This window comes from Mercenaria mercenaria, chromosome 18 (genome assembly GCF_021730395.1).
Source record: "Mercenaria mercenaria strain notata chromosome 18, MADL_Memer_1, whole genome shotgun sequence".
Classification (NCBI taxonomy): Eukaryota; Metazoa; Mollusca; class Bivalvia; order Venerida; family Veneridae; genus Mercenaria; species Mercenaria mercenaria.
The window spans coordinates 55,173,642-55,245,730 of record NC_069378.1 but is presented as its reverse complement, the minus strand read 5'-3'; the positions used below and the strand labels follow the sequence as shown (position 1 = coordinate 55,245,730).

Here is a 72,089-nt window from a genome sequence, read left to right as displayed (position 1 = left end):
TACCCCTAACTAGAAAATTGACTTGATACTAATGCAGATGTAACCTGTGACCATTCGTCATCTTCAGACATCACCTGACCTCAGTTTGACCTTGACCTTGACCTCGTTTTGAACTTGGGATGCTTTGTATGGGCCTTTTCTTGGTTAACCAAATGGGACCGTTTCGTCCAGCATCAATACCCCTTACTAGAATGACTTGATACTAATGCAGACGTAACCTGTGACCATTGACCTTATCTTCAAACATCACCTGACCTCAGTTTGACCTTGACCTTGACCTCGTTTTGGACTTAGGTTGCTTTGTATGGGCCATCTCTTGGTTAACCAGATGGGACCATTTCCTCTAGCATCAATACCCCTTACTAGAATGACTTGATACTAATGCAGATGTAACCTGTGACCATTCCTCATCTTCAAACATCACCTGACCTCAGTTTGACCTCGATTCGTTTTGGACTTAGGTTGCTTTGTATCGACAAGGATGGCACTGGGGGCATCAAGCATTTATTGAACGCATCTTCTTGTTTACTTAGAATTTCAGATTAATTTTGATGCACTGTCATTATATCATTGTAATACTAAACAAATTTAATTCAAACTTAATTTAGTTGTTCCATGTCATCATCATCAATCATCATCATCATCATATGACAAAAGGTCCATAACTCAAGTTCAAGTATTTCGTGAATTATGTACCCTTTTCCCTTAGAATTTCAGTTTAGTTTTGATGTTTTTTTCTTCACCATATCTTTGTTGTTATTACATGCATTTAATTCAAATTTAAGATGGTTATTTCACATCACCACCCACATCATGTGACATAAGGTCCATAACTCTTGCAGCAATATTTTATGAGTAAAGCAATCTCTTTACTTGGAATTTCAGGTTAGCGTTTGTCTCAACTAATACTAGATAAATTTGATTAAAACTTATAACAGTTGTTCTCCACATTATTAGCCACGTGATACGACATATGGTGCATTATTCTTACAGAAAGTTCCCCTGAATAATAGCCCCTTTGTACTGAGTTAATGTTTTGATAAACTTATTTCTATCTCTGTTTTTACTAAATACATTGGAAGCTATACAATATCTCCATCCACACTGGTGTCATTAAACTTTCTTATGTCAGCCCCAGCTTCCTCAGATGTGCCCAATTTCACTATCCAGTATTGAAATAGTCGAGCGAGCTGTTTCCTGTGACAGCTCTTGTTGGGTGATATTCTTTTAAAGCTGATACACATGTACCAAGTAAGAAACATGCCTACTGTGTAATTTAAAAACCATAATGACCTTGATATTTAATCAGAAAATGAAAAACTATGTATCTTTTCAGAAAGGACACCCTCTATATAAAAAATCGTCTGGGTCATTTTTGGAAGAATATTTTCTGATTGAATACTAAGTAAGTTGATAAGACAGGATATTTTGACCCAACTACATGAATTATGTGTCAATAAAAAAAGGAATAATTTTTATTTTTCGTACTTCATTCAACCTGTTTTGAATTCTTTTCTTCAAGGTTTGAAAGACTGCCAAAAATGTGTGAAGAAGAGGTCTCAGATGTGTAAGTAGAGTTCATATTGTGAAATTCTTAAAATTAAATGTTAAAGGCAAAGAAAACATTAATTCCATCAGTTTTGTAAAGCAGGTGACCCATTTTTTTTGTCAGATGCTAAATGACAAATAGCTCATGCAAAATGCTATTTGCCAAATGCTCAAATATTGACTGCCAAATTGTACTTGTCAAACGATAATTGCTACCTGGTAATTGATAATTGAGAAATGCGGAACAGTATTGCCAAATGCTTATTGCTATGTGTTTATATATTTAAAAAGAGCTGAATATATCGGTGTAGGAATGAATCATTTGAATTTTTGCTTTTTAGGCGTAAAAAAAAATTGTTTGTTTCCGGTATCCCGACCTACCCTAAATTTTTGGCCCAACCTTAAAAGTTTTTATGGTCTTGGAGAGTATTTTTTTCAACTTTTTAACATAAAGTTGCAAAACTTCACTTTTTATGCTTTAAACATCCTTGGTCCGTTGTCCTTCCGTCCATTAACAATTTCTCGTTATCGCATCTCCTCAGAAACTACTGGGGGGATTTTGACCAAACTTTGTCAGAATGATGTATTGGTACCCTAGTTGTGTCTGCCTGAAAATCAGACTGGTTCAACATTTTTTGAGTGAGTTATGGCCCTTTGTTTATTTTTATAATTTACATGGATTTATATACGGAAAAACTTTGAAAATCTTCTTGTCCAAAACCTCAGAGCCTAGGGCTTTGATATTTGGTATGTAGCATCATGTAGTGGTCCTCTACCAAGATGATTCAAATTATTTCCCTGTGGTCAAATATGGATCCGCCCTGGGGGTCACATGGTTTTTATACACTTATATAGGGAAAAACTTTGAAAAACCTCTTGTCTAAATTCACAGGGCCTAGGGCTTTGATATTTTGTATGTGACATCATCTAGTGGTCTTATTCTAAGATGCTCAAATTATTACACCTAGGGTCAAATATGCCCCACCCTGGGGGTCACATGGTTTACATATAGACTTATATAGGGAAAAACTTTGAAAATCTTCTTGTCCAAACCACAAAGCCTAGAGCTTTGATATTTGTAATGTAGCATCATTTAGTGGTTCTCTACCAAGTTTGTTCAAATTATCCCCCTAGGGTCAAATATGGCCCCGTCCCAGGGGTCACATGGTTCATATAGACTTATATAGGGAAAAGCTTTTAAAATCTTCTGGTCAGTATAAACCTACAACATTCAAATTTGGACCACATGTGTAGTTTTGAGTGGCAAGATGAACCTTGACATGAGTTGACCTTGATTTTGACCTAGTGACCTACTTTCACATTTCTGTAGCTACAGCCTTCAAATTTGGACCACATGCTTAGTTTTGTGCACCGAAAAACTTTTTGACCTTGACATTGACCTAGTGACCTACTTTCACAATTTTGAAGGTACAGGCTTCAAATTTGGACCACATGCATAGTTTTATGTTTAGAAATGAAATTTGACCTTGATTTTGACCTAGTGACCTACTTGTGTTTAGAAATGAAATTTGACCTTGATTTTGACCTAGTGACCTACTTTCACATTTATCAAGCTACAGCCTTCAAATTTGGACCACATGCATATTTTTGTGTTCTGAATTGAATTTGACATTGATTTTTACCTAGTACCTACTTTCACATTGCTCAAGCTACAGCCTCCAAATTTGAAGCACATGCATAGTTTTTTTTATATCGAAATGAACTTTGACCTTGAAATTGATCTAGTGACCTACTTTCACATTTCTCAAGCTACAGCTTTCAAATTTGGACCTCTTGCATGTACCACATGCACAGTGTTGTGTACAGAAATGAAATTTGACCTTGATTTTGACCTTGAGCTAGTCTTGAAATTTGAAACATTAAAAAATGGCTCAATGGTGGGCGCCAAGATCACTCTGTGATCTCTTGTTTGACATAAAAGTAATTTCCGAAAAGTCTCACTTAATAAAAAAAAATCCAACCTACCTACCCTAATTTTTTTGAGCATGTTACCGGAAACAGAGAATTTTTTTTTAGGCCTTAGCTCACCTGAGCAATGCTCAGGGTGAGCTATTGTGATCACGCTGTGTTCGTTGTGCATCCGTCCATCGCCAACAATTGTGTTTAAAAGACGTCTCCTCCATAACCACTGAAAGGATTAAGATGAAACTCAGCGTGGATGCTCCTTGGATGGTCCTCTTTTAAAGTTGTTCAAACAGTTCTACTTGCTTTGCACATAGGGACCGCAAGAGCTAAAAATAGAAAAATCTTCAAACAAAATCTCCTCCTAAGCCAATGGTCCGATTTTGAAATAATTTCACACAAATAATCCTTATGTCACCCTCTACCAAGATTGTTCAAATTATTTTGATTCGTCAAAAAACATAGCCACCAGGGGGGCGTGGTCACTTTTCTGTATATGTATATAGTGGAAATTAAAAAAAAAACTTCTTGTTTGAAACTACTGGGCAGATTTCAAAATAATTTTACACAAATGGTCCTTGTATGACCCTCTACCAAGATTGTTCAAATTATTTTGATTCGTCAAAAAACTTGGCCACCAGAGGGCGTGGTCATTTTCCCTATATGTATGTAGTGGAAACTTTAAAAGTCTTCTTTTGTGAAACTGCTAGCCAAATTTGAAAATAATTTTACACAAATGGTTCTTATGTGACCTTCCACAAATATAGTTCAAAATTTTCTGATTCGTCAAAAAACATGGCCGCAAGGGGGCGTCATCACTTTTCCCTATATGTATATAGTGGAAATTAAAAAAAAATCTTCTTGTGTGAAACTGCTTGCTTGGTTTAAAAATAATTTTACACAAACAGTCCTTGTGTGACCCTCTACCAAGATTGTTCAAATTATCTTGAATTGTAGTTCAAAATTTTCTGATTCGTCAAAAAAGATTCGTCAAAAAACATGGCCGCCAGAGGGCGTGGTCACTTTTCCCTATATGTATATAGTGGAAACTTTAAACATCTTCTTGTGTGAAACTGCTGGCTGGATTTTAAAATAGTTTGATCTTCTACAAATATTGTTCAAAATTTTCTGATTCATCAAAAAACATGGCCGTCAGAGGGCGTGGTCACTTTTCATCACTCGGTGAAATTTCACTGCGATTTTGGTGACATTTTCACTGGAACAGAGTTAAAGGGCCAAAATTTGCTATTTTGGCTTGTGAACATGATAGAGACCACATTTTGCAACCAGTTTTATTCAGACTTGTGCACAACTTGTATTGGTATAATATCAGGCCAGATCCCCCATGGGTTCCAGAGTTATGGCCCCTTAAAGGGCCAAAATTGGCTATTTTGGCTTGTGAACATGATAGAGACCACCTTTTGCAATCAACTTTAATCAACTTGCATACATCTTGTATTGGTATAATATCTCGGTTCCTTTCGAAAACTGGCCAGATCCCATCATGGGTTCCAGAGTTATGATCGCTTAAAGAACCAAAATTTGCAATTTTGGCTTTTGCAGCCATATAGAGACTTCATTTATGGTTTGATTTGATAAAAACTTGCAAAATATCTTCAACAACAATAAATCTTGGATTCCATGATGAATCTGTCAGATCCAATCATAGGTTCCGGAGTTACGTCCCCTGATTGACCTTTGAAAGAGCCAAAATTTGTTACTCTTTACCTTGTGAACACGATAGAAGTGACATTTTATATTTGATTTTAACCACACTTACACACAACTTAATACGATCTCAGTTCCTATCGAAAACCGGCTAGATTCTATCATGGGTTCTAGAGTTACTGTCCCTGAAAAGGGCAAAATTTTCAATTTGGGCCCTTTCAGCCATATAGAGGTTTCATTTATACTGTGATTTGATAAAAACTTGCACAGAATGATTATCATGATGATATCTAGGCCTGGATCGAAAGTGGATAATGTCGAGTCAAAAACTAGTTCATTAGGTCAAATCAAAGGAAAAGCTTGTTTACAACCTAGAGGCCACATTTATGACCTTATCTTCATGAAACTTGGTCAGAATTTTTATCTTGATGATTTCTAGGCCAGATTCGAAATTGGGTCATATGGGGTTGAAACTAGGTCACCAGGTCAGATCAAAGAATAAGCTTGTTTACACCCTAGGGGGCACATTTTTGATTCTATCTTCATAAAACTCGGTCAGATTGTTTATCATGAAGTCTTGGATGATTTGAAATCTGGGTTACATAGGGTCAAAAACTAGGTCACTAGGTCAGATCAAAGGAAAAGCTTGTATACACTCTAGAGGCCACTTTTTTGCCCCAATCTTCCCGCAACTTTATCAGAATATTTTTTTTCATGAAGTTTTTGACAAGTTTGAATCTGGGTCATGTGGGGTAAAAAACTAGGTCACTAGGTCAAATCAAAGAAAATGCTTATTTACACTCAAGAGGCCATTTTTTTGTCCAATCCTAATGAAAATTGGTCAGAATATTTGTCTCCATTAAATTAATATTAAAACATGTTTACACTGATATGATGTGTTACTCAGATGCGCGACATAGGGCCATCTTGGCCCTCTTGTTTCATATAACTTTGTCCAAGCAGAAACAACTGATGTAAATTCAAACGAAGCTGAAACTTTCTTCTATCTGTTTTAAAAGTAACCTGCCCGCTTAGCTCAGTAGGTAAGAGCGTTGGTCTACAGATCGCGGGGTCGTTAGTTCGATGCTCAGGCGGAGCATATGCTCTTCGTGACTCTTTGGTAAACGACATTGTGTCTGAAATCATTAGTCCTCCACCTCTGATTAAAGACGTTAAACCCGAACACGAACACACACACCACACACTCATGTGGGGAAGTTGGCTGTTATTTGCGGAGAACAGGTTTGTACTGGCACGGAATCCAGGAACACTGTTTAGGTTAACTGCCCGCCGTTACATGACTGAAATACTGTTGAAAAACGGCGTTAAACCCAAAACAAACAAACAAACAATTTAGGTTCAATATTAATGTTCTTATGGCCGGTAGAACATGTTACTGTTTCTTGTCAGATTGGTAGAATATCATATATCTTAAAATGATTAAAGTTACCTTTATAAGGTTAAGAGATAGAAATCATAAATCCATAAGTTTAAAGAAGTTGACAACTAGTATTTATCATTAAATGGCATTTAGCATTAAGTATATGGCATAAATCATTTAGTATATAGCATTTAGCATGAGATAATTGGCATTTAGCATGAAATAATTGGCATATAGCATTAAATAATCGCCATTTAGCATTAAATATTTGTCATAAATTTTACAATTAGCATTGCACGCAGGCCTTCCATAATCAATAAACAGGAAACTGTTTCTGATTGGTCCATTTGTGGTACTGGCAGTTGAGGGCTATTGGGGAACACATAGTAATTCAATTTTTAGCTCGACTATTCGAAGAATAAGTAGAGCTATCCTACTCACCACGGCATCAGCGTCACACCTTGGGTTAAGTTTTTTGTACCAGTCCACATTTTGACAAAGTCTTTTGAGATAAAGCTTTGAAACTTTCAACACTTGTTTACCATCATCATGGCCAGTTTTAGGCAAGAGCACATAACTCCATCAAGGATTTTGGCTGAATTATGGCCCCTTTTGACTTAGAAATCATGGTTAAGTTTTTCGTACCAGTTCATATTTTGACAAAGTCTTTTGAGATAAAGCTTTAAAACTTTCAACACTTGTTTACCATCACCATGTCCAGTTATAGGCAAGAGCATTATAACTCCATCAAGGATTTTGGCTGAATTATGGCCCTTTTTGACTTAGAAATCTGGGTTAATATTTCATACCAGGTCATATTTTGACAAAGTCTTTTGAGATAAAGCTTTGAAACTTTCAACACCTGTTTACCATCACCATGTCCAGTTATAGGCAAGAGTACATAACTCCATCAAGGATTTTGGCTGAATTATGACCCCTTTTGATTTAGAAATCTTGGTTAAGTTTTTCGTACCAGTTCTTATTTTTTGTAAAGTGTTTGACATATGGCTTTGAAACTTTTATCACTTGTTTAGTATAATAGTCTCTATCTATAGGAAAGAGAACATAACTCTGTCATCTATTTTGGCTGAATTATGGCCCTTTTTGGACTTTGGAATTGGTTCTGTTTTCATACAAGTCCATGTTTTGTCAAAACTATTTGACATATGGCTTTTAAACTTTGAACACTTGTTTATCATTATGATTTCCATCTGTAGGCAAGAGTACATAACTATTTTGACTGAATTATGGCCCTTTTTAGCTCATCTGATTTTTTGAAAAAAAATGATGAGTTATTGTCATCACTTGAGCGGTTGTCGGCGTCGGCGTCGGCGTCGGCCTCGGCGTCGGTGTCGGCGTCGGCGTCGGCGTCTGCGTCGGCGTTGCTTGGTTAAGTTTTATGTTTAGGTCAGCTTTTCTCCTAAACTATCAAAGCTATTGCTTTGAAACTTGGAATACTTGTTCACCATCATAAGCTGACCCTGTATAGCAAGAAACATAACTCCATCTTGCATTTTGCAAGATTTATGGCCCCTTTTGTACTTAGAAAATATCAGATTTCTTGGTTAAGTTTTATGTTTAGGTCAACTTTTCTCCTAAACTATCAAAGCTATTGCTTTGAAACTTGGAATACTTGTTCACCATCATAAGCAGACCCTGTACATCAAGAAACATAACTCCATCTTGCTTTTTGCAAGAATTATTGCCCCTTTTGGACTTAGAAAATCAGTTTTCTTGGTTAAATTTTATGTTTAGGTCAACTTTTATCCTAAACTATCAAAGCTATTGGTTTAAAACTTGCAACAGTTTTTCACCATCATAAGTGGACCCTGTACAGCAAGAAACATAACTCCATCCTGCTTTTTGCAAGAATGATGGCCCCTTTTGGACTTAGAAAATATCAGATTTCTTGGTTAAGTTTTATGTTTAGGTCAACTTTTTCTCTTAAACCATCAAAACTATTGCTTTAAAACTTGCAACTGTTGTTCACCATCATAAGCTGACCCTGTAAAGCAAGCAACATAACTCCATCCTGCTTTTTGCAATAATTATTGCCCCTTTTGGACTTAGAAAAATCATTTTCTTGGTTGAATATTATGTTTAAGTCAACTTTTCTCATAAACTATCAAAGCTATTGCTTTAAAACTTGCAACAGTTTTTCACCATCATAAGTGGACACTGTACATCAAGAAACATAACTCTATCCTGCTTTTTTGCAAGAATGATGGCCCTTTTTAGACTTAGAAAATCACGAGTAGGACAATATTTCTATTATAAAAAAAAAATCAGATGAGCGTCAGCACCCGCAAGGCGGTGCTCTTGTTGGACTTTGAAATTGGCTCATATATTGCCATTTAGTGCAAGACTTATTGAAATCAAAGTAATACAGGAACATTGTTTGTCTAATCTATTTATTTCTTTTGTCTGAATATCCGTGGAAATATTTTGACCCCATTCTTCAATCAATTCTTCGAATAGTCAGGCGTGCTGTCATCAGACAGCTCTTGTTTAAGAAAAATGGTAAATGTTTTAATACAAATTAATACAGTCAATTAAAAAGATGCTTGAAATTTCAAAAGTGAAATTTTGCAGGGACATTGAGAAGATGAGCACCACCACCCAAGGCCTGGATCAGTTCAGTAGCTGTGTACCAGTTTCTCAGGTAAATATATTTTGTATTTTTTTTTGTAAAGGATGTTGAACGCAGATTACATCTTGATTCACCTTGACGCAAAGTTCAACTTGAATGCAAATTACATCTTGAATGCAGATCACATTTTGTAATTGTACCTTTTCAAGTGTTACTTAAAAGCACAAAACATGTAGGTGAATTATTATATCACATTCCCATAATGCTTCTTCTGCAAAACAGGGGGTCGAACGTAAAGTGTTGTTGTTGGAGTCTTTATGTGAGGAGTTGTTGTTGTGGGAGTTAAAATGGCAGAAAATGACATTTTTAGCTCGACTATTCGAAGAATAGGAGAACTATCCTACTCGCCCAGGCGTCGGCGTTAGCGTGAGCGTTGCACAAATGTTAAAGTTTGCGTACCACCCCAAATATTTTCAAAGTCCATTGAGATATTGCTTTGATATTTTGCATACTTGTTTACCATCATGACCCCAGTCTGTAAAAAGGAGGAGGCAACTCTATCAAGCATTTTGACTGAATTATGGCCCCTTTTCGACTTAGAATATGCTTATTGTAATGTTAAAGTTTTACTCATAGCTTATATTATACTATCAAGCACTGAGAATAGTTGAGTGTGCTGTCCACTGACAGCTCTAAGAAGTATTTTGTCTAGAATTTTCTTAAAACTTTGCAAGTGTAACTTTGTATGCAGTTTTCTCTTAATTTTAATATGGCCAGTCCAGAGAGCTATGTTTTGGCTTTAACCTGCATCAGTCATTGGCTAAATAAATTTAAGAACAAAAAAGTTATTGAAGACACCAGTTGGCTGATTGGGGTAATATTTTGAAAGACCTTCACTGTTTCAGCTCACTAGAGCCAAAGGCTCATGGTGAGCTTTTGTGACTGCTCAATGTCCGTCGTGCGTCGTCAGTCGTGCGTCCGTCAACATTTTCTAAAAAAATCTTCTCCTAGAGAACCACTGGGCATAATTACACCCAACTTCACAGGAATGATCCTTGGGTGGCCCCCTTTCAAAAATATTCAAAGAATTGAATTCCATGCAGAACTCTGGTTGCCATGGCAACCGAAAGGAAAAACTTTAAAAATCTTCTCCAAAACCCAAAGGCATAGAGCCTTGATATTTGGCATGTGACATTATCTTATGGTCCTCTATCAAGATTGTTTAAATTTTGCCCCTTGGGTGAAAAGAGGCTCCCCCCGGGGGTGGGTGGGGGGTCACAAGTTTTACATAGACTTATATAGGAAAAAACTAAAAATATTCATGTCTAAAACCACAAGACCTAGGCCTTTGATATTTTGTATGTAACATTGCCTTGTGGTCCTCTACCAAAATTGTTCAAATTATGCCCCTTGGGTGAAAAGACGCCCTGCCCTGAGGGTCTCAAGATATACATAGACTTGTATAGGAAAAACTTTAGAAATCTTCTTGTCTGAAACTGCAAGGCCTTAAAATTTGCTTTTGATATTTGGTATTTTGCATTACCTTGTGGTCCTTTACTTAAATTGTTCAAATTATGCTCCCGGGGTGAAAAGAGGCCCTGCTGCGGGGGTCTCAAGTTTTACATAGACTTACATAGGAAAAAAAACTTTAAAAATCTTCTTGCCTGAAACTGCAAGGCCTAGGCTTTTGATATTTGGTACGTTGCCTTTCCTTTATTCAAATTATGTCCCTGGGGTGAAAAGAGGCCATGCCCTTAGAAACCAAGTTTAACATAGACTTATATAGGAAAAAAAAGAGATCTTCTTGTCTGAAAGTTCAAGGCCTAGGCCTTTGCTATTTGGTATGTAGCATTGCCTAGTGGATCTCTAACAAGATTTTTCAAATTATGCCCCTGGGGTGAAAAGAGGCCCACCCTGGGGGCCACTTGTTATATGAGTTATATAGGAAAAAAACTTCAAAAATTATCAGATCATATTTCCTAGTGATAAGGGGTCACATGACTGTGACCATGACCTACTGACCTACTTTCTTGTTTTTTAAGGTACAGCCTTGAAATTTGAATCACATGTACAGTTTAGCACATTGATCTTAAAACTGACTTTCAGTGACCATGAATGTGACCTACAGACCTTTCTTGTTTTTTTTTAAGATACAGCCTTGAAATTTTTATGACATGTACAGTTTAGCACACAAGTCTTATAACTGACTTTCAGTGACCATGAATGTGACCTACTGACCTACTTTCTTGTTTTTAAGGTACAGCCTTGAAATTTGGATGACATGTACAGTTTTGCATGCCGATCTTAAAACTGACTTTCAGTGACTATAAATGTGACCTACTGGCCTACTTTCTTAATATTTCAGTATCAGTTTGACATTTGAAACATGTAGCTCATATTACTCAGTTGAGTGATCCAGGGTGATCATGACCCTCTTGTTTCTACATTTTAACAAAAAAAATATCATAAAGTCATCCTCACAACAACATAACATGCATAAAGTGAAAAAAATCGACGATAAATGTATATATGAGCGTGAAACTTGGAAGCAAGTGATTAATCATAGTTAACAACATAAAGGTATGAGTAGGGTTTAGATATGTTAAAATGGAGAAAAAAGTGTGAAAATCTTTCAAAATATTATCCAATCAGCCAACTGGTGCCTTCAGTAACTTTTTTGATTTTAAATCTATTTAGCCAACTAATGATGTCGATTAAAGCTAAAACATATCTCTCTGGACTGGCCATATTGAAACTAAGAGAAACTGCAAACAAAGTTACACTTACAAAGTTTTCAGAAAATAATCGACGAAAAAACAAAAAAAAACACGTTGTTTTTTAGCTCACCTGTCACAAAGTGACAAGGTGAGCTTTTGTGATCACCCTTTGTCCGTCGTCTGTGCGTCCGTCCGTCCGTGCGTCAACAATTTCTTGTCTGCACGATAGTGGTTTCATTTATGATTTTATTTTAACCAAACTTGCACACAACTTATATCACCATAAGATTTCGGTTCCTTTCTTGAACCAGATCCCTTTATGGGTTTCAGAGTTATGGCCCCTGAAAGGGCCAAAATTAGCTATTTTGAAATTGTCTGCACAATAGCAGTTTTATTTATGATTTGATTTTTACCAAACTGGCACACAACTTGTATCACCATAAGATCTTGGTTCATTTCTTGAACTGGCCAGATTCCATTATGGGTTCCAGAGTTATGGCCCCTGAAAGTGCCAGAATGAGATATTTTGACCTTGTCTGCACAATAGCAGCTTCATTTATGATTTTATTTTAACCAAACTTGCACACAGCTAGTATCACCATAAAATCTTGGTTCCTTTCTTGAACTGGCCAGATTCCTTTATGGATTCTAGAGTTATGGCCCCTGAAAGGGCCAAAATTAGCTATTTTGACCTTGTCTGCACAATAGCAGCTTCATTTATGATTTGATTTAAACCGAACTTGCACACAACTTGTATCACAATAAGATCTCGATTCCTTTTTATACGCCCGAAGGGACGTATTATGTTATTGCCTTGGTGTCCGTCTGTCTGTCTGTCTGTCTGTTGGTTGGCAATTTCCCTTCCACTCTGTAACTCTTGAACTCCTTGAAGGATTTCAAAGAAACCTGACACAAATGTTCATCTCATCGAAACAATGTGCAGAGCACATGTTTCAGATGGCTTACTTCAAGGCAAGGTCACACTTAGGGGTGACTTTGTGTTGCGTGTAAATTGCTCTTCATTTGTGTTGTATTGCAGTGCTTTTGTTTTTATTTGGCAGATCCTTCTTTTGTTCACTTACAATAATTTTTCTTTAATTACTTCCTTTTTATGTTACTATAAATAGCTTATTTAGTAACTTTTTTATGATTGGCCGCAGGGAAAAACGGAGACCACTTTTCTGTGGTACAACATGGATGGTACCTCCAATTTTTAGGTGTATTTTGACATATCTGTACCTTTAAGAAAATTTCAACTATATTTTCTCATGATTCTTTTGATTGATCTTGATCATGATTTTTTGACCTTCTTGTCCTTAAGTGCAATGGTAACAGGTGAGCGATATAGGGCCATTATGGCCCTCTTGTTATAATTTTACTCCTTTGAGCTTGCTCATCGTGAGCTTTTAAAATTGTTGTTTTCCTTCTATAATATTTCCTCCTAAACCACAGGGACAGTTTCAATCAAATTTCACAGAATTGTTTCAATGTCATCATGAAATGACAACTCTTGAGTCAAGTTCTTTTACTCTGACAAAATTGTGCCCTTTTTACAACTTAAAAAAGTTTGGTAAAGCTCTTGTGTGTAAGGTATAATTGTGTGGAAGGGGTGCCCTGTCAGATTTAGTGTTTTATCTGTCTAGAGATTCAAAAGGCCTTACAAACAATATTCAAATTTGTATACTTTCTTATTAAAATGAAAAAGATGATAATCTTTGACGATTTCAGCTAATAAATTTTCAAAAAAAGCTTTATATGCAAGTGAATCTTTGCCAAACTTAATTTATAATATACTTGCAACAACCTATCTCAGTTTTGATAAATGGTGCTGACTGATTTCTTCGAGGGCTGTCAGAGCTAAAAAACATAGAAAGAAAACTGATTTCTTCGCATGAACTTCTTGTTAAATCTTTACCAAATTGGTTGGTAGCATCTGCTAATGGACACCTCTCAGTTTTATTCAATTCATTAATCAATCTTCAGAGCTTAATCGTTATGGCTCCCCACCAAACGTTGCCCGGCCAAACATCGCCCTGCCAAATGCCGCCCAACTGAATGTCGCTCTGCTGAACGTCGCTCCACCAAATATCACCCCGCCGAACATCATCTTTTCGCCTTCCGGCATGATAGTATAGTATTCATTAAATTGGAGATCCCCCTGACCCCCACCACCAACCTTCAATCCATCACTGAGTCCATCAGTGACACAATGTGTAATTTTTAAATAGAAACCTTTTCATGATATATAGAATGGAAATATGCGTATGTCTGTCCATGCATCCGTGCGTGCGTGTGTACATGCATCCGTCCGTCCGTTCGTTCAATTATTGTCCAGATTACAACTTTGCCGTAAGTTTTGAAAATGCTTCATGCTTGCCTCAGTGAGACGGATGCTCGTGATCAAACATAAGATCTCTATTTTAAAAGCCAATGTCACACTTGGCTGAGGGGGTTGGGCATGGGTCAGGCTTAAAAAAATACATGTCACTGAGGTGAATTTATAGTATTTTCCCAATGTACGACAACAAAAATTAGACAGGCGGATGGGCAGGCGCATGCACGCATGCATACTATCTGTCTATATGTCATAATCTAGTAAATAAAAAGTGTCATTGATAGATTCACTGATGGATTAAAGGTTTGAGTGGGGGTGAGGGGGTGGGGATAAAAGTAAGCAATTTCTTCTGGAACTAACAAATATATCATTACGCTATAAATCTTACTAACTTGTATTTTCTAATTTTATAAATACTATAATATCATTCTGGAAGGCGAAAAGATGATGTTTGGCGGGGCAACGTTCAGCGGGCGCCATAACAACGTTTGTTGTTCTGTTGCTGCGACAGAATGAAATAACGGAATGGCATGAATCAGCCACCATATTTATGAGGTAGTCATATACGGTTCTGATAAAGATGAAAGACGCATAAAGGGCAAAATCAAGCATTTGAAATAACAGATTAACTATGAAATGGAACTGAGGCCTGGTTTGAAACAATTTGTCATGACATGTATTCAAGGTCCAACAGTCAAGGTCAGTTGTACGACTTGGGGCTTTCTTTTGTTTCCAATTTGAAGGATTTTCAATGAACTTTGCAGAGAAGTTGGCCAAAATAAGAGGATGTGCAGAATGCAACTTTCGGTTATTTTGGTTCAAGGCAAACACAATAATTTATTTTGATTTGGCCATATATAACACATATTCACTTTTTAATTAAAATAAAATGGCATGGGGAAACATATGTTTTCTAACAGCGATTGGACCTATTTCATTGTTCAAGATAATAAAGGCGTAGGCTCTTCTCTGGGTCATACAATTCGTATCTTGACAGTCATGCATAATATAGTTCTGTTTGAAAATCGCTTTGTTTACATGATTTTCATGTTAAAAATTTTAAGGTTCCACAAATCCAAGCAGAAACCACCAATGTTAATTCAAAAGAAGCTGAATATCACCTGACACCAACACCTAAGAACAAGGTGCATATTAAAGAAGGTAATTGTATGATTTTATTTTTTATATGCATGTATGTTTTTTTTAGCTCACGTACCTGATCAATGCTCATGGTGAGCTATTGTGATCACACTGTTGTCTGTTGTCCGGCGTCCGGCAAAACTGCTGGCCCAATTTTAAAATAATTTACACAAATGGTCCTTGTGTGACCCTCTACCAAGATTGTTCAAATGATTCCGATTCGTCAAAAAACATGGATGCCAGAGGGCGTGGTCACTTTTTCTTATATGTATATAGTGGAAACTTTAAAAATCTTCTTGTGTGAAACTGCTAGCTCGATTTTAGAATAATTTTAAACAAATGGTCCTTGTGTGACCCTCTACCAAGATTGTTCAAATTATTTTGATTCGTCAAAAACATGGCTGCCAGCGGCATGGTCACTTTTCCCTTTGTGTATATAGTAGAAACTTAGAAAATCTTCTTGTATAAAACTGTTAGCCTGATTTTAAAATAACTTCACACAAATTGTCCTTGTGTGACCTTCTACAAATACAGTTCAAATTTTTAGCTCCTCTATTCGGAGAAAAGTGGGGCTATTCTACTTGCCCTGGCATCCGCGTGACCCTTCTTGGTTGAAGTTTTTCGGTAACCTTTGTTTTTCTGTCATATCTTTGTTACTGTTGCTTATATCTTACTGTAACTTCACATAAACATTGTCCAGTATACAAGCAATGTATGTGTAGGGTCTGAGCCCATTATACCTAGAGTCAAGGTCACAGCTGTTACACTTAGGTTATTTTTAAGGTTAAAGTTTTTCTGTCATATCTAATATTGCTTATATCTTACTGTTACTTCACATAAACATTGTCCATTATACAAAAAATGTATGTGTAGGGGCTGGGCCCATTATACCCAAGGTCAAAGTCACCAAGGTGTTATACTTAGGTTATTTTTAAGGTTAAAGTTTTTTGGCAACCTTTGTTTTTCTGTCATATCTTTGTTACTATTGCTTATATCTTACTGTAACTTTACATAAACATTGTCCAGCATACAAATAAAGTATGTACAGGGGCTGGGCCCATTTTATCCAAGGTCAAGGTCACCAAGGTGTTATACTTAGTTTTTTTTAAGGTTAAAGTTTTTCGGTAAACTTTGTTTTTCTGTCATATCTTTGTTACTATTGCTTGTGTTTTACTGTAAGTTCACATAAACGTTTTCCAGCATACAAACAAACTATGTGCAGGGGCTGGGCCTATTATACCCAAGGTCAAGGTCACAAAGTTGTTATACTTGGAATTTTTTCATGTTAAATTTTTTCAAAAGCTTCCTTTATAGACATATCTTTGGTGCTTTAAAAGATAATGACTTGAAATAAAAATATTTCTTTATAATAATCATTTGCATGTGTGGTTACAAACCCCATAACTCTAATTGTATTTTTGACAGAATTATGCCCCTTTTGTACTTGAACTTTTTTTGCAATCTTCGCTTTCTGGATATAACTTTAATGCAATATCTTTACTATCATCATTTGCATGTGTTACAATCCCAATAACCCTTTTTGGTTCTTGACAGAATTATGCCCCTTGGTGTATCTTCCTTTTAAAGTAAAGGTCTCTTATTGAGACATCTATTCATTTTACTGTCAAATCCCCGAATAGTGGAGCACGCTGTCCTACGGACAGCTCTTGTTCTGATTCGTCATAAAACATGGCCGCCAGAGGGCGTGGTCACTTGTCGTCAACAATTTCTTTAAATAACATCTCCTCCAAAACTACTGAATGTATTTTGATGAAACTATACACAAAATATATCTGGGTAGCCCTCTTTCAAAGTTTTTCAATGGTTCCAGTACATTGAACATATGGGTCTGTTTGGTTAAAAATAGGTTTTCAGCTATCAGACTTTAAAAATCCTTTTCTCTAGAGCTTTGATATTTTGCATGTGATATAAGGGTTTGTCTTTTGACTCTCTACCATAATTGTCCAAATTATTACCCTAAGGTCAATGAAATGGCCATGCCCATGTCAGACATGTACTTACTATAGGCTTATATATAAGAAACTTTGAAAATCTTCTTCTCTGAGTCAATAATAGCTAGAGCCTTGATATTTGGCATGTGCTATCAGATTTGTAATGTCTACCATAATTATTCAAATTATTGCCCTAGGCTTCAAAATGTGTGTGACATGTATATAATATAGGCTAACATAGAAGAAATCTAACTCTGACTTTTATTTAAGTCTGTAGAGTCCAGTGAAATTTTTATTCACTTTCAACAAAGAAACACAAATCTTAGCTTGACTAAGTGCTATTCCTCTCATCTGGATATCGGCATTAATGTTAAACCCTGGTTAAACATTTTGCATGCAAAGGCTTTTTTCAGTAACCATACGACTCTATTGGACTGAAACTTTGCACAAAGTGTCCTAGTCATCAGACATACTAAATAACCAAGATAGATAAAACTTTGTTAAAATCTAAGTAAACGACCCTTTCTCAGCTTAAAAGATAAGGTTAAACTTTAAAGCACATTAACTATCAAGTTCTATCTCGGTAACAACATTATTTATTGAAACTTTATTAACGGCCTCCTACCCAACTTTATAGGAAGATTGTCTGTTGTCAGTAGTCAATTGTCAAGGTCAAATCGACCAGAAGACTTAAATAATTTTCATTCTGTAACTGTAGATTACTTCGTCCAGTAGCTGCCAGACTACTAAGATCAGTAGACTGTTTTGGGGGCCATAAGGTTAAATGTGATGGTCACAGTGACCTTAGTGCTCAATCACTTCAAAATGCTTGAACCTCTAGAGGTCAAACTTCTTAGAGTAATATTCTTTGCAATGGTCAGTATATGACCCATTTTGTTTTTGGAGTAATTAAGTCATTGTCAGATCATAGGATACATAAGACATATAACTACTTACTTAACCAGTAATGACAAATCATAATTGGGGACATTTGTTTTTGCAAGTGGCTCATATTTTCAGATTATCTGGACAGTGAGAGATTGAAGGCCCACAAATATATAGAAATGTGTCATGTGTCAGACGAACCAAGCATATATGGAGACGGTGTTTATAACAGGTAAGGTCTGAAATCTGAACCATACCTGTTGGCAATGCTGTACATATCTACATCATATTAATAATCAGTCAATGAATGTAATTTGGGCAAGGCAAAAAATGATTAGGGCTAAACGCCATTTTTATACGCCCGTTTGAAAAACGGGACGTATTATGGGAACGCCCCTAGCGGGCGGATGGGCGGGCGGGCGTCCACAGACCTTGTCCGGAGGGCGGCGTCTTGTCCGGAGCATATCTTCTACATGCATGGAGGGATTTTGATGAAACTTGGCACAGTTGTTCACCATCATGAAACGGAGTGTCATGCGCAAGAACCAGGTCCCTAGGTCTAAGGTCAAGGTCACACTTAGAGGTCAAATGTCAAATTCAAGAATGACTTTGTCCGGAGCATATCTTCTTCATGCATGGAGGGATTTTGATGAAAGTTGGCACAATTGTTCATCATCATGAGACGGAGTGTCGTGCGCAAAAACCAGGTCCCTAGGTCTAAGGTCAAGGTCACACTTAGAGGCCAAAAGATACAAGAATGAAAAATTCAAGAATGACTTTGTCCGGAGCATATCTTCTTCATGCATGGAAGGATTTTGATGTAGCTTGGCACAGTTGTTCACCATAATGAGAGGGAGTGTCATGCGCAAGAACCAGGTCCCTAGGTCTAAGGTCAAGGTCACACTTAGAGGTCAAATGTCAAATTCAAGAATGACTTTGTCCGGAGCATATCTTCTTCATGCATGGAGGGATTTTGATGAAAGTTGGCACAATTGTTCATCATCATGAGACGGAGTGTCGTGCGCAAAAACCAGGTCCCTAGGTCTAAGGTCAAGGTCACACTTAGAGGCCAAAAGATACAAGAATGAAAAATTCAAGAATGACTTTGTCCGGAGCATATCTTCTTCATGCATGGAAGGATTTTGATGTAGCTTGGCACAGTTGTTCACCATAATGAGAGGGAGTGTCATGCGCAAGAACCAGGTCCCTAGCTCTAAGGTCAAGGTCACACTTAGAGGTCAAAGGATACAAGAATGAAAACTTTGTCCGGAGCATATCTTCTTCATGCATGAAAGGACTTTGATGTAGCTTGGCACACTTGTTCACCATCATGAGACGGAGTGTCTTGCGCAAGAACCAGGTCCCTAGGGTTAAGGTCAAGGTCACACTTAGAGGTCAAGGATACAAGAATGAAAACTTTGTCCGGAGCATTTCTTCTTCATGCATTGAGGGATTTTGATACAACTTGGCACAAATGTTCACAAGCACGAGACAGAGTGTCATGCGCAAGATTTTGATGTAACTTGGCACAGTTGTACACCATCATGAGACGGAGTGTCATGCACTGGTCCCTTCTTTTGAATTACTTCCCTTTGCTGTTACTATAAATAGCTTATATTGTAACTTTTTCATTACAAGTCGTAGGGAAAAATCGAGACCACTTTTCTGTAGTACAACATGCATGTTACATCCAATTCTGAGGTGTATTTTGAGCTATCTCTACCTTTTTTTTTTCTCTTTAAAGATTACCTTCCTTAGTTGTTACTATAAATAACTTACATTGTAACTTTTTTATAATTGACCGTAGGGAAAAACCAAGACCACTTTTCTGTGGTACAACATTGATGTTACTTTCAAATTTTGGGTGTATTTTAAGGTATCTCTACCTGGTAAGGATTTTTTTGGTGGACTTAGAAAAATAAAAGAATTACAATAATTTCTAAAAAAAAAAACATTGTAAACAACTAGAAAATTAAAATTCCATTTGTAAATACAGGTGCTAGTGTAGAGAAATTTGCTGTGACGGGCGTATATTGTGACATTCTGGCACCCTTGTTCAACAGTATTTTTTAGTTGTGTAACGGCGGGCAGTTAACCTAGCCATTGTTCTTGGATTCTGTACCAGTACAAACCTGTTCTCCTCAGTTAACTGCCGACTTCCCCACATGAATCAGATTTGGACGATGAATAATTTCAGACACAATGTCTTTTATCAAATTGTCATGAGAACATGCGCCTTGCTCGGGGTTCTAACTCGCGACCCAGCGATCCAAACATCTGCTCTCTCCCTATTGAGTAAAGCGGGTGGGTAGATGTCTAGATATTGCCCTACCTACCGGTGGCTTTTTAAGCTTTAAGATCTTCTTAACTATTTCATTGTTAATGTGTATTATGATATGAAAACTTTTTCTATAATATTACGATCTCTGAAACTTTTAAATAAAAAGGTTAATATATATTTTTGTCAATGTTTCCGACTTGATCCAAAGGTTTGTGATTAAATATGCAAGCAGCTCGGTAAGTCAGTTTGTAGAGCACGGGAACAACATTCCCAGACCTTCAGACATATCAAATGTTAGACTAATATTATTTGAAATTTCTTGATCCTTTACACAATTCACCTTATGTTAAATGTTTACATTCATTGACATGAATATGTTACTATATTTTAGTTTGTATGGTGCTAAACAGTTAGCAGTCCAGAGCAAGGCGAGTATAAATAACTTAATCTTACAGGCTCTAAAGGTTCTATTTGTAATACATGTACAATTAAATAGAAAAAGTGGAAACTCCAAAGTTCGCCCAACACACAATAATGAAAATGTTGCAGTTTGGTTTCACTGAGCTTTTACATGGCTAATAGTTATAAGGAGCAACATACATTAATGATAACCAGGTGTAACTGCTCTTCTGTATGAAATAATGACACTTGTTTCATTTTGTTAGTAGGAGCTGATTTGTTTACTTTGCTCAATATGGTAGCGTATAGTATGGAATGGTACAGTAACTATACATGTATAACTGTCATATGGCTGCGTAAAGGTAAATTTCTTAACCTTTACCTTGCTAAATTTTTAAAATGGATTGGTCCACCATTCAATTTCGGCAGTACGACTTATTATCCCCCGACGAAAGTCGGAGGGATATAGTTTTGGCGTTGTCCGTCCGTCCTTCCGTCCGTCCGTCCGTCCGGAGCCATATCTAGGAAATGGTTGGGAATATTTATTAAAAACTTCATATACCTGTTCACCACTATGAGTTCTTGCGGCCCGTCAAGTTTCAGTCAGATTGCCCAAGTAACACCAGAGTTTTGGTTCTTAGAAATTTCTAATGTTAACTATATAGGGTACTATAAATATGGCAATTTCTGCATCATAACTTATGATATATTTGACATTGAGCTATGAAACTTTAACAGAATTTAGAGCACTATAATGTGGTTGTGCACACACAATTTCATATGGATTTCTTTTGTAACTGCAGAGTTATTGCCCTTTAATTGTCTAAAAATCCACATATTTGTACATAACAAACTTGCCATTTGGCAAAATTTCATTAAATTTCCTTCATTCTTTTCTGTAAACATTTATTATAAACATGTGAAGTTGCGCACCCACACCTGGTCGCCCACTTGCCTTGGTCACCCGGGGTGACCCCGGGGTCAAAATTGACCCCGCCCCAGGGGTCACTTGATTTTACATAGGAAAATCTTTAAAAATCTTCTTCTCAAAAACCAGAAGCCCTAGAGCTTAGATATTTGACTTGTAGCATTGCCTAGTGGACCTCTACTAAAGTTATTCAAATCATGACCCCGGGGTCAAAATTGATCCCGCCCCATGGGTCACTTGATTTTACATAGGAAAATCTTCAAAAATTTTCTAAAAATAAACCAGAAGGCCTAGAGCTTAGATATTGCACATGTAGCATTACCTAGTAGACCTCTACAAAAAATTTTCAAATCATGACCCCAGGGTCAAAATTGACCCTGCCCCAGGGGTCACTTGATTTTACATAGGAAAATCTTCAAAAATTTTCTAAAAATAAACCAGAAGGCCTAGAGCTTAGATATTTCACATGTAGCATTGCCTAATGGACCTCTACAAAATTTGTTCAAATCATGACCCCTGGGATCAAAATTGACCCTGCTTCAGGGGTCACTTGATTTTACATAGGAAAATCTTCAAAAATTTTCTAAAAATAAACCAGAAGGCCTAGACCTTAGGTATTTGACCTGTAGCATTGCCTAATAGACTTCTACAAAATTTGTTCAAATCATGACCCCCAGGGTCAAAATGACCCCGCCCCATGGCGTTACTTCATTGTACATAGAAAAATCTTCAAAATTTTCAAAAAATTAACCAGAAGGCCTAGAGCTTAGATATTTCACATGTAGCATTGCCTAGTAGACCTCTACAAAATTTGTTCAAATCATGACCCCTGGGGTTAAAATTAACCCTGCCCCAGGGGTCACTTGATTTTACTTAGGAAAATCATTAAAAATTTTCTTGAAATAAACCAGAAGGACTAGAGCTTAGATATTTACATGTAGCATTGCCTAGTGGACCTCTACAAAATTTGTTCAAATCATGACCCCCGGGGTAAAATTGGCCCCGCCCCAGGGGTTACTTGATTGTACATCGGAAAATCTTCCAAAAAATTTCTAAAAATCCTCAGTTTGACATTAGAAACATGTAGCTCATATTACTCTGGTGAGCGATCCAGGGTCATCATGACCCTCTTGTTTTTAATTTTTAATTTTCCATCAATATTTATAATCAACATGTGAAATTTTGTTTCCTCTCTAGTTCCCCCGCACCCCCACACCTTTAAAAATAAATATATATACATATATATATTTCCATTTCTTTTTTTCTTTTCTTTTTAAATGTTCAAACCTTCAACATGTTAAGTTGTGACTGCACAAGCCTTGCCCTCAGTCATGTTCAAGATATCTTACCAGTGTTCTCATAATGACATCTGTTTTTTTAAGTTCAAATGTACATGTTAAACAACAACACCTGGTGCCAAACCACTCAAAGACAGTATTTCGTTCCAGTTAAACTTCAAGCTCATATTTCAATTAACTGCATTTAATTTTAAAAGCTAAGCTTATTACAGTAAGCATATCCCATTCAAAATAAATTCTTTAGTCAGGATCAAAGCATCATACATTTATTATGTACTCTTTAATTAAACATTTGTTTTCTGTTAAATCGATTTTGACTAATGAAATTATTTGCTTCTTATTAACATCCTTAACTTTTTGCTGGATATATTTTTTTGCCATTCCTCACCACAAACCCTTTTCGGCGGGGGATACCAATTCATCGAATTTGCTTGTTATTCAGAGGGATGTTCACTGAAAATTTACTGACTGAATAGCGAACAGTGCAGACCATGATGCAAGTGCAGGCTGATCTTGGTTTGCACTGGTGGCAAAGGCAGAACCACTTGCCGCCAGCAGGCTTAAGGTTAATAGTCTCATCAGATAGATTTACATGATATGTTTATCATAGATAGATATTGAAAGTAATTCAAATGGACTACTAAGAATGTGTTACACTCAATTTGTACTATTTATGCTTTCAAGGCACAAAAACACTTACAGTGAATAAGTGATACTGCAGCATCAGAAATGAAAAAAATGAAAAGTAATTGATGCTACAGCATGAGTAATGAAAAATGATAGGTGACTGATACTACACCATAAGTATTTTTGTGCCCACACCCCCCCCACCCCAATGGGTGGTGTGGGCATATAGATTTAGTCTTGTCTGTGCGTCCATCTGTCCATCCGAAGTTTGTGACACACCTCGAAAAGTATTTAATATAAATTGATGAAACCTTGCATGAATCTTTATCATGATATGAACTTGCGCACCTCCTATTTTTCATCTGGCTCCGCCCCCTATTTTCAGAGTTATGCCCCTGAAATAGTCAAAAATGCACATTTTCACCTTGTGACACACCTAGCTCAAAAAGTGTTTGATATAGATTCATGAAACCTTGCATGAGTCTTAATCATGATATGAACTTGCGCACCTCCTATTTTTTATTTAGGTCCGCCCCCTATTTTCAGAGTTATGGCCCCTGAAATAGTAAAAAATGCACATTTTCACCTTGTGACGTGCCTAACTCAAAAAGTATTTTATATAAATTGATTAAACCTTGCATGAGTCTTTATCATGATATGAACTTGCGCATCTTCTATTTTTTGTCTGGCTCCACCCCCTAATTTACAAGTTATGAAATAGTCAAAAATGCACATTTTCACCTTGTGACATGCCTAGCTCAAGAAGTATTTGATATAGATTCATGAAACCTTGAATGAGCCTTAATCATGATATAAACTTGCCCACCTCCTATTTTTCATTTTGGTCTGCCCCTATTTTCAGGGTTATGGCCCCTGAAATAGTCAGAAATGCACATTTTCACCTTGTGACGCACCTAGCTCAAAAAGTATTTAATATAAATGGTTGAAAACTTGCATAAGTCTTTATCATGATATAAACTTGCACACCTCTTATATTTTGGCTGGCTCCACCCTCTATTTTTAATGTTATGGCCCCTGAAATAGTACAAAAATACACATTTTCACCTAATTATGTGCCTAGCTCAAAAAGTTTCTGATGTAAATTCATGAAACCTTGCTTGAGTCTTTATCATGATGTGACCTTGCACATTTGGCATTCTCTTTGAGAATTTTAGGATTTATTACAGAGTTATGGCCCTTTAAATAGCCAAAATAGTGGATTTTTTGTTTATGATGCTCATAGCTCAAAACGTATATGGCCTAGAATACTGAATCCTTTTCATAAAATGTTTCTTTAGGCTTTACCCAATTAAGACTGCAAACATTTGAATTATTGCCACTTATTTGTGACAAATGTACCAGTGGGGGGCACACCCTGTGTCCTAAGACACATGTTAGTTTATATTGATACTACAGCATAAGTAACGAAAAATGATAAGTAATCTACACTGCAGCATGAAAAATGATAAGCAATCTACACTGCAGCATAAGTAACGAAAAATGATAAGTAATCTACACTGCAGCATAAGTAACGAAAAATGATAAGTAATCTACTCTGCAGCATAAGTAACGAAAAATGATAAGTAATCTACACTGCAGCATAAGTAACGAAAAATGATAATAATTGATACGACGGCAGTAGTGATGAGAAATATTTAAATTAATTTGTAAACATTACCTAAGTAACGGGCCGGTCCGTTATTATACATAAACATCGCTGACCTCAAAACTGAACCACAAAGTTAATTGAACCGTAAATTTGTTGATTCTTCTAGCTAAGGGCCATAAAGCGTAAAAAATGTTTGTTTCCGGTATCCCGACCTACCCAAAATTTTTTGCCCGAAATGTTTTTATGGCCTTGGAGAAATTTTTTTTTGAACTTTTTGTTCAAAACTGCACTTTTTATGCTTTAAACATAGCCAGTGATGTTAGAAATCAACATATTGATGTTCTAAAGGCATAACCCCCTTATTTGTAATCATTTTTTGACACAAAAATAATTTCCGAAAAGTCTCCATTAATAAAAAAAAAGTTCAAAAAAAATAATTTTCCGACCTACCTACCCTAATTTTTTTGAGCATGTTACCGGAAACAAAGAATATGTTTAGGCCTAACAGGACTCACACTTTCGTCTACTAACATCGCATAGTGTCCTATGGAAACATTTCTATGTACTATGTATTAATTTCTATTTTTTCACTTTTATTTTCTCCGAAAAAAAAAGCAACAACCTTTTATATTCATTCAAAGATCTTCCATAGGGAAGTAGATGTGTAAGCATGTTCACTTTATATATATGCACCTAGAAAAGCTTGTATTCAGACCCAATGTTTTGTTCATAGGAAATAACTCAGGTACTCAAATTTTATAAAAGCATTTCCCCTTTTTTCTCAAAATCTATGATAATCAAAGCTAAAAGGTTGTTATAATTCATTAAAAATCACTCTTTTATTGAATTTTCGGCCACCTGGCCTTTTAATCAAACCATGAAAAGTCATTGATACAGCTATGTAACATCCATTTTATAATACTTGTTTTGTCTCAATGACGTGACGTCATTTCCTGTAAACACGACGTCAAACGACGTAATGTCACTTCCCGTATTATTTCACATGTGTCTGTCACTCAATTTATGTGTTATATTTAACATTGCAACCATGTGGAAATTTCGTTGCAAGCTTCTTCATCCATTTCTCCTCTATTATCTGTCTGTAAAGGCGGCCTTCATGGTATAACTTTTGCAGTACTACCACCTGCAAGTCCCTTTCAGTATGACCTACAAAATGACGATTACCGTCTATATTCGCGTATAAGACGCAGTTTTGGGGATCATATCTTCGTTTCCTAGAAGGGCATGCGTCTTATAAGCGCATACTAAAAGAAAATTAAGTGAAAATTTAAAAAAAGTCCCGAGTTTACAGCTCAGGGCATCTCATTTCCGCGTCTGCAGACATGTACTTTCGTTTTCGGCAGCCATTGCGCATAGCAGTGCTAAAAACTTTACGGACATGTACCGTATTTCGGTCCGCTATAAAGATTTATTATTTACCTATTTTACGATTTGATAGATTAATATCGAAAGTATATTTTATTTATAAATGTATTTTTTTCCGAGTCTGCAACCCGCTACTTACGTTTTTCGTCAGCCATTGCATATCGGTATTAAAATCTAAATAGTGTCCTATGGAAACATTTCTATGTACTATGTATTAATTTCTATTTTTTCACTTTTATTTTCTCCGAAAAAAAAGCAACAACCTTTTATATTCATTCAAAGATCTTCCATAGGGAAGTAGATGTGTAAGCATGTTCACTTTATATATATGCACCTAGAAAAGCTTGTATTCAGACCCAATGTTTTGTTCATAGGAAATAACTCAGGTACTCAAATTTTATAAAAGCATTTCCCCTTTTTTCTCAAAATCTATGATAATCAAAGCTAAAAGGTTGTTACGCCTTGACCTTTGACCTGGTGACCTTTACCTTTGACCTGGTGACCCCAAAGTCAGTAGGAGTCGTGTACTCAATAAGTACTATCAGCATGTGATGTTTGAAGGTCCTGGGTGCAGTGGTTCGTGAGTAAAGTGCCTTCATGCAAAAAGTTAACGCTGTGACGAACGAACGAACGGACGGACAGTTGAAAACTAATATGCCTCCCTTCAGGGGCATAAAAACAAAACAAAACAAACAGTATTGGTAATAATAGATTTCATAACAATTACAGCATATTCTACAAATTATTTCTTGATTCTGTTGAAATAAATGCATTATAAATCTAATTTAAGAAGCGTGTAAAGCCGTAAAAGCAATAGCTCATAAATCATAGTATATTCTACAGATGATTTTGGTGGAAAATATTATGAATTTATTTTATGTAGTCTTCTTTTTGCTATATTGGCAGTCAACAACGATTCTGCCAAATCTCGACACTGCACATTAAACGACACTGGTTTCCGAAACTTCCATTATGACAATTACAAAATATAGTGTGGAGTTTTGGAGTGGAGTCTAATGTGAGATTTTGGAGTGGCCTTGGAATTAAAAATGGGAGTGGGATTTTGGAGTAAAATTTAAAAGTTTTATTTTTATTATATCCGATATGATGATTACATGATGAAGGTTATAAAGAAGGCAAGTAGCCGAACGAGGATGTTAATGGAAGTGCTGCTGCTGTTAATACGGAAGAGCATTAGTGCCAGGTGCGTTTTTATTAACTCGAAATTTCGACTTACTTAACTCGAATTTTCGAGTTAGTAACCCGAAATTTCGAGTTAATAAGTCGAAATTTCGAGTTACATAAGTCGAAATTTCGAGTTACTAACCCGAAATTTCGAGTTAATAAGTCGAATTTTCGACTTACGTAACTCGAAATTTCGAGCTACTAACTCGAATTTTCGAGTTACTATCTTGCCCTTTTATCCACAAAATTTGAACGTCTGTCCGTCTGTCAAAGGCCAAAAATGTTATGGTCGACTTTTGACTCTTCGAAGTGGAATCATTTATCTACACATCCACATATTGTACCGAACATGTAGGGACTTGAACAAATACTACCGTATATCAATGTATGACCTACCATAGCCTCTAGAGCTACTCTAGATTTCAAACTGTATCCAGGATATATACCCCCATTTGCATGTATAGTATGTTCATGTGGTATGGGCTCGAACTAGGTCGAAAACACTCCAGATATGGTCAACATAGTGAAATATTCTAAGTTTGAATACTTCCCGGTCTCCTTCTATGACCTCCCCTCAAAATCTAGATTTGTCCAGGTACCCAATCTTGGTCATAACTATACTTTCATTTAGGGTATGTCTATATTTCATTTACATATGGGCTCAAACTAGGTCGAAAACCTTCCAAACTTAAACATGGTTTAGGCGTCTGAGGTCTTCCTCCAACATAAAAGCTGTGAAGTCGCCATATGAACTATAACTGTGTCGGTGCGACGTTAAACCCATCAAAATCAATCAATAAATAACATGGTTTAAATAGTGATATTTTCTATGAGCAAACCCCGTAGGGCTACCCAATGGATACACCAGGTACCTAATCTTGGCCAGGACCTATACATCAACGTAAACTATTGTAGTTGGTAACTCGAAATTTCGACTTAGTAACTCGAAATTTCAAGATACGTAACTCGAAATTTCGAGATATTAACTCGAAATTTCGACTTAATAACTCGAAATTTCGACTTAATAAATAACATACATCTGGCACTAATGCTCTTCCGTATGTTAATGATGACGGACGACAGTTAGTAATTGCTGTAACATTTGATAGATGCTGTTCATACAAAGTATACTGCTCCAAACTTAGACCCCAATGTCACTCTAAAATCCACTCCAAGACTCCACTCCATATTTTATAGTATGCTCATCAGGTCATAGCATTGATATTCTTTACTGATAGATATTCACTCATTGAGATATATTGATCAAAACAAAACTATCAGAAAGATATCAAAGAGAAAGAGACTTATCGCAGGTGCAGTGCTTTAAAAATACATAATAAGTAGCAAAACTTGAATAGGCGCCAAAAGTCGTTGGCAACTCGAAACAAATAGTATCACTTCATCTTTCTGCTCTTTTTAATGTCTCTCCAGATTACATAGACAGCCTTGCCATCGCTTCCATTAGAGATAAAAAAAACTTGCTAAGAAACCATCGGTAAATCGGTAAAAGTTCAACACAGTGTAAGACCGCTTCACAGAATTAAGTCTCAAAAGACAGATGATCCCAAAGTTTAATTTATTTTCGTGGGAAAATGCTCTCTGCCAAAAGAAAGAAAACTAAAGATAAATAATTATTAATTTGCAAGTCTGTATACCAGATTTGCTTTATACCATCAATGTTGACTGAATATCAAAAGGACCATATCTAATAAAATGCTCAATTAATAAGAAGAAATAAACAGCATAAACTTTTAAAAGAGTTCTATTAGTAACATAATAAAATCGCCCAGCACAAATCCTCAAAAACATTCTTTCAAAATTTGACAAATTTACAGCACCACAGAACTTTCTTGAAAATTGATAAAAATGAGTTTCACTGTAATAAAAACCAGCCGTTCGGAAAGAAAGAAAGTGCTATCTGGATAAATGGGTCATATGAGCTGCGTCATGAGAAAACCGACATAGTGGGTTTGCGACCAACATGGATCCAGACCAGCCTGCGCATCCACGCAGTCTGGTCAGGATCCATGCTGTTCCCTTTCAAAGCCTATTGCAATTAGAGAAACTGTTAGCGAACAGCATGGATCCTGACCAGACTGTGCGGATGCGCCAGCTGGTCTGGATCCATGCTTGTCGCAAAGCCACTTTGCTGGTTTTCTCATGGCACGGCTCAAATTATACTTATTATATTTCAAGAAACTAAGGGAAATAATATGGGATGTTTCACATTTTATATGGTTATTTTAAAGGGGCTCAGGACTCCGGATATTGACTAAAAATGATCTGTCTTTAGAACTGAAGATTGGTCATATTATGAACATAATAACACAAGTTTTGTTTCTTAGTTTCCTTAAAAATGTGAAAACAAGAAAAAAGTCATGTACAAGTCGGGACACGAGCCAGGTCCGTCTCAGCAGAAAAAAAATTCCTACCTTCTTGACCAAATAGCCACGGAGGAATTTGTACCATTAAATGTAAACCTTTATAATTAAGGCAGTTTACCTCCTGAACTCCGTTTCAAACGTTTTTCAATTTTGAATGGAAAAATTAGTAATTACAATTAAGTCTCGTGTGTTTCCATATCATATAATCTGTAAGTAACTGGATTTCAAAGAACATTTCTCTTCTTTGGTTATTTATGACATGGGGGTTAGTGACTTTTATTTTTGTTTTTGACAGCTGAATTTCTACCATAAAATCCAAGAATACAATGTTCTGGCTTTTTAACTTCTTTAATCGTGAACCATTTATAGTAATATATACAACGTTTTTTTTTCTCTAAAAGAATGTGTTGTTTTTGCTTATCAGGTCAGTTTACTGCATATAGCCTGGCTCACATTCACTATTCATATTAGCAACCAATTGTGCTTTACATCAAACTACAAACAAAAACAACTAGAGATGCTTTTGAGAAAAGCGCATGTCTCCCACAACTGCCCCTATCAAAAATGTCTAGTTTCTCTTGATGGTTTAGACAAGTAGATCCAATTAGATGGTCTGGACGAGTGGATCCAATCAGTAATTCAAGGGCCATAAATCAAAAGTGCCTGGGCGGATTTGGCTAGTTATCGAACTTGGCTAAGGTCTTATGGCCAAATACATTTTGTTCAAGTTTGGTGAAGATTGGATGAGAAATGTTCGACTGAGAGAGCAGACAAGAGTAAAATGGCCGATTTTTTGATAATTCAAGGCCGTAACTCCAAAATGCCTAGACCGATTTAGCTAGTTATCGAACTTGGCTGAGGTCTTATGGTCAAACACATTTTGTTTAAGTTTGGTGAAAATCAGATGAGAAATGTTCAACTTAGAGTGCGGACAAGCTTTGTGACAGACAGACACACAGACAGACAGACAGACACGCAAACTGGAGTAAATCAATATGTCTCCCACACCACTACGTGGTGGGAGACATAATTAACTCAATCATAAAAAATAACCATAAGAAGTTGGTTTCTCTCCATAAGTATCAGAAAACCAAAACAAATGTCATATATGTATCAGTTGTCTCATCAAATCCTGTTTCCGCCATGTGTGCTCCGTTTAAAGGCTTACGCTAGAATTCGGGGCAAAAAATCCAAATAATGTTTCTTCAAAAATATGTGACAAAAATCACAGGTCACCGGTATTGAAAGAGTTATCTGTCCTTGAAAACAGCATTTTCCCCAAGCGACAAGGGAGACCACTACGTAGGAGTTCGCCATATAGTATCTCCCCGCGATTATATACATCCCTCAAGGGCTCAACTGAGTTAAAGTCCTTGGCCTAGTTTAAAGTCTTGTCTGCATAACGTAGACTGTGATGGTAAACAAGTCGTCAAAGTTTCAAAGCCATATGACAAACAGGTTAGGCAAAATATAGACTGGTATGAAAAATTTAACTGCTTCCAAAGTCCAAAAAGAGCCATAATTCAGTCAAAATAGTCAACAGAGTTATGTACTCTTGCCTACAGATGGAACTCCAGATGATAAGCAAGTGCTTAAAGTTTCAAAGCCACATGTCAAATAGTTTTGACAAAACAGTGACTTGTATGAAAACTGAACCAATTTTCAAGTCCAAAAAGGGCCATTATTCAGCCAAAATACTTGACAGAGTTAAGTACTCTTGTCTACAGATAGAGACTATAATACTGAACAAGTGATTAAAGTTTCAAAGCCATAACCAAAATTTCTAAGTCAAAAGGGGCCATAATTCAGCCAAAATCCTTGATGGAGTTATGTACTCTTGCCTATAACTGGCCATGTTGATGGTAAACAAGTGTTAAGTTTCAAAGCTTTAACTCAAAAGACTTTGTCAAAATGCAGACTGGTATGAATAAATTAACCAAGGTGTGACGCCAATGCCGTGGTGAGTAGGATAGCTCTACTTATTCTTTGAATAGTCGAGCTAAAAATGGGAGATGACCTTATAATGATGCGACAGACCAAGTTTGATGAAGATCCGTCATGTGTTTCATGAAAAGAAATCTTTTAAAAGTATTTCTCATTTTAGCACTAGCTGTCCTTAAAAGGGTCCAAGTGCCCCCATTTGAATAAAATTGGGAGCGGACCTAATTATGACCACATTTCATGAAAATCCATCAAATGGTTCCAGAAAAAAAAAAAAAAAAGAGTTCTTTAAAGATTTTTCGATTTTTAGCTCTGGTGGCCCCTTGCATAAACCATTCTAGGATGCTACTGACCATGTTTGGTGTCCTGACCAGTAGTATCAGAGGAGATCTTTAAGTAAAACTGCTGGCGCTGGACAATCCACCTATACTAGCAGCAGCTAAAAATAGGACTATTCCTTTCCTATTTGTTCTCATTACATAGTATCCAAATATAATCTGATTTTCTTTTCATCTGTCACTGTTATAATAACCATATTATACATGGGCTTGACTAAATTATTGCAAGATTCATCCACTACTTTGTTTCAAGTTGAAATCGTCAATTTTACATTTCCAGACTTTCAGCTTACCATGGGAAATGTCTGCTATTTCTGGTAGAAATTCGCCAAAACGAGACCTCCGACTTTGAGTAGTAAAGACTTCAAATCAAACTGCCCTTGTTTGCAGTGGGTTCGACTTTCACAAGAAATTAAAACTGTTTTTAAGCACCAAGCATATAGGGGATAATAAATTATAAAAAAGAGACATATATTTTGTGTAATCATTTTTATGTTTTAAAAATTCTATTGAATAAAACATACTTAATTACATTAAAACAACCTACTGTACAGCTAAAAATTCTTCTATAAGTTCAAGTGATACTGGTGGATATAAAAATAATCTTTAGGACAAAAACTACATATATAAGCAGGGTTATGATAATGGAGGAGCAGACAACATCTATTTGTACCTAAAAATGTTAAGAAAATATTCAAAGGAAAAATTCCTTCCTTTATCGTCATCTACACATGAAGCTTCTTCATCTGTAAAAGTTTGAAGCAATTCATGCTGATAGTGTGGGAGGAGTTGGAAACACAAGATTTTTCTCTGTATCCCTTAAAGCAAAAACTATCAAAGGGCCATAACTGCAGTAAAAATATTTAAAGAAAAAAATTCCTTCCTTTAAGGTCATCTGCACATCTAGCCTGTTAGTCTGTGAATGTCTGAAGCAAACCAGGCTTATTATGCACTAGGAGTTGGACACAATATTTTGAAATGTGAGGATGGACAGCAGCAACGCTATATGGCCCCCACATAAATGTGTAGGGGCATAAAAATACACTAAAATAAAATCAGATCTCCACACCATGTTTCGGTAATCAGAATTAGTTTGCAAGGTATAATAATCCTGAAATATAGAAAAAAATAAATCTCTCATGAAAATTTCTAATTTTACAGCATATAGTATGTAACTTGGTACCCAAAGTGTCATTGTAAATCTACCTACAAAGGCTACAGTACTGTCATTGTATAATGCAGTTATTATGTTTGTATTTTCATGCAAAATGATTTTAGAATACTATCATGCAGATTCTGTCCATTCATAAAACTCACATCTGGCACGACACTCTTGACACTTCTCCTTAGCTATTTTATGACACTTCTCCTTAGCTATTTTATGACACTTCTCCTTAACTATTTTATGACACTCTTAAGCTGTTTTATGACACTCCTCAACTGCTTTATGACACTCCTTAAGCTTTTTTAAGACACTCCTTAGCTATTTTGCATGTGATGAACTTAGCAGCATTTGATTTACAATCCCAGGGACAACTGATCTCCGAACTTATTAAAATAAAAAAGTTTAAGGTAGTGGCTAAGCAATTTTTGTATGCGTACATATTTTCCTTAGGCAGTACAGAATAGTAATTAAATATGCATCAGGATTTCCATAACAAGAGCTGTCCATAAGACAGCCAAGCTCGACTATTCGAAATATTGTCACAGAAGCTGGAAATTATTACCCAAAATGTTAAATATCAAAAGAGTTTTAAGTTCAAAAGGGGACATATCAGAGTTATGGGACTTGATGCTATCAACTAGTTTTATAACCCCGAAGAAACATGTTAAGTTTCAATTCAATATCTGCATTAGTTTTGGGGATAGTAACTTGCATGTAAAACTTTAACCAGAATTTTCTAAGTCCAAAAGGGGGCATAATTTGCTCAAAATACATGTTAAGAGTTATGGAACTTGACCCAGTGAGGTAGGTAATTGATCTAGAAAAAGAATAAATAAGTTCCAAATCTATATGCCTTTTAGTAATAGCTGTATGTACTTGCACGCAAAACTTTAACCAGAATTTTCTAAGTCCAAAAGGGGGCATAATTTGGCCAAAATACATGCCAGAGTTATGGGACTTGACCCAGTGAGGTAGGTAATTGATCTAGAAAAAGAAAAAATAAGTTTCAAATCTATATGCCTTTTAGTAATAGCTGTATGTACTTGCACGCAAAACTTTAACCAGAATTTTCTAAGTCCAAAAGGGGGCATAATTTGGCCAAAATACATGCCAGAGTTATGGGACTTGACCCAGTGAGGTAGGTAATTGATCTAGAAAAAGAAAAAATAAGTTTCAAATCTATATGCCTTTTAGTAATAGCTGTATGTACTTGCACGCAAAACTTTAACCAGAATTTTCTAAGTCCAAAAGGGGCATAATTTGGCCAAAATGAAGGTCAGAGTTATGGGACTTGGTGCTATCAACTAGTTTTATAACCCCGAAGACACATGTGAAGTTTCAATTCAATATCTGCATTAGTTTTGGAGATAGTAACTTGCATGTAAAACTTTAACCAGAATTTTCTAAGTCCAAAAGGGGGCATAATTTGCTCAAAATACATGTTAGAGTTATGGAACTTGACCCAGTGAGGTTGGTAATTGACCTAGAAAAAGAATAAATAAGTTTCAAAGCTATATGCCTTTAAATGATAGCTGTATGTACTTGCATGCAAAAACTTAACCAAGGTGTGACGCCGACGCCGACGCCGACGCCGACGCCAGGGTGAGTAGAATAGCTAGACTATTCTTCGAATAGTCGAGCTAAAAACTGGAGAATGTGGAAATTGCATATGGCGAGAACAATATGAGCCGCACCATGAAAAGACCAATATAGTGCATCCGCGCAGTCTGGTCAGGATCCATGATGTTCGCTAACGGTTTCTGTAATTGCAATAACTGGGTTTGAAAGCAAACAGCATGTATCCTGACCAGACTGAGCGGATGCGCAGGCTGGTCTGGATCCATGCTGGTCGCAAATGCACTATGTTGGTTTTCTCATGGTGCGGCTCAATTATCTGCTGACCGTCATTACGAGTCCATTACCATAATCAAACATTTACTTCTGAGGATATTGCTTTGTGACCACGAAATTTTAAATAAACATGTAAATAAATCTACTAACATAAAACACTAGTCCTTCTTTCATTTAACACTTAAAATAGATTAAGGTATCAGCCATGTAACAGAATGCTTAAATAGGAATTATTTGTAAAATGCATACACCCCCAATGATAGTCTGTCTGAGGTAAGTGGATTTGTAATTATAAGCTTTTGTCAAGTATATTATGACCTTCACCTTTGACCTAGTGACACACAAACTGAAAACACAATAGCATCATATTTAACTAAACTGTTTAAGGTTCAACCCTTCTCCAGTCATTATCTTGATAGGAAACTATTTTCTGCTCAAAGGTCATTTTGATATTGACCTTTGGCATAGTAACCCCAGGGTCAATAGGGGTCACTTACTGACCACAGGCAATTATCAAAGGAAGTTTGTTGCTTTATGTATGTTTGTTCTTCAGTTATTAATCAGAAACTGTTCACTTACTTTTAACGTCATTGTGGCCTTATATTTTGACATAACAACAGCCAAAAAGCAACAATATAGGTCAGTCACTGTCCACATAACAACAGCTGTCAGTAAGACAGCACACATGACTTTTCTCAGTGCTTGATTCTGAATTAGAGCTTTGCCAGTAAAAAAAATAATTCCAAGTTAAAAAGGGACATAACTCTGTCAAATTTCAAATCAGAATTATGGGAATAATGTGTCTCCTGGTGTAGACTTTGATAGTAAATAACTACAGTTGAATATTGTTACCTCGATACTCCGGTTAGCACGATGTGTTGGATTCGGTCCTGATTTTTTCCCTATTTATCTTAATGTAATTATTTATCATTACCTCGATATGATTAGCTCGATATTTCTTTTAGCTCGATGAGATTTTCCAGTCCCGTCAACTTAACTGTACTGTTTTTACACCTGGTTTCGTCGATATCACAGCTTGTCAAAAAATATCCATGTTATTTGTAAGCTGTGAAAATCAACCTATTGTTGTCTGGCGGTGTATTAATTATATTCAAGTTAGTTTGTGTGTTTGTCTTGTTTGTTATTTAATCTTTAATTCAATTTAAATGTCAGGAAGTTTTGCATTTTATTTCCAATAATTAGTCTTATAAAACACCATGCAAGCAGGAAAGCTGTTTTCCAATATAACAACTAGTTTGGATGAAATATTTTCTGTTTGACGGAGTAAAAATCTACCATTTAGGATTGAGTAACAATATGCGTATTCAACTGGCAAATTTTCGTTATCGTAGCACAGTCAAAATGACTATTCAGCTAGGAACATTACCGCTGCATTCAGACTTGTTTAGGGAAGGAATCAAAATGCTAATGTTTAAATGTATATTTTCAAAATTTAAAAAGTTGTATGTATGTATTTAATTAACATGTTTTATCTGTCAATAAAATTAAAATCATATTTACGTTTAATATTATTTCTTTCCCCTTTCAAGCCCTCTGGAAAAAAGCATGAGATATAATGACAATAAAGACGTCCAACACAAGTTCAAAATAGTCCATGATAGTCGATATCGTTACGTCGAACTTCGGATAAGTCGATGCAATTTTTATAGTCCCTTGAATATCGAGGTAACGGTATTGGACTGTATTTTGAGTTTCAAGTCAAAAGCTTTGATGGTAACAGAGATATTTGACTTGATCAAAAACTTTAACCAAAAATTTTAAGTTAACAAGGGGCATAATTCTGTCAAAGTTCAAATCAGAGTTATGGGAATTGTGTCTCCTGGTGTAGACTTTGATAGTTAATAACTATTTTGAGTTCAAGTCAAAAGCTTTAATACTAACAGAGATATTTGACTTTATCAAAAATTTTAAGAAATAAATCGTAGATAAAAAGGGGCATAATTTTGTCAAAATTCAAATCAGAGTTATGGGAATTGTTTCTCCTGGTGTAGACTTTGATGGTAAATAAGTATTTTAAAAATTTCAAGTCAATAGCTTTGATAGTAACAGAGATATTAGACTTTATCAAAAACTTTAACCAAAAATTCTAAGTTAACAAGAGCTGTCCGTAAGACAGCCAAGCTCGACTATTCGAAATATTGTCACAGAAGCAGGAAATTATTACCCAAAATGTTAAATATCAAAAGAGTTTTAAGTTCGAAACGGGACATAATTTGACCAAAATGCATATCAGAGTTATGGGACTTGATGCTATCAACTAGTTTAATAACCCCGAAGAAACATGTTAAGTTTCAATTCCATATCTGCATTAGTTTTGGAGATAGTAACTTGCATGTAAAACTTTAACCAGAATTTTCTAAGTCCAAAAGGGGGCATAATTTGCTCAAAATACATGTTAAGAGTTATGGAACTTGACCCAGTGAGGTTGGTAACTGACCTAGAAAAAGAATAAATAAGTTTCAAAGCTATATGCCTTTTGGTAATAGCTGTATGTACTTGCACGCAAAACTTTAACCAGGATTTTCTAAGTCCAAAAGGGTGCATAATTTGCCCAAAATACATGTCAGAGTTATGGGACTTGATTCTATCAACTAGTTTTATAACCCCGAAGACACATGTGAAGTTTCAATTTAATATCTGCATTAGTTTTGGAGATAGTAACTTGCATGTAAAACTTTAACCAGGATTTTCTAAGTCCAAAAGGGGGCATAATTTGCTCAAAATACATGTCAGAGTTATGGGACTTGGCCCAGTGAGGTAGGTAATTGATCTAGAAAAAGAAAAAATAAGTTTCAAATCAATATGCCTTTTAGTAATAGCTGTATGTACTTGCACGCAAAACTTTAACCAGAATTTTCTAAGTCCAAAAGGGGGCATAATTTGGCCAAAATACATGTCAGAGTTATGGGACTTGACCCAGTGAGGTAGGTAATTGATCTAGAAAACGAAAAAATAAGTTTCAAATCTATATGCCTTTTAGTAATAGCTGTATGTACTTGCACGCAAAACTTTAACCAAAATTTTCTAAGTACAAAAGGGGGCATAATTTGGCCAAAATGAAGGTCAGAGTTATGGGACTTGGTGCTATCAACTAGTTTTATAACCCCGAAGACACATGTGAAGTTTCAATTCAATATCTGCATTAGTTTTGGAGATAGTAACTTGCATGTAAAACTTTAACCAGAATTTTCTAAGTCCAAAAGGGGGCATAATTTGCTCAAAATACATGTTAGAGTTATGGAACTTGACCCAGTGAGGTTGGTAATTGACCTAGAAAAAGAATAAATAAGTTTCAAAGCTATATGCCTTTAAATGATAGCTGTATGTACTTGCATGCAAAAACTTAACCAAGGTGTGACGCCGACGCCGACGCCGACGCCAGGGTGAGTAGAATAGCTAGACTATTCTTCGAATAGTCGAGCTAAAAAGGGGCATAATTCTGTCAAAATTCAAACAGAGTTATGGGGATTGTTTCTCCTGGTGTAGACTTTGACAGTAAATAACTATTTTAAGTTTCAAGTCAATAGCTTTGATAGTAACAGAGATATTTGACTTTATCAAAAACTTTAACCAACGACGACGCCAACACCGGGGCGAGTGCAATAGCTCTACTTTTTCTTCGAAAAGTCAAGCTAAACAAGAGCTGTCTCCATAGGATGACACATGCCCCCGATGGCACTTTGAATGAATAGTTATGGCCGATGTTAGAGTTTAGGACCTTTGACCTACGGAGCTGGGTCATGTGCGCGACACGTCGTCTTACTGTGTCACACATTCATGCATAGTTATTTTAAAATCCATGCATGAATGACAAAGATATGGACCAGACACGCCCATCAATGCACTATCATGAAAAATGACCTTTAACGTCTAAGTGTGACCTTGACCTTTGAGCTACGGACCTGGGTCTTGCGCACGACACGTCGTCTTACTGTGGTAAACATTCATGCCAAGTTATTTGAAAATCCATCCATGGATGACAAAGATATGGACCGGACACGCCCATCAATGCACTATCCTTTAACGTCTAAGTGTGACCTTGACCTTTGAGCTACGGACCTGGGTCTTGCGCGCGACACGTCGTCTTACTGTGGTACACATTCATGCCAAGTTATTTGAAAATCCATCCATGGATGACAAAGATATGGACCGGACACGCCCATCAATGCACTATCCTTTAAAGTCTAAGTGTGCCCTTGACCTTTGAGCTACGGACCTGGGTCTTGCGCGCGACACGTTGTCTTACTGTGGTACACATTCATGCCAAGTTATTTGAAAATCCATCCATCGATGACAAAGATATGGACCGGACACGCCCATCAATGCACTATCCTTTAATGTCTAAGTGTGACCTTGACCTTTGAGCTACGGACCTGGGTCTTGCGCGCGACACGTCGTCTTACTGTGGTACACATTCATGCCAAGTTATTTGAAAATCCATCCATCGATGACAAAGATATGGACTGGACACGAAAATTGCGGACAGACTGACAGACCGACAGACTGACAGACCGACAGACGGTTCAAGAACTATATGCCTCCCTTCGGGGGCATAAAAACTGTTCTAGTTTGATTGCAATATTGACATGTGTTCTACAGTTATTGATCTAAAAAGTTTCTCTGTGATCTTGAATTTTGACATATTAGTCTTGTAAAAAAAACACAATGGAGTGGAGACCAAAGGCAAACATCCTATGCTGTTTCACTGTCAAAGATCTCCACTTATTGATCAGAAACCTTGCTTAGTCTCAAGGTCACTGTGACCTTGACCTTTGACATTACAGACCCAAAGAAACTGTAGAGGTCATCTAGTGACCACAAGCAATGACCCTATGAATTTTGACAACTATAGACCAATATTTTTTTTCCAGTTTTTGATTTGAAATCCAATAATCAGAAGAAATGACTTACAAACCAAAAAGGTGGATGTAACGTACCTGGAAATCAGTATGAGTCCGTGAGCCATATACATTTAAATACATTACAATTATAATGTTTATTGAGAACAATATGCCAAAATATAATTTTGAAAATTTCTTGCCCCTGGGAAAATGAGCCATTAGCAAAAATCAGCATTTGGACATGAACATTGCATCCAGGTTCCACAATTATTTTTATTTTAAAAATAATATTTTCTTACCAATGATTAGCTGTTTTTTGGGAAAGTAAATTTTCTAATTGAAAAATTTTACTTCAAAGCCCTGTTGCAAAATGTTTCCTCACACGAAGCAAGCAACGGCCTATGAAATGGTTGTTTTCTCTCTATTCAAATAAATCTCTCTAGGTGCGTTACTTCCACCTCTGGACGAACCTACCTATGGACAAACCTACATAAGCAAACGTACTTCCTCTTCCCTGAAGTGGGACACAATTATAAATTGCAAATATTACATTGTATATAAACATGCTTCTTTCACACTAGATTTGTAGTGAGCCCAAAAATAGGTCAACATTAGTTCAACTACCCTAGACATTTTATCACTCTAAATGACAATTAATTTCATTTTTTTAAACACTTCTAAACCTGAAATTTAAAAACAAAAAATAAAATACATTTGAAGTTAATCTAGGTATAATTCTGCCATAACTACATTCTGATCGTCTCCTAATCTTAACAATTCAAGCTTGCAAGAAAGAATCCTCAAATCCCTTTCTCTTTTATATCACCATGGTGTTGTTTCCAAACAAAAGCTGAGCACAAATTTCCAGATACAGCTGATGATTCCATTCCAGATCTATAACATCTTTTGGCAACTTCAACAATAACTTATGACAAAACAGAAATTTCAAAATGCTGGTGGCGCATACATTCCTCCATGTAGACGTCGTGCCAGATAAAGGTCTTTTGGCATTATAGTTACCCGTTTTGCATGTATAGCACATAGATTTCCATCTTCAAATAAGTGGACAAGGTATGCTTCCGCAGCCTGCAATGATAATAATAAATATTTCATCCCCTAAATCTAAGTTGTGAATTTCTTTTCTTGATAATAAAGTAATACAAAGTACCATTTTGCCTCTGGTAGAATATGTATGTCGCTCACCTGAGACAGTCCTTGACCTTGAAATAATTAGATCTTGCTTGTGACAAAGTTTAAATAACATTCATAAAGGTTATTAACTGGTCCATGACTGATTTTGAAGACACTTGATTGATTGTTGTTGATGGTAAGCTAAAAAAAATAATTAAAAACTTCAACAAAAAATAAAATTAAAAATTCAAAGAAAAAAAAATAAATTTGAAAAAAAAAAAAAATCCTATATAATTCTATGTAAAACCAATGAGCCCCGGGACAGGGCCAATTATGACCCAGGAGCATGATTTGAAAAAACTTGGCAAAGAGCGTCTACATAATGCTACATTGCAAATATCTAAGCCCAGGACATTACAGTTGTATAGAATATTATGTCATTTATGCTTATTCATGGGAATTAATTCTTACTCTGTAGAACAGTACACAGTACAGCAGTTTTCTCCCTTGTTCAATATGCATTTATTACAGTTCAGCTAGTTTATACTCTAGCAGCTCTAAAAGCCATTTGAACAAATTTGGGAGAGGACCATATAATTATGCTACAGCCTTGCGTAAAATTTTTTACTGCATAGCTGGAAAGATAAAAGTTCAAGGATTCAGGAAATAATTGCATTAGACTCATTCAAAATGAGGAATTGGCACAGGAGGGCTTTGTAATATTCTATGATAACTGAAACAAGTTATGAAAGTATAAGCAATAACTCAAATGGGTTATAAACTGCGATAACTTGAGACAGTTACACCCCTGACTGTCTAGCGGCCCCCATCTGATCAAATTTGGGAGAAGACCATATTATGATGCTACAGACCAAGTTTGATGAAGATCCATCCAGTGGTTCATGAGAAAAAGCTTTTTAAAGGTATTTCTAGTTTTAGCTCTAGCAGCCCCTAAAAGGGGTCAAGTGCCCCCATTTGAACAAACTTGGGAGAGGACCATATAATGATGCTACAGACCAAGTTTGATGAAGATCCATCAAGCGTTTCATGACAAGAAGTTGCTTAAAGGTTTTCTATTTTCAGCTCTAGCAGCCCCTAAAAGGGGCTAACTGCCATCATCTGAACAAATTTGATAGAAGACCTCACCAGGATGCTACAGTCCAAATATGGTGTTATTCTGACACCAGTAGTTTCAGAGAAGAAGATGTTTAAGTGAAAATGTGGACGACAGACGACTTATGCCGGACCATCCACCTATACTAATAGCTCACCCTGAACCTTCGGTAAGTTGCAATCTTGTTTCTGTTAGAAACAGCCTAGTGTAGCATTACTAATTTATTTTGTTGGGTTTAATGTCGCACCAACACAATTATTGGTGGTATGGAGACTTTCCAGATTTGATGGAGGAGGAAGACCCCAGGTACCCCTCCATGCATTATTTCATCACCAGCAGGCACCTGGGTAGAACCATCATCGTGACTGACCTTCCGTAGGCCAGCTGGATGGCTGGTGTAGTGTTGCTATTGGTGAATCAAGAGCTGTCAGAGGACAGCAACACTTGCCTATTCAACAGCCTTGTCAATTGGATGAAAACAAGTCGAAAAAGGGGCATAATTTTGTAAAAAAAAAAAAAAAATAGAGTTATGGAATCTGTGCAATGTAAGTCATTTTATCACAGTGAATAAGTGTGTGAAGTTTCAATCCATTCCCACAAGTGGTTACTGAGATACCAGCTAACATACAAAAACTTAACCAAAATTGGGACGCGAACGCCGATGCACGGGCAAGTCCAATAGCCATACTATTCTATGAAAAGTCAAGCTAAAAATTATGACTGATGAGAATTAATAGGACACAAGTACCCCCACTTAGGACACAGGTGCCTCCACTTACTGTCACTGTATGGTCATATATTACTTGTTGACAATACAAGATTAACCCTTACCCTACAATGAACTTGTCCATCTTTCAATTTGGACAGTACCATTGACTATTAAAAGGGGTGCATACCAAAAAGATACTGACTAAATGGCAAACAGAGTAGATCATGATCAGACTGAATGAATGTGCAGGTAGATCATGATCTACACTGGTCGCAAAGGCAGAATCAATCGTGTCCAGCATGATAATTTTAAGCCATAGGAAATCAAAACTGGAGACTTATGTTTAGAGGTGAAGTGAACTGGATGAGGGTAAATCCAAAATAAACAACTTCACATGCTGAATAACATTCCTACAGCTTCATGGTTCTAGAACAAAAACTTTTCTCAGGTATTAAAGTGCTAAACAAACTTTTAGGTCCTTTATAGTTCAACTATATTAAATATTATTCCCTACATATTTTATATAAAATGGACAGTGCTCAAATAGCTGTGACACATAGCTAGACCCACGGAGTTCAACAATTTAAATACTGTCACATTAGAGGTTAAGCCCTTATAATAAAACAGAGAAATATACCTCCTGAATTGCCATTAAAGCATGGGCAGTCCATAAGTGCCGTTTATCTGGGTAAAGGGCTAAACATATCTCTCTCACCTGTAAACAATGAAAAAATTACATAATTACAATACATTGTATCTAATGAATGTTTGCTTGAATATTTAAACAGCTTGACTTAAGATTTATCTGTTTGTCAAAATACTAAAAATTCTCAAACAGATCATAAATAAAAGTTGCAGCTCAGATCTGAACTATTTTCTGTATTCCTCTTTATTCTATCATTTTTTTTTGTATTTTCAATGATTTTCACTAGCATTATTTTATTATGTTATTAATTTCAAAATAAGTAAGATTTTATCTCCAAAAAGGGTAAAAATGCACCATAGCTGTTCTACAACTGAACAGTTTTCCATAGGAGCCCGTCCCGGAATCACTATTTGGTGCCTACATACCAAGTGGTGATGGGCTTCACCCCTGAGGGGGGTACTACATAACCTGAAGGAATATAAATATTACACCCAACAGTATACAATTATACAAACCAGTCTTGCAAATGGCATTTTTCTTAGAAGTAAATCTGTTGACTTTTGATACTTTCTTATTTCCAACAAAGCTTTCGTTCCTGGCCTATATCTTCTTTTTCTTGGACTTGTTGCCCCTGAAATAATAAATGAGCAATACTTTTAAGGAATGATTTTTTTTTTGGAGTTAATGCAAAATGAACGAAAGAATAGGACTGACAGATCCATGTGATTCCTGTTTAATTTGACGATCCTATTATGTCATTCATTTTGCATGAACTCTGAAATAAATAAATTTATAATCATACATATGATATATTGTATATTTACGTAATATTTCCTTTCATTCGTAAACAAGGTTTTATTGTAAATTACATATACCGGTAATATTTTGCTGTATTTAACATTATAATAAGCTTCCTGGTCATTCTGTTCTAGTGACAGAACAACTACGGCGTCCTGTAAGGAACGCTCCCCCTGACTACACGAGGTAATAGTCAAAACAGCAGCACCTCATCATTAAGTAGCGTTTGCCTTTCCTTTTGCGGTTCATACAGAATGAATGTCATAATATTCAACAGAACTAATGGGTTGAGTGATATACATGTGTAGCAACAGACACAGTGCCAAACTTCATATGTAAACAGGAAGTTACTGGATCCATAACCACTTCCTATTTTTAAACGAAAAAATGACAGCAAACTTTTGAAATCATCTCCTATTTTAATGGCTAAACTATAGTCTGCTCTATATAACTTTATAAGTAGTTAAAGTACCATTCTCAGTACCTATATTGATTACTGGACCTCTAGACAGCCCTGTTCAGGGATGGCAGTGGCTACGATTACAGTACCCTAATCCTAGCCTCCGATTCTAGGATTAATGAAGTTCTGACCATATTCCTAGACAACCCTATAAGGATAAGCTAGGACTATGGAAGTATTTAAGAGGCATCAAATATATGTTAGGACATGCATAAATGATATTGTAAACGCTTAGTTATTTCACTTAAAATAGGATCAGCATTAGTGGTTATTTAACATATATCCCAGAGTCATTAGTTTTGATGCTCATGAGTTTTGATGCCCATTTTTATTTTGTTGTCAAATAGTTATAAATGACCTATTACAATGCCAAATTACACTAGTTTGCAAAACAGGCAATATTTTACTTTACTCAAATAAATCAATAAATGCATTCATCAGATTTACATTAAGATTATATGAGCCGCGCCATGACAAAACCAACATAGTGGGTTTGCGACCAGCATGGATCCAGACCAGCCTGCGCATCCGCGCAGTCTGGTCAGGCTCCATGCTGTTCGCTTTTAAAGCCTATTGGAATTGGAGAAACTGTTAGCGAACAGCATGAATCCTGACCAGACTGCGCGGATGCGCAGGCTGGTCTGGATCCATGCTGGTCGCAAAGCCACTATGTTGGTTTTCTCATGGCACGGCTCATATTATGTTTTTCTTCCTATGGTGTACTTTTATGTATTTTTGATAATGCAAAAATCTCTAATCCTTTAAAAAAAACCTAATTCTTACAGAAGCAACTGTTCAAGAATTCAGATCTTGGTTGTCTCTTTCCCTCAGCTATTTTTCAAAGTTACAAAACAGTCCTGTGGCTGAAATTTTGAATAGAATTTAGAAATGTTACTCTGCTGTAGGCTATACACCATGTATCATTTGAAAATGTTAATTTATTTTAAATGAATTTGGTTTTCCTGCTCTTTGTCAAACCTTGTTGTAAATGAAGATGGATATGTTTCTAATAGTTTCTGAAACTACCAAAGTTAGAGCTGTGAGAAAGGGTCATATATTTTTGTGTCCTCACTGTTTTGATAATGAACAACTGCTTTTAAAAAATATGTAAGGCAACACCAAACTGATTACCTGTTCGTCAGATTTCCCGCACCAATTTGACAGGAAATGAAAAAAAAAAAAAATTTATTTTGACTGCCCGCACCTGGCTATTTTTTGCGCTTGGTCAAAATAAACAAGAGCTGTCTGATGACAGCGCGCTCGACTATTCGAAGAATTGATTGAAGAATGGGGTCGAAATATTTCCATAGATTTTCAGACAAAAGAAAAAATGGATTAAACAAAAAATGTTCCTGTATTTGTGGATTTCGATTAGTCTTGCACTAAATGGCAATGTGTGACCATGATGGCAAATATGTTAAGTTATATGTTAGGCAAAATATGGACTTGTATGAAAAATTTAACTAATTTCCAAGTCCAAAAAGGGCCATAATTCAGTCAAAATAGTTGACAGAGTTATGTACTCTTGCCTACAGATGGAAATCATGTTGATAAACTAGTGTTAAAAGTTTCAAAGCCACAGTTCAAATAGTTTTGACAAAACGCTGACTTATAAGAACAAGAGGACCATGATGGTCCTGAATCGCTCACCTCTTCCCACATGACCCAGTTTTGAGTATGACGTTGTTTTTTCTATTATTTGACATAGTGACCTAGTTTTTGAGCTAATGTGACCCAGTTTTGAACTTGACCTAGATATTATCAAGATAAAAATTCTGACCAATTTTCATGAAGATCCATTGAAAAATATGGTCTCTAGAGAGGTCACAAGGTTTTTCTATTATTTGACCTATTGACCTAGTTTTCGAAGGTACGTGACCCTGTTTTGAACTTTACCTAGATATAATCAAGGTGAACATTCTCACTAATTTTCATGAAGATCTCATGAAAAATATGGCCTCTAGAGAGGTCACAAGGTTTTTCTATTTTTATATCTACTGGCCTAGTTTTTTACCGCACGTGACCCAGTTTCGAAACTGACCTAGATATCATCAAGGTGAACATTCAAATCAATTTTCATGAAGATCCATTGAAAAATATGGCCTCTAGAGAGGTCAAAAGATTTTTCTAATTTTAGACCAACTGACCTAGTTTTTGACCGCAGTTGACCCAGTTTCAAACTTGACCTAGATAGGACGGATTACACCAAACCGGAAATGACTACTCAGTGTTACATGTGAAGTAGTCCAAAATGTAGTTCCATGCTATGGATGAAATCTGGTATAATGAGTGACATGAGGAGGTGACAGTTAAATTTTTGGCTTATGTTTATTGCTTATAGTACTGAGAATAGATCTAGACCATTTTCATTGTAAATTTCTTGGAATAAGTTTTATTCTTTGCGAAAAATGTCTACCTACGCGTAACTGCTAAACGGCTGTTTTATGGGGGCATTTTTAGAGGGTGATGTTTCTCAGAACAGATTATTTTTCTTATATTCAACATAACATGTCAATTTTTTCTATTTTTGATAAGAAGACATGTTATACTAAATGACCATATATGGTTTTCCTATCATTGAAATGCTCTAAGTGCTGAAAATGAGGTCTGAATGTTTTGTTATTAATATGAAATAAATAAGGACTTGAATTGGTAGAGTGTAACCTATAAGTTGTGCAGGGGTAAAAATTTAAACTTGTTTAGATGTGGCTGTAAACAGGCTAGTTTGGCCAGATTATGATAGAAGATGACAATTTCAGTGCAATTTAGCAGAGAAAAAGAAGAAAAACTAAAAATATTTCAAAATCACTGTTTTGGGTGTATTTTTTTCAAAAAATGCATATTTATTGACTAAATATTGGTATGTTTTAGGTGTCAGGGGTGAGTTTGGGTATATTTTACAGTAACAGTGTGTGATTTGAGTGCAGTTTATGGTAAAACTTGATAAAATATGGCAAAAATAAGCTCAAGCAAGGAAAAGTGGTCAAAAATGATGTCGCGACAGCTTTTTTCCAGGAAATTTGGCGCGCTAGCATACGTTACTGAAAAAGCCATAAAACCTTGAAAATTGATTGTATCAAACTGAAACTGGTATTTTTTTCATGCATTTAGGTTACTGGTACAATTTAAGTGAAAATAACACATTTTGAGTATGAAAAATGTTTCTTTAAGGACGGATTACACCAAACCGGAAATGACTACTCAGTGTTACATGTGAAGTAGTCCAAAATGTAGTTCCATGCTATGGATGAAATCTGGTATAATGAGTGACATGAGGAGGTGACAGTTAAATTTTTGGCTTATGTTTATTGCTTATAGTACTGAGAATAGATCTAGACCATTTTCATTGTAAATTTCTTGGAATAAGTTTTATTCTTTGCGAAAAATGTCTACCTACGCGTAACTGCTAAACGGCTGGTTTCATGGGGGCATTTTTAGAGGGTGATGTTTCTCAGAACAGATTATTTTTCTTATATTCAACATAACATGTCAATATTTTTCTATTTTTGATAAGAAGACATGTTATACTAAATGACCATATATGGTTTTCCTATCATTGAAATGCTCTAAAGTGCTGAAAATGAGGTCTGAATGTTTTGTTATTAATATGAAATAAATAAGGACTTGAATTGGTAGAGTGTAACATAGATATCATCAAGATGAACATTCAGACCAACTTTCATACAGATCCCATGAAAAGTATGGCCTCTAGAGAGGTCACAAGGTTTTTTTTATTATTTGACCTACTGACCTAGTTTTTTAAGGCACGTGACCCAGTTTCAAACTTGACCTAGATATCATCAAGGTGAACATTCTGACCAATTTTCATGAAGATCCATTCAAGGGTATGGCCTCTAGAGAGGTCACAAGGTTTTTCTATTTCAAGACCTACTGACCTAGTTTTTGATCGCAGTTGACCCAGTTTCAAACTTGACCTATATATCATCAAGATAAACATTCAGACCAACTTTCATACAGATCCCATGAAAAATATGGCCTCTAGAGAGGTCACAACGTTTTTTCATTATTTGACCTACTGACCTACTTTTTAAAGGCACGTGACCCACTTTCGAACTTGACCTAGATATCATCAAGATGAACATTCTGATCAATCTTTATGGAGATCCATTCACAAGTATGGCCTCTAGAGAGGTCACAAGGTTTTTCTATTTTTAGACCTACTGACCTAGTTTTTGACCGCACATGACCCTGTTTCGAACTTGATCTAGATATCATCAAGATGAACATTCAGACCAACTTTCATACAGATCCCATGAAAAATATGGCCTTTAGAGAGGTCACAAGGTTTTTCTATTATTTGACCTACTGACCTAGTTTTTGACGGCACGTGACCCACTTTCTAACTTGACCTAGATATCATCAAGATGAACATTCAGACCAACTTTCATACAGATTCCATGAAAAATATGGCCTCTAGAGAGGTCACAAGGTTTTTCTATTATTTGACCTACTGACCTAGTTTTTGAGGGCACGTGACCCACTTTCGAACTTGACCTAGATATCATCAAGGTGAACATTCTGACCAATTTTCATGAAATATATGGCCTCTAGAGAGGTCACAAGGTTTTTCTATTTTTAGACCTAGTGACCTAGTTTTTGACCGCACGTGACCCAGTTTCGAACTTGACCTAGATATCATCAAGATAAACATTCAGACCAACTTTCATACAGATCCCATGAAAAATATGGCCTTTAGATCGGTCACAAGGTTTTTCTATTATTAGACCTACTGACCTAGTTTTAGAGGGCACGTGACCCAGTTTCGAACTTGACCTAGATATCATCAAGGTGAACGTTCTGACCAATTTTCATGAAGATTTTGTGAAATATATGGCCTCTAGAGAGGTCACAAGGTTTTTCTATTTCTAGACCTACTGACCTAGTTTTTGAAGGCACATGACCCAGTTTCGAACTTGACCTAGATATCATCAAGATGAACATTCTGACCAACTTTCATAAAGATCCCACAAAAGACCTCTAGAGTGGTCACAAGCAAAAGTTTACGGACGCATGGACGGACGACGGACACCGCGCGATCACAAAAGCTCACCTTGTCACTTTGTGACAGGTGAGCTAAAAACTGAACAAATTTCAAGTCCAAAAAGGGCCATAATTCAGCCAAAATAGTTGTCAGAGTTATGTACTCTTGCCTACAGATGGAAATCATAATGATAAACAAGTGTTTAAAGTTTAAAAGCTATATGTCAAATAGTCATGACAAAAAACATGGACATATACAAAACAGAACCAATTTCCAAGTTCAAAAAGGGCCATAATTCAGCCAAAAAAGATGACAGAGTTATGTACTCTTGCCTATTGATAGAGACTATTATACTGAACAAGTTATAAAAGTTTCAAGCCATATGTCAAACACTTTACACAAAATATAAACTGGTACGAAAAACTTAACCAAGATTTCTAAGTCAAAAGGGGCCATAATTCAGCCAAAATGCTTGATGGAGTTATGTGTAACCAGGCTATAAAATTAGCCAAATTCTTTCATAAAATTTTAATGATAAATTTTAATTTCAATATTTTGTGAATTAAGTAAAAATTATTCAAAATTGATTTTTCTATTTTGTAACATTCTTTGCTTGGACAAGTGTTACTTAACTTATTATTTTTTCCTGCTTAAACATGTCAGAAATTTTTATTTTATCACTTTCTAAACAATTTTGATTATAAAACAGATTTTGCTTTTAGCACTTTGCATTAGGTGCTATTGTTAACAAACACCTTGGCTTCCTTGGCTGATTAAGTGTGAAGCCCAGGCATGTTCTTAAGTAAACTTCTAAATTCTTAAGTAAATGATTTCATCTTTTTGTTACAATAGTTTTCATTGGTTTAAATATAAAATTACTTTTAAAACTTCATTGGCTAATATGGTTACCCTAGAGATTGTCCTGGGAAACTTATAATTTGTTTTAGAACTAAAAATGAGTCTTCTTTGAAATTTCGATTAAGAAACATCTACAATAATTTGACATTAGAATTAACTTTGGTGCTTGTCTTGGATGTGTTTGTCTTTAACTTATTTTGAACATAGAACTTTGATAACATTTGGAATACTGGACTATACTAAAATATTGAAATAACATTACATAAACTACATATTGGTGTCCATCATAAAATAAATCAATTAATTACTGAACTAAACATGGAGTTCATCATTTGTGCATCCATACAGGGGCAATGACCCCACTCCAAAATATCTGTTGACTGATCGGTTTTCGGTGGTCAGTTACCACTTGAGTATAATTTCCCCGCAACTATTTGGAGCCGCCGAACCGACGGTCACATATGTACTCTTTCCTACAACTGGACATGGTGATGGTAAACAAGTGTTGAAAGTTTCAAAGCTTTATCTCAAAAGACTTTGTCAAAATGTAGACTGGTACGAAAAACTTAACCAAGATTTCTAAGTCAAAAAGGGGCCATAATTCAACCAAAATGCTTGATGGAGTTCTGTACTCTTGCCTACAACTGGACATGGTGATGGTTAACAAGTGTTGAAAGTTTCAAACCTTTATCTCAAAAGACTTTGTCAAAATATGAACTGGTACGAAAAACTTAACCAAGATTTCTAAGTCAAAAGGGGCCATAATTCAGTCAAAATGCTTGACAGAGTTATGTACTCTTGTCTATAACTGAACATGGTGATGGTAAACAAGTGTTGAAAGTTTCAAACCTTTATCTCAAAAGACTTTGTCAAAATGTGGACTGGTACGAAAAACTTAACCAGGGTGTGACGCCGACGCCGATGCCGTGGTGAGTAGGATAGCTCTACTTATTCTTCGAATAGTCGAGCTAAAAAGGGAAATTCTGAAGTTTAAACGCACCTTGCTTGTAATTTATTGGAACATCGGAAGAACATGTTCTTTGACACAGACCTCGATTTGACTACATGTACTAATCTTCCTACCGCACAGAAGAGTACCTACCCAGGCAGTATCAGTTTATTTGATTAAATTTTTGTAATATTCGATCGCTTTAAAAATCGGGTGTAATAAATGGCAGCCTCCTATGTCCTTGATGTCTCAACAAATGGAAAGTATTCCAGCAACAGCTGTTGAGATTTCCCCGAGCTGTTGTTAAGAGCTGCTGTGCTATACAATTAGATGAATCTTTCCACAGATACAGTCGTGTAAAGCCTGCTGGGGGCATGTGTGTTTCTCAAACGCAGGTTTTTGTTGATTGTTGTAACATTCTTTATTTGGTTTGAGTGATGTAAAAGATGATACATGAAAATACATCAGAAATTATAGACATTTGCTTATATGTCTCTCAAAAGTGTCAGCATTTGTTTTTGTATACTTTGTATAGCCAAACTCTCAAAGTGCTGGACTTTCATTTCATTTCTGACAGTAAAACGCAGTCTGCTGACTTAGCACGGAATAGTTCCACCTCAGATTAGCAGGTTCATTTGAATGGTGTGTGATCTGCATTTGTAATAGATATGTTGTCCAGCACTTCAAGGGTTAAGAGGTCTAATGTCACGAACAGAGAAAAAATGTAAAATGTCAGAATATTGAACGTCAAATGACAATTTTTTCACGTCTAATTATTTGGACTAAATTTACAACGTCATTTATGTAGGGCTGTCATTGATTGGGTCTTAGGCATATCGACGATACTGATATATCGGAAGACAAATATCGACGATACATCGATTATAAAGTTAGATGTTTGTTCGTAAGCATGCTATATACCTTCTTGTTATAAGACTTAAAGTAAATGTTATTTTTTTGTTTTATTGCCTACTTTTCATATTACTATCATCATCATCGTCGTCAACATCATCTTCTATTACTTGTGTTGTGTTTGTATTTATGAAATAAATAAAAACTGATAAAGACGCAGCTACGGTACAAATTTAGAAATGAGCTTTTTAGACAACTTCTGTTACTTAGGCCACATCTTTGCAGGGAGAAAAGTTATTTTAGAGTGTTTATCTGGACAGATTTATTTTCCAGTAAATTATCGATTTTTAAAAATGGGAATCGATAATCAATCGACAAAAAAATATCGTTGATATATCCCGATATCGTTTCTATCGATGACAGCCCTACATTTATGCATGTCACAACATATATTTGATGCCTCTTAAATACTTCAGTAATCCTAGAATATCCTCATACGGTTGTCTAGGAATAGGGAACTTCCGTAATCCTAGAATCTGAGGCTAGGATTACAGTAATGCAATCATAGCCATTTGTCTAGTGTAGATGGTCTATGATCACTAGCCACTGCCAAAAATCTTTGTTTGATTTTTTGCCTGAAATTGTGACTTGACACGCGTCAACAAAGGAAAATACAATAAGTATTCTGCACATCTGAGATGGAAATTAGCATCGGTTTCTTGTACTTTACATCATTGATCTGAATTGGTTCGAATCGATACGAGAACGAATAAACTTCTGCAACATTTTACCTCCTGATCTCGAAGTCTCTCCATCACTTCTTTGACTTCTACGTGCTGGGTTCGAACTCTTTCTTCTTGACTGAGGAGTTGCATTGTTATTTTTTTCTTTAGTTTGATTTGTGCGAGGCATTTTGCATTTGTTTATAAATTCATCTTCGAATTGACCGCTTCCTGTAAGGGAGGTAATTTAAACCTTAGATAAATCCTATATCCTCTCCGATCAATACCGTACATACTTCTATTTTTAACATGTATGATTTATAAGCTCCAATCAATTTGATGTAGATAGATTAATCGACATTATGATTTTCGATTTTTTTACATGGTACAGTTCAAGAGAGTAATCATGGAGCGCCTAGTACTGTAATGTTGTATAAAGAAACAACAGCATACACATCTTATGTCAGGCCTATGTTATTTTAACAGATATTGTCCCCGGCCTCCCAGTTATAATCAATAAACGATTGTTGGGAGTAACCCCGAAGAAGTAGAAGTAGGAGCAAAAGAAAAAGGAAAAGATAGAAAGCCGCAACTTCAGCGAGAAAAGAAAACATTCAAACAGAATTTTGATATATAATAAGTGAATTTTAGTTGAAAATAACATATGCACTAAATAACATTAGTTTAGTGTTTTTTTTTGGTTTTTTCAAATTCGTAATCGTTGGGATAGCGCTGGCATCCTTCTTTTGGCCAACGAAAAAATGGAGTTGGCCCAATGTTGGACCAACCATGCCAGACGAAAAAAAAATCGGTTTAAGTGTAGGATGCCGTTCGTTGGACTAGCGGTGCACCGACCGTTGGGCCAACGTTGCACCAATTAGCAAAATGGCAGTGGGCCAACGTTGGTATTCTTCGTTGGGCCAACGAAGAGTCTGCAGTTGGCCCAACATTGGGTTTTTATCTCACACTTATCACATTACCTGACTGTCAACTACTAATTCTTATTAATGTCTATTGACTTGTTTTTACTTGCATGTATATCATGTATGTTTTTTCCTCTTATTTGCGTAACGGGGGAATAACCATGTCAGTGATACTATATATACTGTAACAGGGGTACTTCCCATACCTTTTTATGCTTTGCTTTAACCGTATGCTTTTATTTTACAGCCGTTTTCAGTTGTTATTATTTTACCACTGTTTGTCGGGAAATAGCTTTAAGCTAATGTTTTTTGTAATGTAATATCCGATGTTAAATAAAGTTTCTTGTATCTTAATGTATCTTAAGTTTCTAACGCCTGTCTTTGTATCAATTATCACTCAGATTACCGATATTTTCGTCTGAACAAACAGCGTTTTCTTTTGAATTTACAATCATTTCCGACATTTTCTCACTTTTCGCGACCTACCATCTGGTTGCTATGATTACCAGAATTCTTCAAGTAATGGAATTATTTGAGCATTTTATGGTAGAGGACCAATTTCACCAGATCGTTTCAGAAGGGATTTAAAGTGAACATGTTGACGAAGGACATAGGGCGGCGGGCGTTTGATCAACCACCTATGCTAACAGCCTACACTGATCAAAGTTCAGGTGAGCTAATAGGAGTACAACACAATACCATATATTAATTCTATTTAAAGAAAATAGTGTCGCTCAGAAGTTTGTTAAAGCACTAAATATTGAAGGCAATGAAAAAAATACTAAGTACTTCGCAAATCTAAAAAAGAGAAATGCAGAAAAAAAGAATATAACAAAATTGGTAATCGAAGGACAAGAAATAAATAATAAAAAAGAGATATTAAATGAAGAAGTTAAATTTTATAAAAACTTGTATAAAAAACGGCAGCTGAAATCGTCCACAATAAACTTTTTTGACGAATCTATAATTTATCTAATGAAGAAAAATGTACATGTGAAGGAAAACTCACAGATAAGGAATGTACTAAAGCCCTTTTTGACATGAAAAACAATAAAAGCCCAGGCTCCGACGGTCTTACAACAGAATTTTATAAAATATTTTGGAAAGACATTAAGGTATACTTCATAAACGCTCTTAATTATTCATATGAGAAGGGAGAAATGTCAGACCTGCAAAAACAAAGTATTTTAACATTATTACCCAAACCTGGAAAAGATCAAACTTCACTAACGAATTGGCGACCGATTAGTTTACTTAATGTTGACTACAAAATTGCAACAAAAACTATCTCTAATCGACTTAAAAATGTTTTACCACATATTATAAGTTACGAGCAAACTGGATTCATGAAAGGAAGATATATAGGAGAAAATGTGCGCCTATTTTTGAAATCATAGAATATCTCAATCAACAAAATTTACCTGGTCTTCTTTTGTTTTCAGATTATGAAAAGGCATTTGATAGTTTAAGCCATGATTTTATAATGCTAAGTTTAAAGCACTTCAATTTTGGACAGTCTTTCATAAAATGGGTAAAGCTCTTTTATAGTGATATCACCAGTCTGATTATTAACAATGGTTTTTTATCAGAGAGTGTTCAAATTGAACATGGGGTTCGACAAGGCTGTCCTCTTTCTTCTTCGCTGTTTATCGTTTGCATGGAATTATTAACTAATACTATAAGAAAAGATGAACACATCAAAGGAATCAATATAGGAAATACTGAAATAAAGCAAACACTTTTTGCAGATGATGCAACATATATTAACAACGGTAATAAAGAATCGTTTGAGAGATTAATAGATGTTATAACTGATTTTGGCAATGTTTCGGGACTTACTCTTAATATAACAAAAACAATAATACTTAGAGTAGGATCATTACAAAAACTCAGATGTGAAATACGCAACAAAGAAAGATTTCATTTGGACATCAAAAAGCGCAAAAACTCTTGGTATGACATTTTATAATGACAGGGAATCAAATATAAAATTAAACTTTGAGCCGAAATTACAAGAATTCAAAAACTGTTTAAAACAATGGCAACACCGAAAGCTTACTCTTTTAGGTAAAGTGACAGTAGTAAAAACGTTTGCTCTGCCAAAACTCATATATCCCTTTACTGTCTTGCCGAATCCATCAGAAAACATTATAACAAATATTATCCGAACGGTCTTCAGTTTTATATGGGATAATAAATCCGAGAAAATAAAACGTAAGGTTTTAACTAAAGACTACGAACTAGGAGGGTTAAAATTAACAGATATTAGGTTATTTTTGCATTCCATAAAAGCCTGTTGGGTAAAACGAATAATGTGTGACGAGAATAAAGGTCCCTGGAAATTATTTTACGTAAATGCTCTTGAAAAGTTTGGTGCTCAATTAGTTTTTGAATGTAACTTAAATAAAGATGACATAGATCTTATCTGCAATAGGAATATATTCTTAAAAGATATTCTAATTGCTTGGTTTAAGATTAGCCATGAATACAACCAAATAAGAGAAGATATAAACCATGTTATATGGAATAACTCGGAAATACGAATGCAAAACAAAACAATTTTCTGGAATAATTGGTATGATAAAAATATAAAATATATAGACCAGTTGTTCGACTTTCGGCAAAAATGTTTTTTACAGATTTAATGAAGCGAAACAAATGTTAGACTTAGAGGAACATGATTACCTTAACTATTTTAAATTAATAAAGAGTATTCCAAAAAGCAGCATAAAATATATGACCCAAAATTTCTTAAATAATAATAGGGACAATACATTAATTAATAAAATAAAAAACATTGATAAACCTAATCAATTACTATATAAAATTCAAATAAAATGTATGCCCATTGAAGACATAAAAGCAGAAAACAAATGGAACGATGTTTTTGAAAATCGCGACATTAACTGGAAGCGTATATATACAGTACCGCTTACAACTACTATTGATACAACACTTCGAAGTTTTCAGTATAGATTCTTAATGCGTTTGTTACCCACAAACAAATATTTATATACATGTAAACTGGTCTCCAGTAATCTTTGTGATTTCTGCAACATGAATATTGAAACAACCGAGCATCTGTATTGGGAGTGCCAGCACGTGCAGGCTTTATGGAATAGACTTAACAATTTTTTCGAAACTAAAAATATCCCCTATACAGTCAATTTTGAAGATGTCTGTTTTGGTTGTATAGGAAATACTAAAATGAAAAGCGCAATAAATTTTGTTATTATATTATGTAAGTTTTTCATTTTTAGAATGAAATACAGGAAAACAATCCCAATTTTTAAACAGTTTCTTGAATATCTATATTTGCGTATATCCCTGGAAAAAGAAATAGCTTTAATGAAAGATAGATTAGATAAACATGAATCCAAATGGTCTTTTCTAACTGAAATTTAGCCACCCCAAAAATTTTATTCTTTTTTAGCATAAATCGAATATAGTTTTTCAATTTAAATGGAAACGATCCCATTTTTTTTCTTCTCTTATCTATCCCCTTCCTTTTTCATCAATCAGCATCACATCTTCCTTTTTAAAAAAAAACTTTCCTTTTACATACATATGGAATATAATAATTGAATCGATACATATTTGATAAATATGATTGAAAAACTGAAACTTATATTTATTCATTGTGTTGTTTGCATTTTATTGCATTGCTTTTGTATACTGGATTATAGTATTGTGTGTATGTTACTGTTTTCATGTATGTAAAGGAATAAATGGGGTTACCCATATGGGGCCTCAAAAAAAAAAAAAAAAAAAAAAAAAAAAAAACAGCCTACACTGATCAAAGTTCAGGTGAGCTAATAGGAGTACAACACAATGACATATATATTAATTCTATTTAAAGAAAATAGTGTCGCTCAGAAGTTTGTTAATTTGATATAGATTTTAGTTTTGTGTGCTCTGTTGGCAAATAAAACACGGTTTTTAGTTCAAATGCGTAATAATCTAATTCCCGATTTATAATTACGACGCATCTGAACGAAAAAAAAAAACTTGTTTTTGCCAACAAAGTTTATGAAAGTTAGTCAGAATGTTCATCTTGATGATATCTAGGTCAAGTTCGAAACTGGGTCACGTGCTATCAAAAACTAGGTCAGTAGGTCTAAAAATAGAAAAACCTTGTGACCTCTCTAGAGGCCATATATTTCACGAGATCTTCATGAAAATTGGTCAGAATGTTCACCTTGATGATATCTAGGTCAAGTTCGAAACTGGATCAGGTGCCATCAAAAACTAGGTCAGTAGGTCTAAAAATAGAAAAACCTTGTGACCTCTCTAGAGGCCATATATTTCAAAAGATCTTCATGAAAATTGGTTAGAACGTTCACCTTGATGATATCTAGATCAAGTTCGAAACTGGGTCACGTGGGGTCAAAAACTAGATCAGTAGGTCAAATAATAGAAAAACCTTGTGACCTCTCTAAAGGCCATATTTTTCATGGGATCTGTATGAAAGTTGGTCTGAATGTTCATCTTGATGATATCTAGGTCAAGTTTGAAACTGGGTCACGTGCCCTCAAAAACTAGGTCAGTAGGTCAAATAATAGAAAAACCTTGTGACCTCTCTTAAGGCCATATGTTTCATGGGATCTGTATGAAAGTTGGTCTGAATGCTTATCTTGATGATATCTAGGTCAAGTTTCGAAACAGAGTCATGTGCGGTCAAAAACTAGGTCAGTAGGTCTAAAAATAGAAAAACCTTGTGACCTCTCTAGAGGCCATACCCTTGAATGGATCTTCATGAAAATTGGTCAGAATGTTCACCTTGATGATATCTAGGTCAAATTTGAAACTGGATCACATGCCTTAAAAAACTAGGTCAGTAGGTCAAATAATAGAAAAACCTTGTGACCTCTCTAGAGGCCATACTTTTCATGGGATCTGTATGAAAGTTGGTCTGAATGTTCATCTTGATGATATCTAGGTCAAGTTTGAAACTGGTTCAACTGCGCTCAAAAACTAGGTCAGTAGGTCTAAAATTATAAAAATCTTTTGACCTCTCTAGAGGCCATATTTTTCAATGGATCTTCATGAAAATTGATCTGAATGTTCACCTTGATGATATCTAGATCATTTTCGAAACTGGGTCATGTGCCGTCAAAAACTAGGCCAGTAGGTATAAAAATAGAAAAACCTTGTGACCTATCTAGAGGCCATATTTTTCATGAGATCTTCATGAAAATTAGTGAGAATGTTCACCTTGATGATATCTAGGTAAAATTCAAAACAGGGTCACATACCTTCGAAAACTAGGTCAATAGGTCAAATAATAGAAAAACCTTGTGACCTCTCTAGAGACCATATTTTTCAATGGATCTTCATGAAAATTGGTCAGAACTTTTATCTTGATAATATCTAGGTCAAGTTCAAAACTGGGTCACATGAGCTCAAAAACTAGGTCACTATGTCAAATAATAGAAAAAACGACGTCATACTCAAAACTGGGTCATGTGGGAAGAGGTGAGCGATTCAGGACCATCATGGTCCTCTTGTTAAGATACTGCCATGAAATTTTTGTGACATACACAGTTTTGCACACAAATCGTTAAACTGAATTTCATTGACCATGAATGTGACCTACTGGCTTTCTTAATATTTTATCATCAGTTTGACATTTGAAACATGTAGATCATATTACTCAAGTGAGCGATCCAGGGTCATCTTGACCATCTTGTTAATAGTTTCTTACCTGTGAAAAATATATTTGATACTTTTCACAGTGAAAATACCAGACATATTTCACTCTAATATCTGAGAAACGTGTACTAAAAGAGGATCTTTGTGTCTAGTTCAGTATTAGATCTATATGAAAATTTTACAAAATGACATGAAAATAAAATCTCATAGCTTGTAAAACATTTAATCCAATTTTACGTGTCTACTCGGTTCATTGCTGAAAGAATCTACCTAAGATATTATACCATGGTTGTTTGGTTTTCAGGAACTTTAACTCCTGAAGACAGTAAAACAGGGGAGGAAAGTTCAGAACCTTTCTTAGATTTTGCTGAAGAAGTTACAGAATCTCAAATAGATCTTGATATAAATGGAAAGATACCACCAATAGAGAAAAAGCCTGTACCCAAAAATGGTAAGTTTTCCAATCAAAGATAAATACTGTAATCAGTTTACCAGAAAGTATTCAGTTTGCCAGATTCTGCTTTATATAAGCCTTTGAAACAAGACATAATATTGGAACATATGTTGGCAGCAATCCGGTGGCATCCAAAAGCATTATTCTCTCTCTGACTTGAGAGTTCACCAAACTTGGTAGCAGTGTTAATTCGCATAATATGTTGGCCAACATCAAAAAAGTTGCCCGCTCTCTGATTGAGCAGTTCTTACCCAGTGTTCACCAAACTTGATCAAAATGTTATTTGGCATAGTATATCAAGTTGGTTATCTATGTTAGCCAAGATATAGCCCTTGAATTCCTAAAACTTGCAAAAAAATTTAAGTTTCTGCTTGCTTACTTCAGCAGTTCTTATCCATTGTTCACCAGGCTTGATCAAAATATTTAAGGGTATAATCTCTTGCCAAGGTTTCATAACAGTCTAGATTTCCCCAGGAAACTCTAGAGTTATAGCTCTTGGGCATGATGCTTTAACTAGCTGGATCCTCCCAAGTCTGTGGAGTAGTAACCCTTGAGTTACTAAAAATTGCGAAAGATTAAGTGTTAGGGCTCAAACGTCTTATCCATTATTCACCAATCTGGGTCAAAATGTTTATGAGCATAATATCTGGACCAAATCTGGTAACCGTCCATATTGACCCTTGAATTATGAAAAAGTGCAAAAATTGACAGTGCCTGATCTCTTAACTTAGACCTAAGTTCTTATCCAGTGTTTGCCAAACTTGGTCACAAGTTTGATAACCAGTTGTATAGTCCTGCTCACTCCTGATTTGCGGTCCTTGAATGTCTTAAAATTGCGAAAATTGACAGTGTCTGCCTTTCAAGTTCCACATTTCCTTTTCAGTTTCTTGTATTTCACCATATTGTTTCTTAATACACTTGGGCAGGTGGACTTCCAGTTTTGAAAGTTAGATGAATGTTAATTTAATTTGTTTATTGAGAGTTGTATGTGCAGTTTGATTTGACCACAGAACAGTATGAAAAGCTAGTCTCCCTAAATATAAGTAATTTCACAGCATATAGGTATTAGAAGATTTTACTTTGGATATGCAGTTTTATTTAAGAATTGTATAAATTCAGGTTTGCAAACATTAGTGCATACAGGGCCTTTCCTTTCTACATTACCTGTCACCTTACCTAGCCTTAACCCAACAAACTGCCTTTTTTGCAACAGGATGCAGTCTGTATTTTGTCATGAATTTTATCAATAGTGTTATTATATGCATATTTTATGTATTCTTGTAAGTTATCAGAATATTCTGTAATTGCTAATTGCATTATTTGACAGATGTTTGTCTGTGAGAAAGAAGTTTGAGTTTCTGTCACATGTATAATCTCTGACCAGCTTTTCAGCATTTGAATTGGTTGCTAGAGTGGGCACAGGCTCACAGATAAGCAGAAGAGATTGTGGGGTCTCTGTGGCCTAGTTGTTAACGCCACTGACATCGAATCACTTGCATGTGGGTTTGAAACCTGACTTGAGATGCAGAATTCTTTCAGGTGAGGAAGCCATCAAGCTGGTTTCAGAAACGTCGGTGGTTCTACATGGGTACCTACTCATGCCTAAAACAATGTCCGAAGAGATACTTGGCGTCTTCATATTCCATCAAAAGCTTGAAAAATGTTCAAAATGGCCTAATATGTTATAGCATGACTCTAAAGCCAACAAAATCTAAAACTAAACAAGAGATTACAGGAATTATGTTTAAGCAATTAAACAAGTCAGATCAGTAATTATATTCTCTAGCTGAGTTCAGTTTTTAAAATGTTGATGAAGACAGTTAATAACCCAGTTTAGTAACTTGTGTCTGGTCAGTATAGGTTTGTATTTGTAAAAGGGGCAATCATCTGGCATTATCAGTTAGGAGGCATTGCCCTTGGAATTTATCCATGTCTTGATCTGCTTGACTGTAAGGGATGTAATATGCATTTATACTTGGTTATATAAAAGCAAGAGGCATACTTTAAAGTATTTTATTTTTTTATCTATATAATATAATGCATTTCCTAGGAAAAATATACCGATTGATGTCATGTATGACATGATGAAAGTTCAGAGAAAAAGTAACTAATGACATTAATGTGTTAGTTTCATAAATGCAATTCTGCCATTAGCTACTTTAATCCTGTGTTTTTTGAACTCCTGCTGCATAAACAATCAAACCTGTTTTAAAAACCAACCAAGGGAGGTAAACAGGCAAAAGGCAGATTTTTTGACAAGATGAAAACAGAACAAAAAGTCAGTTTGGGAAGTTGCTAGTAGCTGATTGGCTGTTTAAGACATGTTGCTGTTTAATACATGTGGCCTCTGTTAACAGGTTCAGCTGTATTATTAATCCTGACAGTCTTCTGAGAAGTGCTTCTTTTTGTGGCTTAGTTAATCTCAAAAGCCAGTCTTGATTATCACCAAAAAAAAACAAGAAAAACCAAAAAAAAACTGATTTTTGGTTGTGTTAAGAACATAGGTGGAAAAGTTTGTAAAAGAAATATTATTATCACTCATTCTAGTGCAAAACAGTGAAATTATTGAAATTTGTGTGGGACTATTTTTGTTTGTGGATTTAGGATTATTTAGTTATGTCAATCCATGGGGTTAAATCCCAGTGAATAACAACATTCCTATTCATGTTACATGTATGCTCACAAGTTTAAATCAAAGAATTAAAAGACCAGTATGATAGCCATTTCAACCACAGCCATGAAATTTCATGCCAATGAAAAGAAATGATTTTACAGTATTCTTTGTCAGGTTCCTGCGAATTCCCTATGTTATGGGTTTTTTTTCGATGGCTGAAACTAATGTTAAACATATTTTTCTTTTCTCGTCAAGTTAAAGGGAAAGATGTTCGACTGTATAAGGAAAAGTGATTTTCCATGAAATATATGTTTTAGAAAGCCTTCTTCAAGTTAAAAAAAATGACTTGCTGTAAGTGTAAGCCTCCTACTTTGTTGAAAAAACACACTTTGGTAAGAAATCTGACACTCGTAGGCACGGCTGACTGTAAAATCATTGAATAACATATTAAAGGTTTCAGAAATTCGGTCGAAAATGTGTTCCGGGTTACGAAAAGAAGTCCATAATAAATAGATCCTAATTTTCCCATTTTCTGCGTAAATTCGTGTAGAACGAGTGCTTTCTCACACTTTTTCGCTACTAGAATACATTCTGCATGAAATGGGACGGTTTTTCCCATGTTCATAAAACCCCACAGGGCAAGTTTTGCAGATCGAAACCGGAAGTAGTGTTTATTGCGCGGAGGAGAGCAAATATGCGCCATTTTTAGGGTAGCAGACCACAACTGACTGGCATTTCACTAGGAACTATTCAACCCCCTATTTCCTTTTCATTTTTTCGTTAGTTTGTGATAGAACTTTCATGAAAAATTGGTGTAGGAAAAAGTGATGTTCTCTAAAGATACGTAAAGACGACATGAAGTTGTCGTTTTTTATATGAAACAAAGAAGGATTTGAATTACTGACCTTTAACCTAAAAACATCCACTTGTGATCATACACAGGCATCATGCAGACGACGCAAGCTGCGCGTGCGCTTTACCATCTCCAATCTACACGCTGCGCATGCGTATAATGCAAAAAAACTCGTCTCCCGCTTTCGCACGCTTACACGGTTTAAAACTAATTTGATTGGTTGCACGATTAACTAAGCGTGTAACGTGAAACGTTTATGAATGGTGCCACGCAAGGGTTTAATCGTGTGCACGGGGAACCAACACGCGGGCGCCACTGTACATCCTAATTTTGTGCAAAATCCTCTGAAAACCGGATTTTTGACTTGGTCAGGACAGGGTCCGGTTTTCGGAGTTTCTACTGTATATGTTTGCTGTTGCTGTTTAAAATACACAAAAGAAAGAGTACACCAAGACTAATGATGGAATTTAAATACAGTGGACACTATATATCTCGAACTCGCTTGTCTCACAATTCCTGTCTATCGAAGAAATCTTAAATTCCCAAAGCACGTGCACAAAGTATCATTTTAAGACACATTTCGGTTATCTCAATGTAAAATACTCGATCCCTAGCAGTTACAGACACTGAGTTTAAACTGTATATGATTTGCAGGGTTTTAAGCTTTGTTGGAAAAAACATGAGTATTTTTGTTATGGACTGAACTGCAAATAGTTTGAGCCACTTAAGTGTGCTTTTATATCTATCTTACATGTTATGATGTACAACCGAGATTTGTTTCAATTTTCAATATATTTCATATTATGCAATGAAAGTTATAAAAAATATTGTTTCTATTCATCAAATCCTCATACTTTCTGAAAATCATATGGAGTGGTCTGGAGTTAGTTACATAAATTCAACAGATCTTTGAACTTGTGACCCGGTGTCCTGAATGTGAGGCCTTGTGTTGATTGATGTCAGGATACGAGTCATAACTCACTGAACAGTATCTTGAATGATGAAATTGGTCGAATCGGTAAGGTTATGCCTTACACTCGCTGACAAACGATGTAGAATGTCTTTTGTTCAAACGTATAGCTGGTGAGACCATACATCTCGGATAAAACTTTACTTTAGCTATCTTGCCTATTAAATGATTTCAAATATGAGCTAGGTAATTTCAGGGATCAGGCAAAAATCATTCAATGTTTCAACTATCAACCTTCAACTCAAAATCAGCAGCTAAAACTCCTATAGGCTGGAGATACTTTACTCGACTGTTCTTTTTGGCATTGTTCTCGTCGGACAATGTCTTTGAACACCAACGTACGAGTCCTATCGCATAGATGCTCAGCCCATGTCCTCTTAATTTAAGCTGCAAGTCGATAAAATTGCCCTGACTCCTGGATGCTCAGCGCCTATATGCTATCATTTATAGCATTCAGCTACCATATAGGTATAACCCCGATGCCTTGGCTGTACTTCGTCAATAACGCTGAACCTAGGATACAATACTATGTTTCTGTCTCAGCTTTTCGATGCTCGCCCTATATTTGCTATCGTTTAAAGGATTCAACTACCGTTAATTAAGGTAATACCCTATGCGCTGGCCCTATAACTCAAAAACCTTGCTGAAATTCTGCAATTCTTCTTTAGTTTATAAACTTCAAACGTCTTCATTTTAATAAAACTAGCCTAATGTGTTAGGAATCGAAAAGAGGGTCTCTTTGATTATAACTGATTGGTGGGTCAAATTTAATATACACATTTAATTGGGACCCGTTAATTAACCAAATATGAGTTTACATATATACCCCTAATACCGTAGAAGTCGGCAGATATATCTTTGATTTATGTTCATTCTGTAAAAAATAACCCTAAAAATGGGCAGTAGAATGGGGAGGGAGAGTAATGGTACTAAAATTCAAAAGAATATGCCCACATTTACGGGATCGAATTGCGTTCGTGTATTTGATTATATTCTACATGTTGTTTGCTCAGCTGTTTTATCCATGGAGATGAAATGTTTGTTTTAGCTTTATAAATAACATTTATTATCTGTAAAGAGTTTTATACTGATAACAAACTTCTTCAAAGTATGCAAATAGGCTAATTTATGATGAAAAGTCAATTTCCAACTTAAGAATGATTAAAACAATTTAAAGAAAGTACGCAATGAAACGTTAAAAAGTGGGAGTTAAAGGTACCTTAATGCAAAAAGTAGACACAATAGTAAATCGTGACTCTATAATGGCGACATTGCAATCTGCTGAACAGAAAAACAATTTGGAATTGTATTTAAATGATGTTTATGTAAATTCAAAATAGAACATGAGGAGGTTGAGTTTATCCAGACAGGGATAGAGACTCTTGTGCAGGATCTGCATGATAAAATATTAATAAATGACTCCTTTGCACACATATATCTCATATAATTAATGGAAATTTTTATTTCGCAATAGATGAAATGTTTAAAATGAATCATTTAGCTGAAGTCTATTTACCGATGCAGAGTGACTCCAATCAGCAAAGGTTTTCAACTTTAGTTGAAAACAGTGTGAAATCTGTCAATAGTACTGTCATAAAGGTTGGTAGTTTTTATGATGGAACAAAGAATAACTTTCCTAATGAGTTTGACTTTATATTACCACTTCTAGGCATAAGAGGATCAATGTTACCGATAGATTTTGGTTTCATAGACCATGTTCAGAAAGCAATTGCTGAATATAGAAAGTCCTTACATTACAGCTCTCTGAGTGAAGATCATCAAGTAACACGACAACTACATTTTGAAAAGTTTATTGGCATATATGGTCCAGCATGTAAGACGCAGTTCATTTATAGTAATGGATTTGGAGAACAAAATCATATACATGTTGATCTTGTACCAGCAGCCAAGATTATTGATAGCAATACTCAAAAATGGATTGTGAAGGCGGTTAAAGGTCATGTGAAACCAAAAACCTTTCGTAAAGAGATCTTGTCAGCAGAAACCTGCCTCTGTGTAAATGAGAATTTAGCATTTACTGAGCTAGAGCAGCATTTTATGAAGAATATTTTATCAAAGAAACATGTGAAAGTCACCAGAATCTTGAAACATCTTCTGAATGGAAATGGTGATGGCGAAAAGCTTGAAGAATACTTTGCTGAAAAATTATATAAAGTATTAGAGAGTAACTATACTTCATATTGTATAAAAGTACTTATGATCTGTCATCATGACGTCTGTACAAACACTGTTACTGAAGATCTGGGACCTTGTGTTATACAGGTGTTGAAACAAATGATTAAATACAGATACGTGTATAAGGAGTTTCCTTGGTTTGCCGAGGACAGAGGAAGACTAAGGCGTACGTTCTGTGCGCCACAGTACTTAGAATCCACAATAAAAACTTTGCAATTAATGCAAACATCAGGAAACAATTACGAGTATGATAAAGACAAAATAAAGTCAGTGTCAGGACAATATCTGGACTCTTTATGTATTACAGATCCACATGAATACATAAAAACTAAGCGGAGCTGTATTATATTATAATGAAAAGATCCTTTCGGGGCAGAAACGGAACCAACCATTCAAATTGCAGTCTTGGTGTGATTGTGTCTGCTCGAAACAGATCATGGATAGTACCACACCTGTTTGTAAATGAGGCATTTTCTTTTATTTGAAGGGGGAATGTATTCTTTTCTGTAGTTTACTTTATTGCAACGTTTCAGTAAATTATTAAAATACTAAAGTGAAACTTTTGTGCTATTTTTATTACAGATAGGTATCAGATATAATGACATTTCACTAATTAGAAATATTTTACTTGTGAACACAATTTTCTTAACATTTTAACTAACTGCCACACAACTTGTAAAGATATTGTATCTCTTTTTTCTTTTATTTCCCTCCTACTCAGATCTGAAGTCTCTGAAACAATGTTTATATCTGCCTAACTGATGCACAGTGAATAATTCCCAGACAAATAAATCTACTTTTTATTTCGTTTAAGTTGCGAAGCAAATTCTGTTCAAGGAAGTAACATACTTAAAAGCTACTGTGACATTTATGCGAGTCAAACTGAAGCCAGTACCAGAACAATACTTACATTTCAATATTTTAAATGCCATTTGTTTGAGAATAGAAATGTATGTATATTTTCCATGCTTTTTACAGGCAAGAAGATTATATATGTTTGTTAAAACTATTTTGTAAAAAGATACATATTTACTCTTTGTCTATTAAAGTTTTGCTAAGTAATACTATCTACGAAATTCAGTGGTAAAGAGACTAACAATATATTTTTGTTGTTGTTCTTGTTTTTTCCTTTAAAATACGCAATAGAAAGACTACACCAAGACTCAATATGATATGTATATATAATTGAAATTCGATGTCTTGGATAAGTCTAATTTCCGCTATTTTCATTTCCGTACGCAGAATCCGGGATTTATACCGTGTTTTCCGGATAAATGACGTTACGCCATCATTTCCGGTTTATCAAACGTGCAGAACTACATTAAATTAAAGCACTAAATCCGTTGGAGTCAACGATACTGAGTTTCAAATGTATATGATTTGCAGGCCTTGATATCTGTTTTTGATGTTATACTGTCAAACTGAGCTTTTATAACCTCGGAAAGTTTTTCATATTATGCAATAATGATTATCAAAATATTGTTGTAGCCATCAAGTCCTCATACTGTTTAAATGATAAAATATAATCTTGAATGGTTTAGAGTAGCTTCATATTTCACCAATATTCAACAGAACTTGTACTCTGGGTGGATGTGGTGTGTTGTATGGGGTGGGAGAGAGAGAGGTCACTAAAATTGCATTTATCAAATAGCATAATCCAGTTTATATAATTTTACTCACAGTTTAATAAAGAGATGGCTTTGAAACGTTCTTTTGGTGATTTAGATTTTGTTTTAATTTCGACCAAATACCAATTAACTATTCCTTTCATCTAACACTTTTTTATTTTCTCCCTTTTAAGGAAAATGTAAATCGTTATTCATCTCTTTTTATTATGATAATTTTTATTTAATAGAAATTAAATTGCTGCATTGAACAACTAATGTGTAAATAAATTGATTTTCCATCAGCAATTTTTAGTAACATCTCTGGAACCAGTTATTCAATATCACTGCTACCGGATTCAGTACTTATTGCTGTTTTTATTGTTGATGTAACATAGACACAAAGTTGATAATTAACAGCTTTAATCTTTAAAAGACTGGACGTAAAATACATTCACAGACGGGCGGTTTATCATTATTAAAGTGACCGATACAGACTAGAATCTTAACTGTCCGCTATTAACTCAGTAAACATTTAGGTAACAACCCTATTGGAATAAAATGTTATAATCTATATTCATAGATGGACAAGTCAATTATAACTAGAACTGTCAAAGGAGTGTCGAATATCCCCACAATACGGTCTTGTCACACAAGAATGGCAACCATAAGAAATCCGTGGCAATTTAAATTGAAATTGACCTGTATTGTATGATGTTACGCCTGTGTACCAAAATTTATCTCGCCTTTCTTGAGTTATCGTCCAGTAACCATGAGTTTGACAAATTTTATGTTGGAAAGGGGTGAAAACTACATACAAACTTGGTGGTTTGTACACACCTGTGTACAAAAAACATTTAAAACTGTCAAGAATTGTCACAGGAGTGTTTAATGACTCCAGTAGTGGATTAATATTGCACAATAGCCTGAGTATGTGTTTTATCATGCAACTACTATGCAAAGTGCCTGATATCACTTGCCTGATATTTTATTTTGATATCAGGTCATTGACCTGATATCAAAATTAAGCTCCTCCCATATTGATGGACTAGTTTTTACATCAGTTTCCTTCCAGACTTAATTTTATTACCGAGTTCAGTTTCAATGTTGCACAACTTTTTTTCTTAATAGATTCTGTAATCTCAACAAATTTCCTTGAATACGCTTGTCTATAATTTTATCACACAGACGATAGCACTGAATGACGTCATTGTGAAATGTTCATCATGACATCACAATGTTTACATGGATCGATTCTTGGAAAGGTTTACAATACACTTGACAAAGTATGATATACTTATTCTTGATTTATGCCTTATTTAAGGCACGCACATTTTATTAAGTATTAGCAAAAGTTTTTGTGTTACTTATTATTCTTGAATCAGTTAATTATAATTCTTGGATCAGTGTAAATTTAGTGATTTTAAAAACTTTAAAGTTAATTACATAATTTAAAATCAAAATTATAAAAGATTTTCAGTCACAATAATTTTAAAGCTGCTTACAAAACTATTTGTCGGAAACTGGTACTATAGATAAACCAATTTACGTTAATTAGACTGCCCTTTCGGAGCCCCTGTTTTTGGACGCATGCGCAAATAAGGCCGGTATTGTTTACATCCTTACAAAGAGTAAAGACTAGGGTTTAACGATTTGTAGATTATTTTTGTAAACAATTTGTATTTAAAAATAAATATAATGAAAACCCTCATTTTTTTATCGGAAACTGGTCTGAAACCAGTATGCCGTCTAAACAGCTGATCGCATGTACAGACTGAGGCCCGATATGGGTAGCCGAATTCAGAGCTCTATGTATAGATCTAAATTCAATATGGCTGCCGTATTGTTTCGTTCAGAGTTTCAGGGGCGGATGAATTTTCAAATCCGTAAAATATATATTTAATTTTTTTGCTTCAGAAGACATCCTTTACGAAATAAGAGAAGAATCCCTTCCGCCCATATCAGCAGAGACCTGATAACATTGATAAGACTGTAACTTGTTATTCTATTTATCATGAAACTCATACAAACTATCTAGAAAAGCATATGTCTTTAAAATGAAAGTCCTCTGTTTGGTCCTCAAACCAACCCTCTGTGGCAGCAGCGAGTTCATCATCTTCTCGAAATCTTGACCCACGCAAGTGCGAATTTAAATTTCGAAACAGATAATAATCACTTGGAGCCAGGCCTGGACTGTAAGGAGGGTGATTCAATTGTTCGAACTTGCACTCACGAATAGCCGCTTGTTCAAGTCTTGACTTGTGCACAGGTGCATTGTCATGCGAAAGCAGTACACCAGCGGCCAGCTTCTTTTTTACTTTAATAGCAGCCTTTAACTGTTTGATAAGATTTGTATAGTAGGCCCCAGTGATTGCATTACCAGCAGGTTTATATTCTATTAAGATCACCCCTTTTGAGTCCCAAAATACAGTTGCCATTATTTTACCAGCTGATGGTTGAGTACAAAATTTCTTAGGTGGGGGTGAGCCAGGGCGCTTCCATTGCATTGATTCTTTTTTAGTGCCTGGATCCCAATGGTGAATCCATGTTTCATCACCTGTAACGAGACGAGTGTGAAATTCTTCTGTATTGGCATTGTAAATTTTCAGAAGCTCTCGACTTGATTCTAACCTTTGCTGACGATCCTGCATGTTCAGGTTTCGGGGGATCCAGCTTGCAGAAATCTTTGACACCCACAGATGTTCATGAATTATAGTGCAAACACTTTCATGGGAAATGCCACACTCTCTAGCAAGTTCATTTTTTGATTCGACGATCATTCATTAAAAGATCCTCAACAAAATCAACCATATCCTTACTGGTGGCATCAGCAGGCCGGTGTAATGAAGTATTTCGACCCCCATAGAATAACGACCCCCCAGTCATTATTCTATAGAAAATGTGACTCCTTTCCTGTAAAATATTGACTCCCCTTATAAAAAACTGACTCCCTTTGAAAACTCTATAGAATAACGACCCCCGGTCATTATTCTATAGAAAAACTGACCCCTCCAAGTAAAATACTGACTCCCTAAAGATGACTCCCTTCGAATCTCATAGAATAACGACCCCGGTTATTATTCTATAGAAAAAGTGACTCCTTCCATGTAAAATACTCACTGCCGAAATTACTACATTCGAACTCTCATACAATATCGATTCCCGGACATTATTCTATTTAAAAAAGTT

General features: G+C 35.5%; 1 protein-coding gene across 1 annotated transcript; it reads right to left on the bottom strand.

Annotated features, from left to right (window-relative positions):
- Nucleotides 1-34,656: 34,656 nt before the first annotated feature.
- On the bottom strand, nt 34,657-53,876 carry LOC123538358 (uncharacterized). The gene is made up of 4 exons (XM_045322393.2): nt 53,704-53,876; nt 44,509-44,624; nt 43,985-44,062; nt 34,657-41,479 (listed from the first exon to the last, which is right to left on the bottom strand). Exons 1-4 carry the CDS (start codon nt 53,822-53,824, stop codon nt 41,339-41,341), a joined length of 456 nt encoding a protein of 151 aa, XP_045178328.1. The 5' UTR covers nt 53,825-53,876; the 3' UTR covers nt 34,657-41,338.
- Between the last annotated feature and the right edge of the window lie 18,213 nt (nt 53,877-72,089).

Excerpts from the sequence above, each read along its gene's own strand:
- LOC123538358 (XM_045322393.2), bottom strand. The coding sequence starts at position 53,824 with ATGCCTCGCACAAATCAAACTAAAGAAAAAAATAACAATGCAACTCCT. Across the intron at positions 44,063-44,508 it reads AAATGCCATTTGCAAGACTG|GTGAGAGAGATATGTTTAGC; the intron begins GTTTGTATAATT and ends CATTGTTTACAG. Across the intron at positions 41,480-43,984 it reads CTTTAATGGCAATTCAGGAG|GCTGCGGAAGCATACCTTGT; the intron begins GTATATTTCTCT and ends TTATCATTGCAG.